The sequence below is a fragment of the Arvicola amphibius genome, chromosome 17 (assembly GCF_903992535.2).
Source record: "Arvicola amphibius chromosome 17, mArvAmp1.2, whole genome shotgun sequence".
NCBI lineage: Eukaryota > Metazoa > Chordata > Mammalia > Rodentia > Cricetidae > Arvicola > Arvicola amphibius.
In genome coordinates, this window is record NC_052063.2 from 16,985,336 (window position 1) to 17,057,424 (window position 72,089).

Genomic DNA, 72,089 nt, shown 5'->3' on the forward strand with positions numbered 1-72,089 from the left:
TTTTTTTTTTTTTTTTTTTTTTTTTTTTTTTTTTTTTTTTTGGTTTTTCGAGACAGGGTTTCCCTGTAGTTTCTAGAGCCTGTCCTGGAGCTAGCTCTTGTAGACCAGGCTGGTCTCGAACTCACAGAGATCCGCCTGCCTCTGCCTCCCGAGTGCTGGGATTAAAGGCGTGCGCCACCACCGCCCGGCTGGACAGCTATTTCTTGCACATTAATTTGCCAGTTTCTCAAAATAATCAACAAGGACATATTAATAATTAATAATTAGAAAGCATTGATGTGTTCTCCTGTCTAACTTGGACAAGAGAGAGCCTGAAAACATTTGATGAAGAGTTGCTCTGCAGGTTCACCCCCCCCCCGCCCCCACTCACTCTACACCTCAGGAGCCTCCCTCACCTCACAGAAGGCACCCTAGACTTCCTAATGCTTTGGTACTGACATGCATACCTGAATCTGATAGTCTTTTTCTACAAGCTGCGTAATGCTGACTTCCTTCAATTGATCTGTGCCCTCCCCTGTGATATTAACTCTGATTTTTAAAAAGACTTTCTTTTGAAATCTGACTTCATCAAACCTTTCCAAGTTAGAAACCTGTGGTATTCACAATGCCTTTTGCTTTTCCTAGGTTCTCCCGAAATGTGTGCTATGTATGAAATTTTGTATACTTTAGATGGAAAGGACCATACATACATAAGGTTTACATACCCAAGGCTGACTAAAATACTAACATAAATATACTTCTAATTTCTCCAGGTAAAATTTGTCATTCTTTTGAGCCATAATCTCTCAAATATCCGCAAGTCTTTTTCATCTTTCTTTTTTTTATGTGCATCTTTAATGTTACTTTGCTTTTGCAGTCTTTCCCAGTTATCCCTTTCCTCCGTGACTAGGGATATCAACTTTGTCAAAAGTCACTAAGGGACTCTTCCTGGAGCCATGTGTCTTTATCAGCCAAATGTTCAGATAAATGGTGGCCTTAGTTTTATTTCTCTAAATGGATCTCAGGTCTGGAGCTGCGACTGTGATTCATCTGAACAAACAATATGTCAGATTTCTGTAAGCCTAGTTGATCTTTTTCTGTACAATTAAAGACCATTTTCAGGACATAGATAGATAGATATGTGTGTGCACACACCCACACTTACATACACTATCTTATACTCTCAATGTGTATTACACAGACTTTGGAGATGTAGGTAAATGGAAGCCAAATGGTCAATTTCCCCCTGTAAGCAAAATATGCTTTGCCTATAATCTCTACAAATTTCCAGTTCATTTTTTGAAGGCTCTTCCATTTTCTGTTGCTTTATCTTTAGAGATAACAAACAGGGAATAGTTGGTAATGGATTTCTATAGTTGAAGCAAATTTTACAACTGAAACTTTAATTATCATCCCTGGTTTGATTATGACTTGCATGTTGTACAATGAAGGCTGTTACACATTGGGATAACATAGATTTCATCTACTATCTTCTTTCTCATATTTAAGACCCCTTCATTGTCATTATTCCCGATATGTAATGCTTAGGTTGAGGGTCCTTATATGGCTTCTTTCTGTAAAACCCCTTTTTAAATAAGAAGTTTAAAAAAAATCCTCCAGAAAACATTTTTATGCTATTTGTCTTACTTTAACAAATTAGTGCAGTTATCAAGAAGAAGAGATAAGTTTTATACGGAATAAAATCTCCTCCCTTTTTATGTTATGCAGTTTGTGGATATTTCCACAGCATCTGTACTAGGCCACACTGAGACTTACTTGGGCTACTGTTAATGAATAGTGTATTCAAATTTTATAAAAGTGTAACTCCCCCCCCCCTTTTTTCATTTGTTTTCTTGTTCCTTGGATCAAAGACAGGGACCCATGCATGTATGACAGACAAGCAAGTCAGTAATGAACTACAACTCCAGGCCTCAATAAAGCACCCAATTTTCCTTTTTTTCTTCAAGACACTGCTAGTGTCTTTGATACATGATAGTTTATACTAACTTGATTCTTTTTTTTTTGTTATTTGTCATTTGTTTACTGCGTTCCCATCAGATCCTGATGTGAGCCCTGGATTTAAAGACTCCCTTGCTCCTTGTGGCTTTAAAATTTGCTTCTCTAATGTAATCAAATATACATCTGTATGTAGAGTCATACCCACATTGTCTCTCTCAGCATCCTGTCCACAGTAAACTTTTAGACCCCAAAGTCCTTACTAGCCATAGGCTCCTCTCCTTTCATTTTATTAGAAATTATGATTTCAAATTAGTCATCGTTCTTCTTAGAATTATGATTTGTTGAGGGGCATACAATTAAAACGTAAGGATGCTGTCATCTGATCTTTTTGTTTTGTTTTCTCTTCCATCTCCAAATACTTCAGAGCTAGCAAACGCCCATGGAGCCCAGCTCTGCCACTAAATTATGTCCCTTAGCCAAATGCCCTATTTTTTTTTTATTATCGCCACCCAGTTTCAAGTCAAACCTGACTCCTGATTTGCTACCATGACCTCTGAGCATTCATCCCCGAGTCATCCATGATCTCTTCCAATGCAGATATTGCACAGGTTATAAGGTTGGTATGTAAAATATAACTCTATTCTTGTTGTTCTCTGAAAGGTTTCCTACTCCAATAAAAGGTTTCTCAGCCGACACAGAAAGCCAGAACAAGTTGAACTAAAAATTAGAAGACCAGGTTTATTGGCAAAGCACTCTCTGTTGACTCTTCCAGCTTCCAGAGATGAGGCAGGGGAAGGAAGCAGGAGGGAAATTACGTGTCCAGTCTAGAGTCAAGGGGGCCTAAATACTCTGTATTGGTAGGGTCTGAGCAGCTAGCCACTTTGGAGGAGGAGCTACCACCACTGCTGTAGAACCTGGCATTTGGAGGTTTTTCTGAGAGGGCGGGATTTGGAATGGGACAAAACTGGAGGAGATTCCAGCAGAATCTCCTACTTAAAAAAATCTCACTACTTAAAAAAATGCAACATTTTTTTTTTTGTACTTAGAACAAAGTCTTGACTTTAGTCTGTAGTGTAAGAGTGGATCTTTATTTCTTTTCGGTCACCGTATTATACCCTTCTCTTCTGTGTCTAAACTTCAAACCTATTAGTTTTCTTGCTCTTTTACACAGATGCCTAACTTTTTTCATAAAAGATTGAAATGAATGTTATAAAATTAGAATAGTATTTAACAAATTCTCCCTGATGACTCATAGAGTAGAGCAATTATATCAGTCACTGTTTGACATTGGCTCCAGTCATGGGACTTACTTTGACCAACAGGATGTTAGCAAAAAGAAAGAAAACTGCCTTGAAATATCTTTGAAGCATCAAGCCTGATTTCTTATTTTCCTGCCATTGCCTAAAGAATAACTTTGATTCAATAAACTCAACACCTAAAGAAACAGGTGACTAATGTCATGCCACCTGACATAGACATTGTGATAAAAATCCGAGGCTTCGGTGCTCAAGCTAGATTTACTTGGATTATTGTATGGTTGCAAGAACTGGGTTCATTGATTCGTTTTAAATAATCAGGTTTTGGAGTCATTTGTTAGGCAGCATTTTTGTAGCAATAGCTGACTAATAAGGCATCTATGTGAATCCCTCTCCATTGGGAAATCTTGATAACAAAATGAATTAATGACATTCCAAATGGCCCTACCAATTGCATAACGGCCATCTTTCCCTTACTTCTCAAAAAGGACATTTTATTCTCTAATCTATAATGAGTGACGCTCACAAAAGTAATCCGTTGAAGATTCTTAGCTACAGGAAAGAGCACAAAAGAACTTCCTTTCAATGAGTCTTGAGTATTTTTTTTAAGTTGCTGGGGACATTTTGTAACCTGCCATTGAGAACTGAGTGGGAAGAAGACATCCTAACAGCGCCTGAAAATCCTCCCAATTTGATGAGTCATTTTGTACAGAGCAACTACGCAGCATCAAGTTGTCAGAGGCAAAGACAAGAGTGCACAGTCTAGCTTAGAAACAGCCGTTACAACCAACCTCAGAGGAGGTTAAATCTGAATCTAAAATGCATTCATTAAAAATGCCTATGAGAGATAAGCTGCCAGCTTAATTTGGTTTCACATAACCCAGGAAAGTTTTAAATAAAATGAATAGGATGATACTGTACACAACATAAAGATTTTTTTTTTTTTTTTTTTTTTGGTTTTTCGAGACAGGGTTTCTCTGTGGCTTTGGAGCCTGTCCTGGAACTAGCTCTTGTAGACCAGGCTGGTCTCGAACTCACAGAGATCCGCCTGCCTCTGCCTCCCGAGTGCTGGGATTAAAGGCATGCACCACCACCGCCCGGCAAAGATTTTTTTTAAAAAAATGATACATGGCTTAAGTATGGCTAAGTATTCTGGTTAGTGTTGATAAAAATGAAAATTATTTCATAGCCAAAACCAGTTAGTCTTTGTTACATGAATAATACAATCTTCAAGCCAAAAATTCTTGTATGAATATCTTACAGAATGTATTGCTCCAATAAAGAATAAGCTAATATTTTTAACTTTAAAATAAATTCAATAAAACAATAAGATGTTTAGGTTTTAGTTCCCTTGCCATTATATTAAACATGCCCTTCTCCCTTTGTACTTATTACAGATTGTAAATGCATAAACCCTTTACGTCAGAATTCTTACTGTGCAAACTTAAATGGACTCTATAGGGTGTTCTTCGCTTTAACTGGGTGTAAAGTTAACAAGTACAAATGGAGTAGATGAGAGAGTGGACCTCTCTAACCTGAGGGCTAAAGAAAGAACATTTCCCACTCTGTCCTCTAGGTGGAGACACCAGTTTATGGGTGGCAGTGACAGCTGGGAGCTCTTGCTAATAATAGCAGACAACATTTGGACATCACCGTGAGTCATTGGCTCAGTGGATACCACACCGGGAAAAAGTTGGGTGGACCTGGTCTTGAATTTTTATTTTTCACAGAGAGAAATGCAGGCTAGATACTGTTCAATCTCTGTCGACACTTTAACAATGTTTGCTCCTATGGCGCTTATCCAATCTCACACCATATCCTAAGTAGGTTTTCATGGAACGTCAGTCTAACTATCTTGAGAAATTGACTTACTCCGAGGGTTTCTCTCTTGTTAGTCCTGTATCCCATAAGTTGGAACTCATGCAAAAGGTATTGAGCACGTATTTTGTAAAAGAATTTACCTTTTGGACAACTGTGTTTTATGCCCTCGTTGTAATTAGGCTCTTGCTTTGGGTGTATTCTATTCTGTTGCTGTGTTTCTGCATACCCATATCTTCTATATTGCAGACTCTCTACTCAACTCATCTTTTCTTATAATATTTAATCCTCCTTTTATTCTTTGTCTTGTCTTGCTCTGATGTCAAGTGAAAATGGACGTAAGTGATACACACTGAAGTGCTTAAGAGACTCAGTTACGTAAGATGTCCCATTTAGGACTTAAGAGAAGTATTCACATTTGCTTAGATTCTTTTTCTCTCCAATAGGAAAACATACATGAGTGAAAATTAATGTTAACCCGCATTAAGATGACCTTAATGATCATCTTTTAGTGTTGTTATTATGTGAGAAAGCTCTCTAATATTCTGGCAATAGCAATTGAGATACTGCTTCAATAAGGATTTCCTTAGTTTTAGATGAATTACATGTGATGACTGAATACCCATTTGTGATTTGAATTTTTCAATACTGTTCTCTTATAATACAGATTATTAAAATTAATTAACTATAATTCTCTTCAATAATTGTGAGCTATAGTACTTTATAAGTTATTTTCTGTGGGATCTATATCAATAACTTCTCAATGGCTATAACTGCATTTCCCTTTTTATTCTCACTTAATTTTGCTAATATTTATCAGCCTTATTTATCCATTCACAAAATAACTTTCAGCATTTATTTTCCCCACTACTTACTTTCTGTTGCATTAACTGCAGTTCTTAACACTGTTCTTGTTTCATTTCGTGTTATTTTACTTTAAATTGCTGTTACCTCTCTATTTTCTATGAGTAAGCCATAGAACTTTGATTCTGATAGTTTTTTCTAAAATAAGCATTATATCTATGAGTATCTCAAAACCATGATTATAACAGTTTTTAACCATTTTGTTCATTGTTTTAATCACTCATTTACACTTGATTTATATTTGATATTTTTCATCAAATATATTTTTCAATTACTACAATCTGAAAATAGAAATCTTTACTAGAAACGATTCTATAAAATGCACAAATGTCGGCAAAGTAAGCAATACGCCATTCACATCAATGGATAAAAGAAGAAATGCAAAGAAAAACTAGAAACACAGAGTTTACAATTTTTTAAAAATAACACATAGAAACTTAGGAATAGATAAAAAGTGGTCCTAAGAACAAAGAAGGTACACTGTTTCAAAGAATATAAAAATCACAACAGAAACCATATGCCATAAAAAGTTATAAGATAAAATAGAATGAAGTAATACTAGCACAGTGAACACCATCCTGAGTGAGGTAACCCAGGCCCAAAAAGATGAACATGGAATGTACTCACTCATAATTGGGTTCTAGCCATAAATAAAGGACATCGAGCCTATAATTCGTAAAAAATCCTAGAGAAGCTATATAAGAAGGTGAACCCAAAGAAAAACATATAGTTATCCTCCTGGATACTGGAAGTAGACAAGATTGCTGGACAAAAAATGGGAACATAGGGGTGGGGTGGGATGGGGGGAAAGGGGATGGGGAGAGAAAAGTGTGAAGTGGAGGATGGGAAGAGCCTGGGGGAATAGGATGGTGGGGATATAGGAAGGGTGGATATGGGAACAAGGAATTATATATCTTAGTTAAGGGAGCCATTCTAGGGTTGGCAGAGACTTGACTCTAGAGGGGTTCCCAGGTGTCCAGGAAGACGCCCCCAGCTAGGTCCTTGGGCAGCTGAGGAGAGGGTGCCAGAAATGTACAGATCCTATTGCCATACTCATGAATATCTTGCATATCACCATAGAACCTTCACCTAGCATTGGATGGAGAAAATGACAGAGCCCCACATAGGAGCACTGGACTGAGCTCCCAAGGTCCCAATGAGGAGCAAAAGGAGGGAGATCATGAGCAAGGAAGTCAGGACCGTGAGGAGTGCGTTTACCCATTGAGACGGTGGGACAGAACTAATGGGAGACCACCAAGTCCAGTTGGAATGGGACTGATGGAACAGGGGACCAAACCGGACTCTCTGAATATGGCTGACTGTGGAGGAGGACTGAGAAACCAAGGACAACGGCAATGAACGTGAACTCTACAGCATGGACGGGCTCACTGTGAGCCTTGTTAGTTTGGTTGCTCACCTTCCTGGACTTACGGGGAGCTGGGAGGACCTTGGACTTAACATAGTGAAGGGAACCCTGATGGCTCTTTGTCTTGGAGAGGGGTAGAGTAGGGGTATGGGTGGAAGGGAAGGGAGGGAAGGGGGAGGAGGAGGGAAGGAGATGGAAATCTTTAATAAAAAAAATAAAAAGAAGAAACACAACAGAAATGACAAGAGATAAAAAAAGAACTAGGATAAAAGAAAACAATTCCAACAACAATAAGGTAGTTTGTAGGATTATGTATTAGCAAATTGGATAACCTAGAAGATAAGCAATTCACTACATATATAATACTTTAACAGATAGATCATGAAATATAGAACAGGTACTTAGATCAATAATGAGTAGGAAGAATGAGTCAACAATAATAATAATCATAAAAGGTTCCCATTGAAGAAAATCCCAAAGCTTCATGGCTCCATTGAAGAATTCTAAAAATATTTCTAAATATTTCCTTTGTCCTCAATTTCTTCCTCAAACTCAGCTTATGAGACAAGTATTACTCGATAACAAGTCTCCATAAGGACACTTACAGATACTGAGAGTATTAAAAGGTCAGTATTCCTGAAGGTATAGGTCATACCCAACAAAACAAAGCAAAACAAAACAAAACAAAACAAAACAATCCATTATAAAATAGATTTATCACTGAAATGCCTACATGTCATGGATTCTCTCATGTAGAGCAATTTCAGCAAGGGTTACTCACCCACCCATAGCAGTCATACCACTATCACACACACACACACACACACACACACACACACACACGCGCGCGCGTCTTGCCTGGTAGGCTCATACTACTGTTGACAGATGTGACAGCTGTGGTAGACCTCCAATGTGTTTACTCAGGCAGTTTGTATAGTGATGCCTAGCACCATGCTACTTACCAACGTGGAAAGATTCTTCACTCCATGTTTATATTAATTTCATTACTTCTTGAATCCAAGATATGTGATGTCTACAAGAGTGTGAACTTATTAACTAATCTTGGTAAATAACTAAGGGGAATGATAAGAGTCTGTGATTTGGGGCAGGGGTCAACCTCTGAGATTCTATGACCAATGTCTCCTACAGAGATGCCTTATAGTCAGCGCTAGAGTTTTTGATTTATGACTTTGTTCTGAAACTATATTTGGACCCAGAAATGGATTGTTCTGGCAGCAGAGTTTGACACTGAACACATGACAAATGACAATGTTGTAGGCATGAGAAATCCCAAAGTTGATTTTTCTTTGACATTTTGTTGTGCTTTGGAGGAGAGGTCTCAAGGACAGTGAACAGAAGTGAGAGGATGTGGAGATGAGTGGGATTGGGATGCCTGATGTGAAACCCACAGAGAATCAATAAAAATTGAAAAGGAAAAGAAAAATTCAAGCTACCGATTCTTGAAAGCATCCACCAAGATTTCAAAGGAAAGACTGGGAGACCAGGCAGTGTCTAACAGGATTGTGTTTCTTATAAAGAGCCACTACAGGACCACTAGAGAAGCTGAAAGAATAAACCCTAACTACAGTGAAGATTCCAGCATGTGTTGAGTTTGGAAAACATGGTATCCCTGCAAAGAGAGCTGGAAGCAGTAAGATTAGCTGACCGATGAGGATGGTCACATAGGCTATAGCTAATAAATAAGTCCGTAGAGTGATATTGTTCAGACCCTTTCCAGCTCGCTTCATACTACCCCGTGCCTAGAAATAGGATGTGAGAATAGAGTGCTTAATGTTTGCCCTCTGGGATTTTCATCTTCTATTGACATAATCCTCTTGTACTTTGAGCCACCTGATACTCAAATTATGTAACCCATTTTATTCTACCATTTACAGACCAGCTTATATTAAAAGTGTGTTCTGAGTCTCTGAGAAGATTGTAAACTCAAGCTTTTTATGAATCCTTAAAGACAAGCTTTAGGACTCCCTGGATAGACTGAATACATGCTATTCAGTCTATATTCACTGATATAAGGTGGACATGATTCTTTGGAGGCCTGGAATTTAGTTGTTTTGATACAGAATGATCCCCAAGGCCCATACGTGGATGACTTGCTCACAATTCTGCAGCACTATTGGAAGGTGGTAGAATATTTTCTAAATGAACCTGGTTTATAGCCATAAGAACCTGACCGGGTTTCATTGCATCTAATCTCAGAAAGTAAGCAGCTCAAAGTTGGTTATCATTTAGGTGGGAACAAGCAGGACTTGGGAGAAGAAGGTTGGGTCATATATGTAATTCCATTATAAAGGATACTTACTGCTCCCTATGTTCTCACCAATCTCCTTACTCCCTGGGAACAATGAGGAAAGCAGCTTCCTCTTACACACACACACACACACACACGACAGCACCTATCATGATGTACTGTGTTCAAAACAAGAGAGACAAGGAACCATGGGTTAAACTTCTTAAACCATAAACAAAGATTTTCCCTTATGAAGATGACCTACTTAGGTATTTTGTCACATTGGTAAAAGCTAAGAGTTGCTATGAAGGACTCAGGTAGACATTGTGACAAGTCTCACTTTCACATTATGTGCAACTGAATTGACAATTTGACAGCAGCTCTCCAGAGAGTCACTTACAAGTCCTCAAGCTTCCTAATGCTGTGATCTTTTAATATCGTTTCTCATGCTTTGGTGAACCCAAATGGTAAAATTATTTTATTGCTACTTTGTAACTCTAATTTTGCTACTTTTCTGAATTGTAATGTATATACATGACAGGCAGGATTTCTTATATGCAACTCCTATGTAAAGGTCATTCAAACAGTCATGGGGGTCACAACCCACACCCTGAGAACTTCTGCAATAAGACTTCTAGGGCAAGATAGAAACTGCAGTCTCTCTTAACATTGAAAATGATAAACTCTTTCTATCTATCTATCTATCTATCTATCTATCTATCTATCTATCTATCTATCTGTCTATCTATCATCTATCTATCATCTATATCTATCTATCTATCTATCTATCTATCTATCTATTTATCTATCTATCCATCCATCCTATCTATCCATCCATCCATCCATTTATCCTATCTATCCATCTATCTATCCATCCATCCATCCATCTATCCTATCTATCTACCTATCATCATCTATCTACTTTGGTCTCTACCCATGAACAAGTCTCTAAGCCTAACTTTGATCCATTACAAGGAAATACACTGTGCTCAAAAACAGGGCAATCAGCTTCACCTATTGTATGTATCAACATGAAAGAATCCATATTTTTTATAAATGACAAAATATTAAGTACCTTTATATCTTACAGTGACCTTGTTTTTGCATCTGCCACCATTATTTTATATTCCAATTTTTGCAACTCTTCTCTGCAATAAAACTTTATTTTTCATTGAAATTTAACCCACTGAGTCCTTTGTCAAATATAATCCTATTGTTTTAAATAGAAATCTATCAATTACATTACTAAATAACTCTATTATCAGGAAACCTAGTATGTCTTTACTGTCTTTGTTACCTACACTCTACATCACCATACCAGATTATAAATTTTTTAACCTGTCCTAGTTTTATTGCTTTATATAGGCTTTGTCTCAAAAAATAAGCATTTTGATTTCTATTTGTGATCACTGCTATCCCAATCTGAGAACCCTACAACAATGCAAAACTTAATGCTCATGTCATATGGCCACACGTTATATCATTAATCTGCACTCACAAAGGTAAATTTTTTATCAATCATGGTTTCTATATTGTATCGACTGTGTCCTTCTTTATAGGCCTGTAAGGATTTTTTTTTTGTTGCTGTTGTTTGTTTTTCTGTAATAACACTACAAAGTTTGGTTTGACTTATCATTTGCTTTAAATAACATTAAAAACTCTGGTATCGTATTGATCTGCTAGGGTGGTTTTACTTACTGAAAAATTGATGCTATTGCGGCTCATAGGGAAGGAAAGGACTTGGGATCCTCACTCGTAGGATTCTAGTTTTAGATGTCAACTCACCTATTTTTAATTTCAAAACAACAAAGGAATAGAAGATAACTCACCATCTTTTGCTTAGTGAATAAGATAATTTAGTGCTTTAATAGAGAATGTAGTTGGTGTTTGATGGGCATATTACTCTGGTTCATTATAAGACACACACAGGGTGGTTAAACAACCTAAAATTTACATTCATACCATTTTGAAAGCTACTAATTCATAACCACAGTACCTAAAATTCCAGTTTCTCATTATGACACTCTTTCTAGGCATATTACTGTTTTGTACTCGTATCATACAAACTTTCATCTGAGTCTTACGTAGTGAGAAAAATTGGGTATCCTTTTTTCTTTTCGTAGGAACCTTATCTGTTTGGAAGCCCGTTCTTGTGTTTCCTTCAAACTTAACTATTTAGTTCATGACCCTGTCTCCACAAACATCATTGGTGGTTAAATTTTCTCTATATGATTTCAGACTGAGGCTCAATCCAGCCCATAATAATTTATTTTTAAACCTTTGATATACACAAGACTGATATGTTTTCAGAGCAAAAGAAATAAAAATTTTCACAGTATTGAATTCAGAGCACAATCACAAAACATAACATGCATTTTATAAAACTGTTCCCAACCTACTCTACAGAAGTGAAGTATCAACTAATGAAAAAATTCAGGTGCATTACAGAATTCATACTGGTGAGAAACCTTACAGATGTCAGGAATGTGGCAAGTCCTTTACCTGGGATTCAAATCTTCAGGCGTATTACAGAATTCATACTGGTGAGAAACCTTACAGATGTCAGGAATGTGGCAAGTCCTTTACCCAGGATGCAAATCTTCTTAGGCATTACACAATTCATACTGGTGAGAAACCTTACAGATGTCAGGATTAACACATAACCCAATCCACCCTCAACTTCCGAGGGCGACCTCTCAGCGTTCCCTTGTTCCCAAAATCTCGGAGGGGACCTATGCAGACTCTATGCAGTCTGCAATCTATGCGCTAGACCCCAGTTCGCGAGCTTCAAGCAAGGGGCTAGAGGTTGAGGAAACACGCAGAGACAGACCAACACGCAGACCTTCAAACACTGATAACACTTGTAAAACTTTTGTATTCAGGGGCAGATTATATAGATATAGATAGCCATGCCCCAGCCAAACCCACCAGAAATCACTCTGCCATCAGGAACTCCTGAAGGTCTCGTGCTCAGAACAGCTGTAGGCACTCGGATCAGGGGATTACAAGAAATTCAGGATCTATGGTCTCACTGCTCCCAACATCTCCCCCCTAATTTTTTTTATAAAACAGAAGACCCTCCTGACCACACAGCCTTTTGGTCATTTTGATTGAACCTGTACTCAGGAGAGAGTGACAGCATCTCAGGAGAATACTGGTTTTTAGGGAACACAAGAGAGCAACTTAAGCCTGTAAGACAGGTAGATTCAAGTATCCCAGAGACTATTGGTTCCTTATACTATTTCCCACACACCCTTTTCCCCTCAAGTGAACAGAGGTGTGTGACCATATCAGACTCGGGACTTTTAGGAGTGGCTTTGCCATGACCCCAGGAGCAGTCAGAAACCACTGCTCCTTCAGCACTCCCCTAAATAACATACCCCAGCTGCCATACCCCCGTGGCATATTCTTGTCAGCTAAGTGCATGGAAGACATCTTGTTCGTGCACCTCTTTGGTTTCCCTAGTAGCCCAGCTGATCCTGCTTCTGCTAAGTGACCATATGCTGCATTCTCATGAGTTGTCTGATCTTACACAGGATTTAAAGATGAATGCCCATGGCAACAGGCATTAAGATTGCCAGCAATAGTGTCCCCAATCACCACGGGACCCAGCCTCCCATTTGGGCTATGATATTCAACCATCCCTTTGGCTAAACAGTTACAATCTGGTGTGCTAATTGTAACATTTCAAGGGCTATTCAAGTAACCATTGAGTTGTTTACCACATAAGAGGCATTAGCGATATTAACAGATGTCATACAAATGGAATAATGAACAAGACATTTGTTGTACTAGCCATAAGTCCACCTGCTCCTACAGTAGGGCAGTCTCTTGATTTAAATTTGCTCTGCCACACTCTTTGGCTTGCATAGCCTAGAACTGCCACTCCCTTTTCCTTGCCCCGCTGCTGCGTTCTCGGACAGCCCAGTGGGGTCTGTGCTCCAGCTTGTCTCAGCTCCAGCACCTGTTGTTGCGTTTGCTGATACTTCTGGCACTGCTGTGGCATCTGCCAGGCTAGGCACCAACTGGGCTGAGGCAATGTGCCTTCCACCACAGCCACCTAGCAAAGCTCTGCTCCAGCTGCCTTCTAGCCCCAGCTGCATTCTTTCTGGGTCCAAACTGGTGCATGAAGTGGAGCAGAACTCAGGGAAGCAGACTTGGTGCTCTGCAACTACTGTAGGGGCCCCACTTAGGGAATTTGGGTGTAGTCAATCTGTCTGGCTACTTCCTTCTGAGTGGGGACATTGCATTCTTAGGGGTATTTACTACAATTTACTGCCATTTTCCAGTAGCGCTCAGACTCAGGTCACGGTCATGCTGTGCTTCTGCGCCCTGAGGCCCAAGCTGGAAGCAGGCCTAGCGTTCTTGCCTTGCCAGTCCTCAAGGCAGGTCTCGGGGTTTGGCGTTGCAGTCCCTCAGCGCATGGTCTTGGAGCCACCGCAGCTCACACTCCACTGCAGCATTTCAGGAGGTCTTGGGGATTCAAACCACATGAATATTGAATAAATCCTTAGGCTCTCATTGTCTGTGGAGACAAAAACAGAACCTCTTTTCCAAAACATCAAATTCTTAAGCCCATATTTTAAAGTCAAGATACCTTTTTTAGCAGTTCCTAGAATCAAATGTCTTTCTCCAGTCCAGAACACAAAAGACAGCACAATCAACATATACATCTGTAGACATTTATCTTTTTAAGCTATATACATTTTTTTCTATCTTTTCCCAATACATACGTGCCCTCCGGCTGGGGACAACCTTGTTCGTTTACCCCTCTTTCTCGGTTGGAGTTCCACTTGCTGCCAAACCGAGTGAAGGACATCAGGATTAACCATATACCCCAATCCACCTTCACCTTCTGAGGGCGACCTTTCAGCGTTCCTTAGTTCCCGATATCTCGGCTGGGACCTCCAATTTCTGCGCACTGTGCCCCCGTGTCTGCCTTCTGTGCACTTGAACCCATTTCACGAGATTCGGGCAAGGGGCAGGAGGTTAAAATACACAAGCACATATAGACCCAGAGACAACGACAGCGGTCATCCTTGAATTCCCCAAGAATGCCCCCTTTATTGTGTTCAGGGGCAGATTATATAGAGATAGCCACGCCCCAGCCAAACCCAACAGAAACCACTCTCCTGCCATCGGGAACTCCTGAAGGTCTCGTGCTCAGAGCAGCTGTAGGCACTCAGATCAGGGGATTACAAGAAATTCAGGATCTGGGGTCTCACTGCTCCCAACACTGGACTTATTATACAGTTGATTTCCATGTATATAATAGCACCCCTCAGTTACATGACTTCCGTCCATCCTGAAAAGGTTTGATTCTTTCCCTTCTCTTTATCACAAATCAACTTTACCGAGAGAGCTCAACTCAAGGAATGGTCTTTTATATAATGCCTCCATTTGACACACAACTTGGTAAGCTGCATTATGCTTCTTCTTCATTGTAGGAGACTTTAACATAGTGCTTTCATATTGCACAGATAAGACAAGCATCTGTTTTGTCAAAGAACAAATCAGTTTCAGGGCTTGCTGTCTGCTAAACACAAGACAAACATCAATGGGGGAGATGATCATCATTAACCAAGTTATGATTCTGTTTGCATCGTTTTTCTACTAACATGTTAACCACTCTTAACCATTTGCTACACTCATCATTATTAAAACCATTTTAAAGCATTTTTTCTTTGTATGAGTTCTTCAAATTCAATCATATCCTACTTTATATTTCAACTAAAATAATACTTTTTAACAGGAAGAAAATGAGATGTAAAGTCTTTAATTTTCAGTTAATATTTGAAGCAAACCCATGGGTTTAAAATCAACAGATGGTGATCCCCTGTAAAACTTTCAAATGCTATGAATTGAAAACAAACTTGAATCCTTTCTCTAATCTGATAGCAGTGACTGGCATTCTGATTTTCTTCCTGAATCTGATGCAATGGCCTTATATAGACAAATGACAAATATCAGTCATTATGTAGTAGATAAAGAAACATTTTGCTGGATTTGATAGGCATATATTAATCCCAGAACTCATAGGCTAGGGCAAGAAGATTGTGAATTATAGACCTGCAAGTGTGAGGCCATCCTGGATTATTATATTGAATCTCTTGGTAACAGATACTGAACTTGTGTGTATCAAACAGAACAGAGGGTTCAGATTATAACTCAATGGTGTAGCCCTTGCCTAACATGCATAAGACTCTAAATTTGATTCCTAGCATATAAAAAAAGGTCCTACCAAAGAATATCTGAAAATATGGATTCTTATTTCTTTGAATATTTATACATTATTCATTAAAAAGAGTTATGTATCTTAAAATTAGTCTAAACATTAGAATTTGAATACTTTTCTATTATTAAGTTTAAGTATGCCACATCTCTCTACAAAACATTATTTATTTTGCAAAAATAGTTCTAGTGCCTCATAATTTCCTGATGTTTTGTTTTGAAGTGAATATATCAAAAGAGTAGCATTCCAGCTCTAAAATTATGAGAAATTATTTTATTCAATTATATTATATATAATTATATATAATAATTATATCAATTAATTTATTCCTTTCTAGATTCAGAACTCATAGAAGAAACATGAATTCTTACATGGATAAATTCTATCTCTTTCAGTCTTAAGTCTTTAGTTTTGCTTATTTATTTATCTATCTATTTAGTTTTGTATGACAGATGACTTAAAAATAGAAAATAGCCTATATAGTCTGTTTTGGTTCTGTTTTATGCAGGCCAAACTGTTGAATAAGTGCTCTCATTGCAGGGTGCCATAGTCTTTATTTGTACAGTGAAAAACTGTACATAATATATCTATGTCTCTTAGAAGAATTCTAAAATCACCGTGAACTTTATCATTATCCAATCAACCAATGGCTCACTTTTAATTGAAATTTTATGATAATATATGATAGGATGGTCCTTCTTGGTGACCAACCTTGGACAAAATAAGGTGTCAAATACATTGATACCTGTACTGCACAGAATATTACAACATTACTTACTGTGGATAAATGCATTTGGGGGACATTTACATATATATCTGCCTTTTAAAGTTTTTGTTAAAGTGCCAGTTTTCCTAACTTTCAGAACTTTCCCTGAGGTTGAGCAATGTCTACTAGTAGCCAGCCTTATATAGACTTGTCACTTTATCTCATTAAAGTTAATAACAGCTGTGACTACTTAGTGAAAACATTTGGCCTTTTATTTAGGTCACAAGTATCTGGCCAACACCCAGCCAGTCAGCTATTCAAGCACCGAGTTTAATTAATTAAAAGCTATTTTTAATGGAAACACCCATTGAAGCAGGATGACTAATTATATACCCCGACTATATAAGCCCTACAAAGCTTAGGAGTGTCTTCATAGGCTTTTATGGGGAATCAGAAGAGCATGGCCATCGTTACTTCTTTTAGCTGAAACGACCTCTCAACTTCTGCTCTGGGCCCACAGCATTCCAGATTGGTATTCCTTCCTGGTGAAAACCTCTCAAGGCATTTCACAAGCCTTGACACTTGCATAGGATTTAAACTGTTTCGTGGGCAAAGCTACATCCATTCCAGGTTTTCGACACACTTTCTGTAACCATGGTCAGGTCACAGGCAGGGAAGAACTGCAGATGGACCGACGTTCACTGGGCAACAGCCCCAGCGATCGGGTATGGACTCTAGACTTCAGCTACACTCTTTAATGCCCACAAATCTGCGTGGATTTTTGTTCATTCTTCTGTAGACAGTGCTGTTCTGTCCCGTGTCACTTTACCTGCCACATCCTGATTATCTGAAGCCCCACACATGGTTTTCTTGTCATCCCTCTGACAGGCTCTAATCATTTCTGCTCCTTTCTCTCTTGTCCAAACAAAAGGTTACACAGCTTATTATTTCCCTCTTAGTTTGAGAATAGTGTTTTCAGAAAGCCAGATGGGCTGATCGGTTTTCACAAGTCATCTAGTGTGCTATTTCTTCGTAGACTACCATGTAAGCGGTGTCAAATTGGCTCACAGTCACTTGTGTGTAATCCCCAGACTTAGAACTTCAACTCTGCTGTTCTTTTTAAAACACAGGCCCCAGGGAAAACTGGCTCATACCAACACAGATGCTTCTGATAAAAAAAATACCAGTACGCCAATTTAATTGTTAAAAGTTGAAGAGGAAATGACTAGCACAAAAATTATAAAACATCTACATAAACTACTTTTTAAAGAAAAACTTCCCGTTAAATTTGCATGTCATAAGGGAGTTGGAATACGCTATTATTCCTTTTTTTTTTCTTTTCATTTTCCAGAGCAGAAAACCAAGGCTCTGACTACTTCACAATTACCTACAGTCTCTTAAAGGAAACTGAAAGAATTGTGACACAGCATTCAGTGTACTTAGAGCACAGAACACGGAAACTTTAACGTCTGTGTGGCTCAGTGAAGTCATGCATGCTCCAGTTAAGGAAACTCAGTAATAACAACCCACAATGCCAGGCTAGACAGCTGATTCTATAAGAGTTTAGAACAATTTAAATTGACAGTGATCGTGGTATTTATTCTTTTTCATTTTAACTGTTGTGTATCTTTAAGATATATAACAGATGAGGAACACGTACTTAGAGTATTTGCTATAATGAAATGAATGAGCAAATACAGCATTTTTTGTATGATAAGAAAAGCAAGACATCATTTGTATTAAAATTAAGATTTTTGGAAACAAATGTATTTTCTTATGGAAAGAGCAATTATTAAGCAAAAGCCTGGAATTTAGTGCTTGGTTCACGTGGTCTCCATGTTGTGCCTTAGCTCTTTGGATTTGCTCATCTTAAATAATTGCTGCTTTGGATTCTTAGTCTTGCATTTACCCAGTCCCTCTCTGTCTCCTGACACTGGTGCAGAAAATAGTATTTTCAAAAGATTAGCTTTCTAATGTACTGGAGGAGGAAGGTAACTGAGGTGTTGATATAAATGGCTCAGGGTATGTGCCAAGGATCTATAGCACATTGTCTGCATGCAAAGATCAGTTCAAACTCTCTTGGAATTTTCTTGTCAGCCAAGAAATGGAACTTCATAATATCATTTGAACTTAGTTCTACACTTTAAAAATGAACTGTATTGTTCATATATTTCTTGCTTGTAGCTTACAAAAGTAGGATTTTTTTTTGTCAAAGTGTTTTAACAGTTTTTGCCTTCTGGTACCAATTGAAACAGATAAAATATTATTCATTTATTAGGGGAAATATTCATTTTGTGATTCTTAAGTTTAATGTCATCTATGTTGACATCAAATTACAATCTAACCATGAAATATAAGGTATTGGTTATATTAATTACTTCTATATGATTGCCAACAAGTACCTGACATTACGGCTCCCTAGAGTGAAGACTGATTTAGGCTCACACTTCAGAGAAAGTTCAGTCCATCATCACGTAGTAGAAGGCAAAGCATTCAGAACATAGGAGGTGCTGGTCACACCATGGCCAGGGACCAAGAGACAGAACACAAATGGAAAATAGGGGTGGATATAACCTTCAAAGGCTACCTCTAAGTGACATATTTTTACAAGGAAAACCCACCTAAAGATTATACAGCCAGTTCCAATCGTAAACAGAAAGCATGTACTTTCTATTTGGGTCAATTTTGTACTCATAGAAAGAAAGAACATAGTAGCCACCGTCTACCATCAAAATCATTTGGGTTGCTCCTGAGCAAAAATCATTTACAGCTTATATATTTTGTCTTATAATTTAGCATCAGTTTCCGTCTACTCAATAAATAGTATAAAAATGACTGTCCAGACACTCAGGTAATCTGTATAAATTCAAATAATAGGAATAAGAATAATTACTGATAGACAAGCATTCTATTGTATCATTGGAAGAACAAGGAGTTTGCTTTATTTTCAATTTTGGGATAATTCTGAGGGAAAACATACTTAAACTAGTACTAGCAGTCAAAGTTTATGTATATTATATCACGTACTTAGTAAAATAAATGTCACCAAGCATTAGCTCTTTTCAGAAACATATTTCTTGGGAAAACTTCTGATGATAAATTGGCTTCAATGTTCAATATTTTGAAGGTTATTGTAGTACAAAGCCAAGTTCTTTCATAAAATTACACATCCATTTATCCTACTCATATAGATTATGATTGGAGTTTTAAATATCAAACAAATTTATAAAATTAAAGTAAAAGTCACCTTTACTATTATTTATAGAATATCTTATCCATGAATTGAATATTATAAAGCATAGTTTTGTTATTGTCTTTTAGCATTAGGGGTAGAGTTGTTGTTTCCTAATTTTTTTACTTAAGTACTACAGCCCCATGTTTTGTATTTCTTTTAGCTTTTAATAACTAAGGGATGGTACATTTTGTCCTTTCCCCCAACTTTATTAACATATAATTGACAAATAAAAACACATTTGTTTAATGTATGCAAACCTCTCTGTGTTTAACTCTTACACATGAAAGAGCTTGTCATAAAGAGTATTCATAGACTATTTTATGCGATAAATAATAACATGTTAAAGGCAACTCATTTGTGACTACTTGAAAGTAGCATAAGGGTTATGCTAGTAAAGATGTAGTGTTGTTTCCTCTTCCACCATAAAAAGTCATTATTTAAACTATAGTGTACATACATTAGTCTACAAATATTGTTAGCACAAGTAGGGGACCACAATGACAGAATCTACAGAGACAATAGAAAATACAAAAGTCACTACAAATTGACAAAATTATTACTGAAAATTTTCTGCACCCCAATAAGCCTCTCCTCTGTGGCAATAGTACAAATCAGACCAAATCAGCCCGAATTAGACAAAGCCCAGGTTTAATGGATACAAATACTCCCAGATGACTTTTTAGCCCCCCAGAGAGGAGACAGGAAAGGAAGAGCAGAAAACCATATGTTTGTTCTCTGGGGTGAAGTTTAAATGCCTTGTGATGTGGTTTTGAGCATCTCTGGGAAGGGGTCATCATGTGATGGCTTTCTTCAAGACTGAGTCTAAACTGAGGCAACCCCCAGGGGAGGGGGCATGGGATGGAACTTCCACCCATACAATTACATTAATATTTTAAGAGCTAAGTTATAGAAATTCAATTTTGAATGACTTAGAGAAACTATATAAACTTTCCTAATGATTTAAATCACTTTATGTATTAACAAATGAAGGAAACAGAAGTATACCCCAGATTATGCAGCTTTTATTACATAGAAAGTGCATATATATATATATATATATATATATGGTGAAGGGTGCACATGTATTTCTATGCAGAGAGAAATAAAATATACAGTTGACACCTTTATTATTGTAAAAGTTTTTTTCTAGCATTTAAAGATGATTATATATTCCTACACAGTTCTTCCGGGGATGTACAATGTGATTAAATTATAATACCGTTTAGTATAATTTTTAAATTTATAATGGATCCGGGGCATATGCATAATTTATATGAGTTTATGAAGAAAAATAGAATTTTAATCAATATACAACATATACATAGTATATAGAGGAAGTTACGACTAAGTAATAAAAAATGGTTCTTCTGAGCACTGCGAAATCCCTAACACTGTTTATAAGAATAAAATGACCCCTAGAAAATCATGTCTCCCCTACTGTTCCTGGCAACTAGGCCAGACTTCAGAGAAATCTGGGCTGTGTGTTTTGCTGGGACTCAAGGCATTCCCAGCCTGAAAAGGGAAGTGGTGAAGTTCCTTGCTTTCAGCTCCCTCCCTCATCGTTCTCCCCCCATCCCTACCCCAACCATCACCCAAACCTGTGATTAGGTGCTGGGTTGTGCTTGGAGGAGTGATTGTTGGCCGAGAGTTGAAACTGAAAACCCAGAAGGCCCCTGGGTAAATCCTTCAGCACCCCAGTTCCCCCAAACACACACACACACACACACACACACACACACACACACAACTTTTCCTGCAGCTCCTGAGCCGCTGCCCACTCTCTCTTAGCCCCCAGGCAGGTCAAGGGTTGGAGGTTTTCCACGCACACACATCATTTGGATCATAATCTCCCAAATTTTTTTTCTAGCTTTTTAGTTCCAGACCCCCCACTCAACTGTTGTATAGTTAAAGGCGGTGGCAAACAGCTCACTTTTCCTATGACACTCCCAAGGTCCCGCGGGCACAGTAAGTGATCTCACAGGCTGATGGATGTCAGCATTCCTAGGGGTCAGCCAGAGACCCAGGAAGAGTCATAGGCAAGGCAGGTATTGCTAGTTTTGCAGTCCTTGTAGAAGATAACTTTGAGAGTGCACGGGGGGTGGGGGGGGGTGGGGGGGAGAGTCGAGTTGAGAGACGTTCTTAAAATGGAGAACCAAGGAACTTGATTTCCTGGTAGCTGCATTCCTCAACTGGCTTTTAACCATACACGCATTCAGGGCAGGGGAGGGTTTTTATTTTGCGTGTAGGGAGTCCGTAGGGAAAGCATTCTTGGCCCTCATTCCTGTTTGCCAGGATCAGATTACTTTTTACAGACTGGAGCTGGTTGGCAGGAGGCGGCCGCCGGTGAGGAAGGTGGTGGGGGGAGGGGTGGGAGTGGGGGTTAGTTTAAAATCTTTTATGTGTGTACACCTTGTGTGGTTGGGTGTGGAAAGCAGGAAAAGGGGGGTTTCCAAGTCGAGTGAAATTCCCATCCTATGGCTATTACCACGCCTGTGGAGTTGGCAGGTTTTAGAGGTTAGGTAGTCGGCAAAAAAAAAAAAAAAAAAAAAAAAAAAAAAAAAAAAAAAAAAAAAAGCTCCAAAACACAATAGTTTCCCCCCCTCCCCTCCCTGCCTCCTTCTCCTGCTCTCCCTCTTCCCCTCTCTCTCCACCTCTCTCATTCTTCTCTCTCTGGTTTTTCTGCTTCCAAACAAACACCTTCTTCCAGGCTGAAGTTGGGCTGGTCTCCCTAGGAGCAGCAGCCACAACAATCCCGCAGTTCAAAGTTAAGCAGCAATTACACAACTTCCAGCAACCCTCTCAGCCGGCTGCTAATGAGCTGAAAGTCAGGAACATCTGAGGAGGTGAAAAAGAAGAGTCCAGCCCTCCTCCTCCTTTCACCAGAGGGACCCAGGCACCCTTCCCCAGGCAAAGATCACGCTTCCATAAGGACTGTGTTGGTTTTCTTTCTTTCTTTCTTTTTTTTTTTTTTTTTTTTTTTTTTTGCTTGCCTTGCCGGAGAGACCATGGCTCCCTTTGGAAGAAATTTATTGAAGACGCGACATAAGAACAGGTAAAAAAGTTGTGTGTGTGTGTGTGTGTGTGTGTGTGTGTGTGTTGGGACTCAGTTTCCTAAGTGTGAAAATATGCTTCTTCGCACTTCGATTCAGATGAAAACTGTTTTGAAAGCACAAAGCCGGGAGGAGACAGCTCTAGAATGAAGAGCCAGCTCTTCAGAATCTATGTTCTGTATTGATGATGGCAATGATACTCACAAGGATCATGGGAAATCATGACCGATTTTGTAACGCTCTTTTCCCTTTATCGCAGTCTGAGTTCACTACAGGCACCAACATTTTCTCTTCAATTTGTCCTGAACTTTGCGGGAGAGAAGAATAACAAGATATAATTTGTTTAAACAGGGGTTTAGAATATTCACTTTTTGAAAAGCTTCAGACTTTGATAAGATGTAAGTAGACTTTCTATCCACTTGTTAGGGGTAAAAAATACAATGTTGATATAGTCTGGAAACAATGCTTTGGTTTTCCTGAGAGTGGGTCATTCCTAAGGTCTAGAAAGTTCCCAAGTGAAAACATTCCCATGAGGAGATTTTTATGAACTTCAGGTGACTTAGGCATTCAAAGAGGAGTCAGGCAGCTGAGTGCCTCAGATCTTCACGATTTGCCACTTTACCTTGACTTCATACATCAAGTCAGCATTAACTGTGGTTTAAATACATATATTTAAACCATAGATGAGAGGGGACAGGGAGAGCGAGAGATTGAATTTGAGATAATGGGATAATATCCATATTTATATTTTAGTACTATAAACTATTTTATTTATGTCTCAAATATTACCTTTTTATGCAAACAGCACAAGGATAATTTTTGAAGGCTTTCTATATCTTAATTTATTTCTTTCAGCGTAGGGGCTTTCCAAACACCCTCCTCTCCATTATGCCTGTTTGCGCTTGTCATAATTTGCTTAGCATAAATTTAAACGGTTACAATTACAAGGTAGGAAATGATATAATTATTTTAAAGTGTCTGCATGAAAACATAGTGATACAACTTTAAAGTAATTCTTCATACTTTATTTTGAACGCAAATATCAACTTCGCATATACTGTTTTTAACCCTCTCTAAATATATCAATGGCTTAGTTGACTGAATTTCTTTGAGAAATTATTTGGTTCTCTGAAGCTTTCTAAAGCACTTTTATTTGCTAATAACTCGATACTTTATGCTAAATGTGGTATTTGTGAATTAAGTATGTTTTATAAAATGTTAAGATAAGATGATAACAGTGTATTTTAAAAGCTAGCAATGCATGTTAAACTAGATTTAGTTTTTAATCTAAAAGTGGCAAGGTATATAAAAATACTCCAGAAAGCCCACCCCAGCTGTCCACCCCCAATTCTGTTGTTTCAAAGCGAATTTTTATAGTCCCACTACTATAGCATTTTTGCGTTTCTTAGATCACTATGAGATTGTTGTAAAAGTATTCTGGAAAGGCTTAGCATTTTAGCAAACAAGTTGTGCTTCTGGCAATCAAGTCTTCTCTTCTGAATTGTTGTTTGTGGTGAAGCTTTCCTTAAACCAATTCAAGAATGCCATCACTGACCAGTGGCATGCCATCTAACAGTGCCCTGAGCCCTCGAGTGCTCCCGTGCGGTCCTTTATCAACCTGCACAGTCCATTTTCACCTTGTGGCTTTTGTGACTGCACCTTCTGCTCTACCCATAAAACTAGCGGTCATTCAAGGAACCTACCGGAACAACTGTGGCATGATATTTCAAATGCAAAATTGTGATCAAGAGGTAAGAATGACAGAAAAACTGGAAGTTTACCAGCATTTCAAGTTTCTCTGAGAGAGCAGGTGTTGCTAAGGGGCATGATTTATGATGACCTCCATTGGAAGGTGTGAGCAGAGGTGGTAATGGGGGAGGATGTGTGTAAGCTACTCTGTTAGGACTGGGTTGCTTCCTTTTGCAGATTTTTGCTTTTTTTGCCGAGAAAGAGAGAGAGAGAGAGAGAGAGAGAGAGAGAGAGAGAGAGAGAGAGAGAGAGAGAGAGAGAGAGAGAGAGAGAGAGAGAGAACACAGCTGAGGACAATAACATAAAAGTATGAGTATATATGAGTGTTCGAACTGAGAACTCAATAAGTCACATTGGGCATTGAAATAGAATAATATAATGTGGCAATTTATATGAGGTCTTGTTAATTGGATTTGTCCGTTCAGCCCCTCAAGATGAAACAACAGATGAAAAAAGTTTCAGGGTTCAGTTCACCTGTTTCCTTGACCAGGATCTATATGGTTTAGACAACCCCAATTCATTAGCAAAACAAGAAGTCTTCTCACTAAATGATGAGTCAGTCAGCTGCTTAGTAGAGAATGTGATTGGTAATATTTGTCTTATAAGAACTAACTCATTCGTTGAAATATATTCTATTTGTGGATACATGAATATGTGTATATACAATTTGTCAAGCAGAAGGTTGAATTTGAGTAGCATATTTGTGTGTCATATGATCTCTAACTACTGCTGGAGTTTACTATTACAGAATTTTGACCAAGTTCACATATTAATTTTAATTTTTGCGTATCTTGTTGCTTTTTCTTCACTGTCGGGGTGGTGTTAAATCAACCAAGACTGGCCGAAATGAGCTAGGCCCAGAGCAGCTCAGAATAAATACATATCTGAGAGTTTCAGACATAAACATAATGTAAACGGAGCTGCAAAGGACGAGGCATAATAACATTTAGCTAACGAGCTGTGGAGTGAGGAGGGTGGAGTCATATCTGTCTAGACACCATTATGTGTTCAGGCCTGGGAGAGTGCCTGGCATGTTGTAGACCTGTAATACAGTTGTTTGTTTAGTTTTTTGTACTAAGTTATAATTTCTCCTCAACCCAGAAAGACTGTCATTACTTTAGTCCTTCTTCGTAGTATGATGCAAGCCAGAGTTGCACAAAACTCAATACTCAAGAGAAACCAAATGACATTGAATACGAACGATCAAAACCACGACGAGATAGCCAGATTATTTTATAGATTCAGACCCAAAGCTATTCCTCTTCTACCAGATAACTCATCACAAGTGGAATGAAACCTTTCATTAAAACGTTTGGCAAGTTTTCTTTAGAATATTCAAAAATACTACAAGGCAACGAACATTTCAGGCTCTTAACTCTAACCTTTCATGTAAATGGAAGAGAGCCAATCTAAAAGTTTTAATGATTATAATTAGCATTAATCTGCTCAAATGTTCTAATTGTATATTTAATTAGAAGAGTACCATTTTCAAAGGATCTCGTGTTCTCAGGGAATGGATTGTTTATTGTGGTTCCAAAATAATAAGATAAACTGTGAGAGGAAATGACAGGATCTGGGTATTGTTGCACATTTTGCTAATACGACTTTTGTTCAATATAACTAAAAATGATAGAAAATCGAGATGGCTTTTTTCTTTCTTTCTTTTTCCCTTTCTCTGTCTTCTTCTCTTTTTTTTTTTTTAACACAACAAACCATTCAGGTTTTTAAGGTGTATGCTAATGGTTACTAGGCAATCATTTTTTTTTCTCACATAAAAGTAAGGAGTAAATCCCCAAACACTGATCCATTTGCTATTGTTATGAACTTTCAGTGATTAAACTTAGATTTTTTTCAGAAGGTATGTAGCTATTCATAGATACTATATTTGTGACTGTGGTAGCCTTTGTATTGGTTTACGCCCTCAACTCAGTATTTTTTCATAAATTAATATAATTAACTATTAATTTAGAACATTCATAAATGTTTGAAGAACTACTGATATTTCAAGGTGAATTTCAAGGTTGTGATGTTTAATTAGGAAACATAACTCTCTTGCTTTGCTGAAAACAGTCTCACTGTGCTTCAAGGCCCCAATGGCCTTCAGCTTATGACCCTCCTGCCTCTGCTTCCTAAGAGCTGAAGTAATAAGCATATGCCATCCAAACTTGTACAAGACATGATTTCTTTATGTCTTACTTAATAACATTCAGGGAGATGGTATTGGTTGTAACTTTCAGCAATTCTTACCTCTATTTGAGGGTGTCAGTCTGTGATGGGCAATACAGACAGCTTTTTTTTTCTTTTTTCTTCTTTTGTGGATCCTAAATTAAAGGGTCCCAAAAAATGTACCTGTAATGAATATATTTGAAGCAGTACAGCTCTTCACATTTAAATAATTTTTAAATCATTGACATTCATGTTAGTGTTGAGTGGTTACAATTTACCTGGCTGCATTTTATTTTATTTTTTTAGCAAGCACATGTATCATAAATTAACCCTGTTAACTATTTCATCAAAAAAAGGAGAATTTGGTATCATGGTTAGAATCAAAGATTTTGGCAAGAAGACTCTCTCCTTTCTGTAATTAGAAGTGGAAAACATCAGGGACTCTTTTCTGTAACTTCAAATGGAGATTCAAACTGGTCACAAACTTGGTTTTAGAAATGCCAGGTTGAGTTTGTAAGTCTTTGCCATCCTCTGAGTTTCTTGATGATACCTGGGACCTTAAGTGTTTGTCAGCTGGCAGCAGACAACCCATTAGGAACAATGGCTGGAATGCTTTCTCCCTGGCAAGAATAGCTCCAGATCATTGGCAGGGGTAAAACTGAGCTCCAGGTTAAAACTTGAATTGTTGGGGCCGGGGGCGGGGGGAGAATCAACTTAGCCAGCTTAACATTTACTGTGTAATATGTTGCAGTAGGCATCATACCAACAAGTGGCACACGCCAGTGAGAGCAGCTCTTGAACAAGAACTGTTTTGAAACAAGTTAAACAATTTATAACTGGATAACAATTTAATTTAGAAAATGTCTTGATCAGTTTGACTGGTTAGTGGAGCATTTTAAGTGTATTTGATGTACAGTTATAGAGGAGCTAACAACAGCTCTGAGCATTCACAGAAGTTATCTCTATTATATATATTACATAATATTATATATACATACTTATACATTAAAAAACATATTGACATATGGGTTATGAGTTTACCTCTTCTGGGTACATATGGGCTTATGGTCCCGACAAGACATCTGTCTTTAGCATATTTATCTTCTAAAATGGGCCCTAATAATAACTGTACTTCAAACATGACAAAGGAAAAAGTCTAGCACATTTCCGTCTTCCGCCGTTCTTTAGGCATTTTCTTCTTAAGGTGGTTTTGGTTTGTTTGTTTGGGTCTTTCATGTTAGTTTTGTCTCATTTTGTTTTGCTTTGAGAAAATCCTTCTGTATGTATAATTAATTCTCTCCTGCTCTTAGATTATAATTATGGCATTTTCCCCTTTCCTTTCCTCCCCCCCCCCCCCACCTTCCCATATACCCTCTCATTGCTCTCTTTCAATTCCATGGCCTTTTAAAAAATAATTGATGTTGTATATGCATATATATCCCTAAATACAAACTAGTCAATGTATCGAATGCTACTTGTATGTATGTTTCACAGCTGACTACTTGGTATTTGATAACCAGCCAGTGCGTTCTCTTCAGGAAACTTTCTGACTTGCAAGCATTCCTTAGCTGTCAGTAATTGGGTAGTGTGGAGGTCTGTGAACTATACACTGGATCGTATCTATTGCCATCCTTATTCAACTCACACCTCGGTACTCCCGGATTTTCTGGCTCTCACAATCTTATCACCTTTATTCTGCATTGATCCCCGAGCCTTAAGCGCAGGAGTTGTACTGTAGCTATATCCCCTGGGACTGGGCTCCATAACTCTGCATTTGGTTCTGTTGTGGCTTTCTGCAACAGTCTCCATCTTTTGCAAAGAGAAGTATACTTGGTGGGGACTGCCATTATCTGTGGCTTTAAAGGCAAATGTTTAGAGTGTAGTTAGGGATTATGCTGTTGTACTAAAGTGGCAGTTTTAGGTTCTCCTCCAAGATTCATAATTTCATTAGCCCTAGGTAGTTGGCTAGGTTTCCATTACCTGGCCTGGTACCAAAACCAAACCAAAAGGGGCACTGTCACTAGTGACACTCTGGTGATGTTCATGCCTTTACTTGTGTGTTTTGAATGCAACTGTATATGTACATTAATGAGGTTCGGTGGCTCTCAGTAAACAGGCCCTGTTGATTTTAATGCTTTATTAGATCATTCCTCCTTCTTTTGAGACAAAAGAGAAATATGACTGGAAACTATGTGTTTTCCCAAATAAAAGACATGTTATGTTAGACTATTATAGTGTGTAAGACAAAGAGCAAGTGTTCAAAATACACAGGAAAAGTATTTTGGCTATGAGTGATTCTGTATTCACACAGACTTTAGGATACAGCCCAACTATGTCCATACTAGCCATGTGTGCCAAGGGGTAAACAATCAAAAATTCTTATACAAAGACAACAACAATAATAACATGCAAGAACAAATCTAAAATTTGCAATGCCTGCACGCGTATGTATGTGTCAGTCTTCTTATTTAAAATGATGTGTAGGTATTATCTAATTAATAAATTATTAAATTCATTCTATGACTGGAAAACTGATTCTTTTGCTGTGTTAGCAGCAAGTTGCTTCACCCTTGCTAGCATTTCTTATAACAATTCATTTTCTTTTGAGGATCTTTCTGAGACAGTGAATAAATGAACTCACAATTCACTTAATATTTAATACTGTTGAAAGCAGTAATTATCCAGACTCTAGAGATGAGGCATCTAAAACACTGAACCTTGGAGCATTCAATAAGTGACAATGGTTTCAAATTATTATTATTATTATTATTATTATTTTATTATTACCCTACAGGACTGATGTATAATGTCTAGGATCCTTGGGATGTAATTTTCTCATCTTAAGAAAAAACAATTAATTCTAAGCCAACAGATTTGTGATTTAGACATTTAGGAAAGACTTGCCACAGTCCTAGATATAATAAAGGGTCAATAGTCATTCCCCTTTCAGGACTGTTAGGTAGAAAATTCTAATTTTATGAAAATTTAAAATACATAAATATAGTGTTATATTTGGCACTTTGAAATTCTAACAAGTGTTAGAATTTCTGCAACAGAACTGGTCTCCTTATTACTAGTATAAAGACAATTGGAGTGTGGATTATTGAATATAAATAGAAGTTTCTACAAATACTGTCTTTTGGCAATAATGAAAGTACTTGAATTCTAACAGTATTTTAATCCCAAATTAATTTGTCACATATTAAATATATAACACAACATGGTTTTTTATTTATTATTTAATTATGTGTCTGTATCTGTAACTCTGTATGGGTATCTACATTTAAATATTGGTACCCATGGAGTCAGAACAGGGTGTGGGGTCCACTGGAGCTAGAAATTACTGTTGCTTTTGATCAGTAGAAAATAATGGGTGCTGGGAAACAAACTCAGGAATCCTTGGTGATTGACTCTCACTATAAGCATATGGGAGAGGAGTGGATGGAAGTGAAGAAAATAAAGAAACAGCATCGTAATTAAGTATCATTTATTAACCTCCCACTGTGACAGGCCCGTGCAAGAGAAGGGAACGCAGTAAGATGTGCAGAAAGATGTGGGATGGGGCTGAATCACACAGGCATAAGACTGAGTCAGTACCATCAAAACAGAAGAACCTAAGAACAGCACAGCAATATGGATCGTTTACCAAGGATCCATAACTATGGTGGCTGTGGTGGTTGAAAAGTTTTTACAACTGAGTTTACAATGGGTATGTTTAAGAAATAACTGTCAATGTTTCTATGACCTTGCCCCTCTTAATCTGTTGTAGTTGACCTCAAATAATCCTAATAATTTTGTTAGCTCCATCAGTTTATTGAATTATATGGTTGAGTTGTTTTAGCTCTTAAATTTTAGTTAATATTTTTGTGACTAGCTGCCCAGCTTTTGAAAGCTTTCATGCTCTCGTCTGTGCTATACAATTAGTACATGCTGCATGTGAACTCTACTTATGTACTTATGATGTATGTTTGCTATTCTCAACCAGTAAGGCAGGTATTTTATAGAGTCTTAAATGCCTTTAAATTACTCTGGTGTGTGTATCTGTTCTGATCTCTTTCAGCCCCACTGGAATTTCCTGCCATTGTGGTTAGCTGAAGGAAGACGGCAATGTCTTTGAGAGATCATAATCTCCCACAGAAGGGCCTGTGGGGTAGCTATTTTTTTTTTTTTTTTTTTTTGGCTCTGCCAATAAGACCTCAGATTTTTCTGGAAGCTAGAGCATATGCCTTTGAAAAGCTATGGTCATTTCCATGGGGTAAACATATAATAAATCCATTCCTACATGAAGAAAAGAAGCTCAGTTAAGAACTAGCTCTTTAGAAGCTGCAGATTCTTGATATTTCATTGTCACCGCACTGTGCTGGAACCTAACCACATCCTTTTAGGAGGCTACAAAGTATCGGCAGTTATTTCTTTACTTCCTAGCCACTGCTGACAGAGAAAAGTCAAAGGAAGTCCTTTCTTGGAACTGTTAAAAATACACACAAGACATAGCAACATGATCATCTTAGTGTTATTGGTTATATTTTAAAATGGATAAAATCATATTTTAGATAATTACATGAGTGAAGACATATAATAAAATGTTTTACACAGTCTCTCCCAATTGAACTATTATGTAAGGTTTTAATGTATTTTCCCAACTGAAAAGAAAACATTCATGAGGGCCGGGTGGTGGTGGCGCACGCCTTTAATCCCAGCACTCAGGAGGCAGAGGCAGGCGGATCTCTGAGTTCGAGGCTAGCCTGGTCTACAAGAGCTAGTTCCAGGACAGGCTCTAGAAACTACAGGGAAACCCTGTCTCAAAAAACCAAAAAAAAAAGAAAACATTCATGAGTTACCCTCTCTCTCTCTCTCTCTCTCTCTCTCTCTCTCTCTCTCTCTCTTTCCCCCCACACATTTTCTTTACTATATATGTCTACTATTTTAATATATTATACGCTATTCAAATGATATATATTATATTCTTGTTATGATTCAAGGTGCACATTAATGATTTAAAAGATCTTGAAATATTATATAAGCCCAAATTTGGGTGACTTATAAAGGATTAGCGACAAGTCTTATACATATGATGCTTTTTAAGGAGCTGAATAATTAATAGACATATAAGACCTATCTAAATGATGAAAGTGTGGGCAATTGCAACTGTCATTTAAAAAAAATCATCTATCCAACAATAAATATATATCTTATCTTGAAATATATATTATACCATATGTCATTTAGTTGCTAAGAATAAAGTAGTCCAAGTTTCCTTGTTGCCTAATATATAAGTATGGTTCTAAAGCAACGTTATAACACAGGAAATTAATAAGAAATTTCAGATAGTTGTTATTGCTATAAGGAATGAGAACAGCATGTCACATTGAAGAATGTATAATGGTTTGTAGAGAGGCTTTTAAATCAAGGATTAAACTGAAAAAAAAAGATTACGGTATATAAGGATCCAGGGGAAGACCATTTCAGGCATATAAAGCATATGTCTTGTGTTCATCAAGGAAAAGGGCTTTGTGTTGCAGATCACAAGTGACTGTATTAGAAAAGTAAGAGTAAGGGAAATATATAGTCTCCCTTGTGTTTTGGAAAGACCAATGTGTCTATTATATGGAGTGATAAGTGTGGTACATGAAGAGAGGATGCAGGTGGGACAGGAGAAAGCCAGCTGCAATAGTCTAGTCAAAAATCATTACCAGTGTAGTGACAGTAGAACAGCAAGAGAAGTAGAAAGACTGAAGACGTTTGGAAAGTGTTTAATGTGTGAAGGGATATTGGAACATGGATAATTAAGAAATTTTAAATTACTTAACCGCAAGCGGTTGTGCTGATAGAAAACATGCATGGAAAAGCAGATGTTGAGGACATGTGGGGGCTTAATGATTCTTGAGTGCTTTGTTAAGTTTCAAATGCTAGCTCAGCACTCGAGGGGCGGTGCTTAAGGTGAGATTGATGTTTAATGCTCAGGACAGGAAATGTAGGTAGAAGAGTTTCTTCAGTGATAAAGAGAGGTCTACTTTGGTGTTAGATAGCAAAGGCAGCATTAAACTATAAATGAGATATAAGATTTGACTTAAAAAATGGAAAAAGAGCAAAGAGCATCACAGGCTTAAAGAAAAGTCAGAGAAAAGTGAGGTGCTTGGTATTGCTTCATTTTGTTTTCAGAATACTGATGGTTTACTTCATTTCATGGTAGAAATCCCTAACGATCTGTGATTAATCTGGAGACAGAAGGTTGAAGGCACGTCAGAAAGAAGACGTATAAGCTAGTGAGAGGAGAGATAATTAAACAGACCTCTTCATAGGAGAGTGAAGAGTTAAGTAAGAGTCACCATTGGAGATAGAATTTATAAGAATTCAAGTTCAGTGACCGGGGCAGTGTCAGGATGGAAGAGAGAATCCATGAGGACAGCAGTTTTGGTTCTGAGTCACTGAGGACCTAGGCGTGTCATGATGAAACGCAGGAAGAAAGTAACCAGGACAAATTAAGGGAGGGAAGATCAAGGGGAAGAGTGAAAACACAAGGTGCCATTTAAATGTTTCCAAACATTCTACCTAGACACCTGGTGTTTGGACATAAGCACCTGGGGAGGGACCGTGATAGCCTCCATTCATCTTGCCTGTACCGCCACAGTTCTGCCTTCATGTAGGAATGATTTATATGGGTCATCGTGCTTCTGGAGTAGGGCTTTGTAGGCCACATGCACTGGTTTCCAGCCAGTAGTAGGCTGACTAATCCAATGATAATCCCACTCAGTGCACATGGATCAATCATCTTTAAGTGAAAGAAAGAGAAACAGAGGCAGAGAGAAAGAGGGGGGGGGGCAGACAGAGACAGATATTTAATTCCTACCATACAAGGTTTCTAGATGTCAGAGATGAAAGATTGAGTACAAGACCATATGGGAAGCAAGTTCAAATTAACCACAGCAGAATACATTGTAACTGAGTATCCACTAGATTCTGCAGAACCATGAGGAATGGGTGTCTATTTCTATTTGGGATTGTGTGAATGGGGTTTTTATTAAAACTAAAATTTTCTAGAGGACAATTTCAGAGAATTTCCCAGAGGAGACAACATTGGGGACAGAGTGTTATTCAGCTGGGGAAAAGGGGGGGGGGGTGTTTTGATGTTTTGTGACAAAACGTGTGTGTGTGTGTGTGTGTGTGTGTGTGCATGTGTGTGTGTACATATATGTATCAGGGCCAGTTCATTCTGTTTGAGAAGTCATTATATAACAGTATAATAGAACAGTCAGAGGTCAGCAAGTAATTAGGAATTAATGTACATGTAAGGAATTGTTTGGCTATGACGTAGAGACAGATCATGAAAAACTAGTTTAAAAGGTTGAAACATCAGTTGTCTCCTCCTATGATTTGCATGTCCATTTATTAATGTGGAGAATTAAAGCTCTAGATATACTCATAATTTTTTTTGCTTCCACATTCCCTACAGCTTTGCTTGATGATTATCTCTGCTTAAATTCTTCCTGTCTTCTGTCTCTTGTTCTTCAATTTTTATTACCTGATACATTACCACTTCTACCATTTAATGACATCTTCACCCCAATTATCTTTCTTACACAAATCCAACCTGCAAACTATAATTACTTTCTCAGCTTCATCACTTTCCACGGTCTCTTTAACTCATCACAAAGAGTCTGCCCCCCAACTCATTCCAGAAGACGCACCTTTCTTCTCATTTTCAGGTAACTTCTAATTGCCAAAGTCAGTAGCCATTCCCAGAACTCACATGACTCCACCCTTCATAACGGGTTGTGACTTTTTCAAGCTGTCCTGAAGCCCTCTCATTCTTGGCTTCTAGGACACCACTGTTATGTAGTCTTTCTTCGTTTTCTTTTTCATTCTGATGTCATGTTTTCCATAGGCCTTGTGTAGTCTACACTTGGAACATGAAATCCTTATAGCCACCAACTCTTTATAGTTCCTTTCACAAAGAAAAGGTTTATATTACTTCACTTCTTTAGTAGGTCTTGCTATGGCTCAAAAAGAAAAAGAGATAGAGACAGACAGACAGACAGACAGACAGACAGACAGACAGACAGATAGACAGAAAGAAAGAAAGACAGAAAGAAAGAAAGAAAGAAAGAAAGAAAGAAAGAAAGAAAGAAAGAAAGAAAGAGAAAGAAAGGACCAATGTTATAAAAAGATACTCTGTGGAGGTACATGGAGGCTTTCAACCTCCCCTCTCTTCCTTTGAAATGTTTCCTGAGATTGTTTGATGACAAACCTGCGATGACGTACCATGATGGACAAAGAGAACCACACAGGCATGGACTGCTTCACGCTACCCATCCTTAGGAAGAACCTGCTACTTTGAAAGCATAATCAGTTATTGTTTGGGGTTCTCAAAAAGGAAACTGATGAAGAAAGTTCAAATACCTACAGCCCTCAGTAAAGACAACATTCAGGTTGGGTAGCTTTTCCTACAGTCAACATGTTCTGTTGGTATGAAATAATTTTCCCTATAATACAAATCAGTCAGGAAACTTTACTTTCCAGGTAGAGACAGAGTTAACACTGGAAAGTGCACACTGGAATGGACAAAGAGATTTAACATTTTCTCAGGGCTTTGTCTGGTAAATACTAATGTTAAATATTTACATTTTGATTAAAATCAATTTCCGGAATCTAAACACTGAGCTCAGTTTACTTACCCCCCAGTAGTCTTCGATGCACACTCTTCATACACTCCCTTCCCTTTCCCTGTGTATGGGGATCATGTTCCAAACCTACACTGCCACCGCGGAATGTCAAGGGCTCTCTTCTGCATGACTCGCTTATAGTTTCCCTCAATTAGATGGGCATTCCTGGAGCATAAAACTAGTAAGTGTTCACACAGGCATGTGCCAAAATGGACTGTTCAGAGCCATCTTCTTTGCATTTATCTCCATTAATATTTTGCTCTCCTGTCTTGTCATGGGAAACTTAAGTTTTCTACAGAACTCTAATTCTCAAAATATTTTAATCCAAATACTAATGATCTATGTGTGGAGGAGGTTTTATAGGGTTTATGCTTCATTTCAAAAACCACTGATTCATATTTTCTCTGTGACCTCAGGAAGGATATGGGTTACTTAGTTGGGAAGGGTCAGTGTTTGTCTCTTACAATTGACAGGGCTTTGCTCAGAGTTGCTGTAGCTAGCGTTTGCTTCACACTGAGTCTAATTAGCCCCAAAGAGATTGTGGGTCAGAGTTGCCTCGCTTGTTTGTGCTTGATTAATTTTAACTTTTATCAGATTCCACTTTGTGAGTTTCTAGATGGGTTAGTATACTTTTAAATAGTCAATAAAATCATCATTTATCATGAATATTTCTAAGGCAGGTATAGCATATTTGCTTAATTTAAAACACTTTTATTTATTTTTTTTGAGATAGCACAGAAAATCTCAAAACAACTGGCCTTGGGAGTGCATGTTTTGATCCCAACACTCTGAACATAGGTAGCATGGAATAATCTCTGTGAGTTTTGGGCTAGCCTTGTCTACACAGTGAGTTGACCAGCTGGTCCTACACAGTGAACCTCTCTCTCAAAAGAAAAAATAAAATAAAAGCAAGTGAGCAAGAAGAAAAGAAGAGAGGAGGGAAAAAATAAAATTAACAGCCCAATATAACTCTTAAATACTGGGAAGAATGGGGAATGTATCTAGTTCTACACCATATTAAAAATAAATTCAACACTTTCTAAAACATACAAAGGACTGCAATACACTTTAGGAGTGTTAGTCAAGAGGTTAATGTTTTAAAATTAGCAACCCATCAGGATATTCTAGAACATCAGACTAAAATCATGTTATTTTCATATAAAATATCAAGGTTTATCTTAATTTCTTATTAAATATTCCATGAGAAGGCAAATGACACAGTTCATTTTTTGTAGTAAAGAAGGTAGCTGAATTTGTGTACTGAGAGTGTTTTGTGCAGATCATGAATTTTCTGAGTTGTGACTAGAATACCAAATAGTTTAGAAAGCATTAAAATGTGTGTTTTTCTTTTCCTGGGTTTACAGTGAAACTGTACCAGGTTATGTGCTCTCAGATTTCGAAAGTCAAGAATTTCCTTGTGTTTGTTCATGAGTAGGCAAAAGTTCTGTGGGAAGGGCTGGATAATAAATGTCTTAGAGTTTGTGAGCCATCAGCTCTCTCTTTGCTAATTAGCTTGGCCCTTGTAGAGTGGAGGAAATCAGAGAGAGGATGCAAGTGAACAATCATGACTGTGTTTCAATAAACCTTTATGGACACTCACATTTAGTCAGACAATCTCCATGGGTTACGAGAGAATTTTCCCCCTTTTTAGGAACTTAAAATACTTACAAGTTTAAGAAACACTATTAGCTCCTAGAATGATGTCTTTCAATTTTCGATCCCAATTCTAGCATAAGCAGCTGTTGTTTAAAACAAAGTACTGACTCATATGCAACAGAATACCGTGTTGTAAAGATAAAAAGTCAATATGATGAGAAAAAAATAATTGTGAATGAGACAGTTTACTACAAAATGACTGTTCTTACTCCTATGTAAAATGGGCATAACAGTAGGACAATATTACATTGTGATGAGGATTACATAAATAAAAATGTTAAAATTATTTGGTACGGTGAAGACAGAGCTCACAGTAAGCATCTTTTGAGCGTTATTACTGTACTAGTGTTTGGGTAAAGCCATCACGTAAGTACAGAAAGGCGATAAGGAAATGAATATCTTTCCACAATGCTTCTACTTCCCAGCTCTATGACAATTTCCTGAACAGAAAAGTCAACTTGTCACCTTTGTTTGTTATTGGAACGGTCTCAAGCTTCTGATGTCCCTGCCTCCGCTTCCTGAGTGCATGGACGTCTCAGCACTCCAGCACATTCCTTAAAGTTTAACTAACAAATGAACGCAGATGCAAATTATACCTTATATGCTGTGTTTCAAATGCATAGGCTATTTTGAGGTAATTATCAAAATGAAATGGTCTAATAAATTTACGAAGATTTAGCTTTTTAAATTTTTGCACATTTAATATTTGTCCTCATGAAGTTTTATCTATAAGTTTATATATATATATATATATATATATATATATATATATATATGACAAATCTAACTGGTCTCATTGTGATCAAGCATACATGTTTCTCTCATGAAATAATGATAAAGCTGGTGAAATGAGTCAGATAAACTAATCACAGTCGCAGGTTGACAACCCATAATGCTTGGGGAAAGTGCTATTGAGCTAGGATTTATAAACTTCTGGTCTGAAAGTAGCTGTGACATTTTAATTGCTGTTAAGCATCAAAACTGATTATGTCATTGTCAATATTTTAAACTTTTTAAGTGAAATAGATCTAGATTTACAGTCTCAAAACCAATTTATAACCTCTGGCATATATCTTAATTTAGGGAGCTTCTTCTTTATTCAAAGGAATTCAGTGTTCTTGCTGCCAATGGGATGGATCAGCAGTTTAGATAGTATACTGCTCTTGCAGAGGAACTTGAGCTCGATCCCTAGCACCCAAATCAGGCGCTGACAACTGCCTGTAACTCTAGCTCCAGGGTTTATTTCTGGGCTCCATAAAGAATTAAAAGTTTTGGTTAGAGCCACATGTTTCTCTATAACTTCTCGCCATGTTTGAGTCTGTGCTTAGTAAGTACCTTGTTATTCTTTAGTTCCTTTCATAATATTGTTTCTGAATCTTGTCATGTAGACTAATTCTCTTGTTTATTGACATGTTATAATATGAAGGTTATTTGCCTTGAGTTATTGAAAGATTCAAAACCTAGACCTCATTTCTCATGAGATTTAATTTGGGTGGAGTAAGCTGAGAAAGGCCTGTTTGAATGGATTTTGTAACTGTCATGGCCATTTAGCTTTTTCATGCTCAAAGTAACTCAAAAATTAAACTATTATGAGTCACTAAAATCTGTTATTTGGGCTGGAAAGATGACTAGTTGGATAAAGTACTTATTGTACAAATGTGGGGACCTGATTCTGGAGCCCCAGAACCCACATAGCAAGTGTGGCAATCATTTGTCATCTCAGCATTCATGAGTCAGAGACCGAGATTCCCACAGTAGGCTAGGTAGGCTGTCCAGATCATTGGAATCCTGCTTCAGTAAATATTGTTAAGAATAGGGGAAGGCACCAAGTGATGCCAACTTCTGGCTTCCACATGCACACACGTGCAAATGGATATACATGTGTTGTATGGAGAGAGGGCCTGCTTTTGGTCCCGGCCTCCCAGCTAGCTTAACCCCCGAAATAAGCACACAGAAATTTTATTAATTAAATTACTGCCTGGCCCATTAGCTCTAGCCTCTTACTGGCTAACTCTCACATCTTGATTAACCCATTTCTATTAAATCTGTGTATTACCACGTGACTGTGGCTTACAGGCAAGATTCTAACCTACATCTGTCTCAGGCTGGAGATTCATGGCATCTGCCACACTGCCCTTCTTCCCAGAATTCTGTTCTGTCTTCCCCGCCTACCTGAGATCTGCCCTATCAACTAAGCCAAGGCAGTTTCTTTTTTTAACCAATGAAAGCAACATACAGACATAAGAACCTCCTACACCACACATGCGTTCCCACAAATGTGTGTTCATATAATGCAACATGGAAACATATGTACAAGTACTCACCAAACACATGTCAAAAATATTTCCTGCTCTATGATTCATTAAAGTTATTTTTTCCTAAAATATTTATTTTGTGTTTTTCAGAATACTGGTTATGTAACAGTAAATAACATATTCAACTCAGCATATTGGAGGCTTTTGCATTCATGAATTAAACCAACCACATATCTAAAGCATTCCAAAAACAATTGCATTAGTCATGAACATACACAGACTATTTCATTCCCATTGTCATTATTCTCCACACAAGACAGTTTATCAAAATGCTTGCATGATATCTTTAAGATATGGGTATGTTGGAATCATTCAAAGATTATGGTAGAAAGTGCAGGGAAGATGTGCAAATCTTGTACCACTTTACAGAGTGGCTAAAGCATCTCTGGGGTTTGTCATCTCTGAGCTATGAGGTCTGCAAAACAAGAACTGTGGATCCTGAGAAGTGACTTTGTGTTGTAATGATTCTGTTTTGTTGTTGTTTTTAAATCTATGGAGACAATTTTCACTTCCCTATGGAATGAGAATTTTGAGTAAAAGTCATTTATTTGCATTCTATTTTACATGCTACACTGTGAAATTTTCTTACCCTAACCAAAAAGGCTGACCATATATAAATCAGAAACCCTCACTTCACACCCAACAGATAAAGGCAAAAATGAGTAGTCGCTGGTGATAGTGCAACTCATGTGAACAATTATGTTAAGACAGTGTTAGGATCCAGGGCTTAGGGAGATGACTCTAGGGTAAAGGCATCTGCTCCTGTGCTTGATATTTGAGTTTGATTTCTAGAACCTACATGTTGGAAGAGGTGAACTAACTTTGGCACATTGTCCTCTGTCCTACAAATACGTAAGATGTTGTAAACACACAGAAACATAGAAACACACACACACACACACACACACACAATTAAATGAATAAGAATACTTTTATGTGATATCTTTTGGTTAACAGAAAGAAAACAATGTTATATTCATTATCGTTTAGTTGCTGAGATGTTCCATGAAGGCTGTGGCTCATTGATTTATCTGGTCCTATTTAACATTCTTACAACTCAAAAAAAAAATAGTCACAGGTGAGAAAAAATTTCATCATTTCCTGCAGTTGTAGCTGGATATTTCCATTTCATCCTATAAATGCCACAAGAATTTTATCTTGTCTTCCTCTTCGCATAAATTTTGTGAGCTTGGAAATCCCCTTAACCATAATCTTGCTTGTTCACTCTGTCTAGGGCAGGCTAGGGTTTGGGGAGAGTGTGTGAGAGCAGCACAATGCTCACACATTCCAATGACTCCTACCACAGACAGCCGTCACCCAGGTGTCCTTGTTTATTCCCATTCCTCTGTACCCACACATCTCCTTTCACCTGACAACCCACGCTCCATATTTACTAGCCCAATGTTCTTTCCTAACGAAGAAGGAAGCTTTGAGAATGTGTAAAACCAGGGGTTTCCATCGACTAGCATAGTTTTATTTTGAGTGTGTTTTGAAAGCATCAAAATGCAAAGTCATATTTCTTCCAGTGCAGCTAAGGGTTAACAGAATGTCTACATGGAAAAGGTTGGCCATGGAATGGAAAAGGGGAGAAAGTTACCTTATGTTATATTTAGCAGAGGAATAACATTCATCAACATTTGTATTTGACTGTGTGAGACTCATAATGTCACCTTTGTTATTTTTTTGCTTTTATGCATTTTTTTCTTCTTAGATTCCATAGGAAAGAAAACAAAAATGAGTAGAGGTGTAGCTTAGATAAATCGTGGAAGCAATGAGCCATTTAAACTAGGATTTCCTAAATACTTTCAACCCCAACTACTTTTTCCCCCACAAATATTAGATGGCTCAAATCTGTCAGTATTCTACATATTTGTAAAAGTCAAATGCTTACTGGCTATAAAGCATAAAGACAATTTAACTATTTATTAGAATATATGAAAAATTTCACACTAATAAAATGGATCTGTTTATTTTGCCTTAAAAATTAAAGTTAAGCTAGGCAGTGTTGGCACATGTTTTTAATCCCAGATCTCAGGAGGCAGAAGGAGGATCTGAGTTTGAGGTCAGCCTGGTCTATTCCAGGAAAGCCAAGGCAGTTACATGAGAAACCCTGTCCTGAAAAACCAAAGGTAAAAGAATAATTAAAATGAAAAGTTTTTGAATATTTGCATATGATGTGAAGTATACCTTTCAGGTTTGATGGGCAGTCAGTGATAATCGTCAATGCTGACAGTGCAGCTTCTCATAAACACATCGTGTGGAATGGAAGAAGTATGTTTATGAAATATTTCAGAAATTGTTAGAAAGTCCTTCTTCACCCCTTGTCAAAATTCCTGTAACTTTATATGAAATTGAAATCAGCAACTAGAAGAGGAAGATTTGAAACTGAACATTTTAATAAAGTACACTGCAAAGATATATACTCAGGAATTTTGGTAAGAGCAAAAGTATGTTTTCATAATCAAATTATTGTATTTCTTAAAAAAGCAAAATTTATATCTAGCAATTGCTCCTGTTGAATATAAGCCATGTGCCTCTCTTAGCAACAGTTACCCTTGTGTGGAGTGAGCCCATACAGGGTGCCAAGTAAGCTTGTGTGTTCAGAACCAAGACTACAGTGAAACACCTTAGATTCATTTTATGCTTGAGTCTAACTAATTTGAAGTTATTGTACATTACAAAATCTTTTATTACTGCCAATTTTTTGACCTCTTGCATTCAGTTTCTTCAAGGCTATGAGTTTTGATTCATAATTGAAAAACCTATGCTTTAAACAGTGTCATTGGCATTTTAGATTGGACAGTTCTTGCTGCAAGGGACCCTTTCGTGAATTGTAGGATATTGTGTTACTGGACTCTACACAGTGGATGCCAATAGTGTGTGGCAACCGATGTGTAAACTAGTAGTATATGTCAACATTGACAGTGTGTTCTGAGATGTAATCTGGTGTGACAGATCATCAGACATCCAATGAATCTTTAGCTTAAAATCAATTACAGTAATAAGAAAGAAATAGAGATTGGCCTTTGGGAACCAGTCAGTACTGATTCACTCCCAATGCTCCTCAGCTCACTATCTTTCAATAAGATTATCACAATTTTTAGCACAAATGTCAGTAATATAAAAGACCTCATGAAGTGTCTGAATTTCAAGCATAAAGACTTGTTCTACAGAGATTCATGTGACAAAAATGTTTGATTTCAAAGCAGTCCTGTGCATGATAGATACATTGTATCCACATCATACTTTCCAGGCAGACCTAGGAAATGAAGAATTTTTGTATAGAATCCACAGAAAAATGTTTCCAGACTTCCAAATGTTGTTATTACATATGGGTTATATCATAGTGTTTCTATGCAATACTTGAATGACACACATAGTGTATAAAGTAATTATTCTTAGTCATTTCTACTGATTCTTATTGTTTTGAAATTTGGTTCTCTGTGAACTAAACAGTTAGACTGGTAAGTTGTATATATTCACATTCAACTATATTGTTGTCTGCTATATTCTTTTAAGAAAATCTGTTCTTTAATTCTACATACCAATTTCAATGCCTGTTCCATTTGGATAACTAAAAACTAATGTCAGTTTATCCATTCATCTTTAGTTTCTTCTGATTTACACACAGCACCTTGTATAAAGACAAAGTTTAGGGCTATCTATTTGGCGTTGTAATGCCATATATAAGTATATATAAGTATTTTGCTTCATTTTAGTTTGTGACTTCAAGACTTAAGTTTTTAATTATCTTCTTGTGCTTTATTATCAGGAGTTATTAAGTGTAATGTTTGATAGTATAAATTTTGAATTTCTAAGCCAATCCATCCTAACTGAGTGGAATTTGTGGCTCTAAATTTAATTATTAATGAGTGAATATTTTGTGTTCCTATTTGATGACAGACATCACATAAAATGCCTAATACTCAATATTGGACATCCAAATCCAGAGAATCATATAACTATACTGAGAGGGATTCTCTTTACAAATAGTGCTAAGATACAAACACCAACTTGAAGTGAATCATTAGATGTAGTAAGGAGGCCACCTGTTTGTCCTGGCTGCCCAGAACTGAAATAATCACACAGAAACTGTATTAATTAAGTCACTGCTTGGCCCATTAGCTCTAGCTTCTTATTGGCTGACCCTTACATGTTAATTTAACCCATTTTGATTAATCTGTATATCGCCACGTGGCTGTGGCTTACGGGCTAATGTTTCATCTGGCTCCGATGGGGCTACATGGCTTCTCCCTGACTCTGCCTCCTTTCTCCCAGCATACAGCCCAGCTTTCCCCACCTTGTTCTATTCTTCCCTGGTATGAGCTCAAAACAGTTCTTTATTCATTAACCAACAAAAGCAACACACAGACAAGACAGACCTCACACACCAATTAGACTATGAAGTATTCTAACTTAAAAACATTAAAATTGGTTGTAATATACTTATGACCTATAAGTTTGTATATGATGTGCCTTACAAATGTACTTGTGGCTCAAATAATTAAAAATTCATTGAATTGCGAGGGTTCTAGTTTCACCTATACGTTACACTATTTTGTGAGTTCATAGGACAGATCGAGGTGATTGAACCTTGGGGTACACACTTGATGTTTACTACTGGTCCCTAGGCCTTCCCTTTTGCTCTTTACTTCCTGGCTGCATGAGATGGGCATCTCTGTACTACTGAGTCCTCTCCACAATGATAATTTACCTCACCAAATCCAAGACATCATGGAGCCACCTGATCATGGTTTGCAGTTTCTTAAACCATGAGCCAACATAAATCCTTCCCTTCTTGGGTTCTTATCTCAGGCATTCTGTCACAGCAATAGGGTCTGATTAATACTCTCCAAACCAGAGAGCAAAACCAACACAAAGTACATCTCAGAAGTGTTATGTATTTACACATTTTTATTTACATGTAGCAATGCCTTGTGAAATCAGTCTTGGATCTCAAGGGCTACGATTGCATTCACTAGATAAGCATTGTTTGTTATATTACAACACAATCCAGGTTATCACACTAAGTTTGTATTTTCAAACTTTTGTTATGTATATATTTGTAGATAAACACGGCTTTCACCAGATAGCACATTTCCAAAAACTGGTATGCTAGATCTGAACTCCAGCGTAAACTAAATTAAGAAACAAGCCCTCTTTCTAATGTTTCAGAGTTAAATTTTTTTATTCATATCAGGTGGCTAAATTTTGTGCTTTTCAAAGAACACAATTATTTATTAAGGAAATATTAAGAATTCTAGTGTGGTTTAATGTTTGTGGATGTTTATTTTGACTCTGTTTTAATTTTGATACTTTTTTATTTGGGAAACACTAAGGACTGTCATGATTCCTCAGCAGTGAAGCATCTGAATATACTTGGTATATTAAAGAACTTAGATGTAGATCTGCCACTGAGAGTGTGCACATTCCAACCCGACACCTGTTTCCCACGGTGTGCCAGAGAAAAGTCTTGTAAGTCATTCCTGTCTTTGTATCATGTACGGCTCCATAGAAAAGGTGATTAGGAAATATTTGTCAAGTGGGTGTATAGAAACTCAGTCAGAACAGTATCAGAAAATAACTCATTTTCAAAATCCTAAGCCAGCAACAAAATACTCTTTATACATAATAAAACACAGGCAAGTCAAGACAGATTTGTTACCTACATTTGACAATGAGTGGTCATTACATTTACATGTGTTAGGTCAAGTTGCAGAAGTTCCAAAATTTACTGTGTTTCAAAAACTACTTTAAAAATCCCCCCAAATATTTAGTAAATAGTTTACCCTAGAAAATGCACAAATGTGGGTTGGATGTTTGAAAGAAGACACTTTTAAAAAAGGTTCAGAATCAGTGGGATTATGAAATTATAATAAGGTCCCTAGAACCAATGAGGTTATGGGATTATAATAAAGGCCCCAATTTCATATGTAATACAAATAAATAATTTTTTTCTTATTGCCTTTAATAAACATTATTGCAGTTTGATGGCACAAGCTAAAAGTTAGCAGCCTTTTGGGGCAGGGAAAACTCAGTGTTTAAGAATATGACCCTTTCAAAGTAGGAAACATTCCAATTGGTGTAGGAGTTCAGGGAATCTTGGGGAATGACCATGCACATAATTTTGACATTTCATAAAATGAGTTTCATAAAAGGAATGCGTTCTCCGCTCCCTGCTTTCCAGTGTTATTCATACCTCTAATAGAGGGCTGAAGAACCCACCCATAGGTCAGATAGCAACCACTGCTGAAGACCAGAACTAAAAAAGAGAAGAGGAACAGCTATGTTTTGAGTGTGCGTGTGTGTGTGTTGAATATACATGACTTGTCAGCTAATGGAGATGCCCAAAGCAGCTAAAAGTCGTCACACTGTATCAGCTTAGAGACATAACTAATCTTTAGAAAGTATTATAAATATTAACATAGTCCCACACTTTCCCCGTGACTGCACTGCAAGTGAGAGAAGCCCTTCAGGGTGGACACTGTGAGTTCATTGTTCTCAGATGATAAAGTTTTCATGATAAAGTTCAATAAAATAGCTCTTTTTAAAATTTATTTAACCCATATGTCTAAAACATCCAACTTAGGAACTTGGAATGTCTCCACACTTTTTATTTTTATTCGTGAATTGAGATTAGTATCTGTTGCCCTTATAGAACTGTGACCATTAAATGATTTAACACACAGCTGATTTGAGAAGAAGGCCTGGAATATTTCAAGTTCTTTAGATTTCATTGCTATAATTCCCATTGTTGTACTTTTAAAATAAACATAGTCAGGATACCACCCTTCTTTTAAAAATATATTATTCGACACAAATTACTGTGTGAAAAGATTTTGCAAGAGATTTGTCAAAATCCGATATGGATTTCAGGTGAAGAGCATTAGTGAGTTTTGCTTCTAAAACATAATCATTGCACATTTTAAGTGCTGAATAAAAGGCCGACAATGTCTTTGGTAACTTCTTCATTGAGCATGTGCTTCAGGATCATTACATAATGTGATGAATAATTTGCCTTAACTCACACAACAAATCTCTCATGGCATCATAAATCACATTGGAGTATAAATTGTATCACCGATTTGCTAGCGTTCTTTTGAAAAGAATTGCGAAAGACACAGTCTGTGTGACTTACACTCACAATGGAAATGTGGTTTCAACAGTTCTCCAAAGTGACTATTAGCAGTTATACAGTGCCCTTACTTTTTAACTCAAGAAAACTGTTTTTATCCACCTCTTGATAAACACTTCTATATATTTTAATTTACATTTGAAGTCATGCAACAGTTTATTTCTGCCCTGTATTTACAGTAACAAGGGAATGGATAATTTATGTAACTATGGTGTTCAGAAATATAATCTTAAGGAAGTGATTAAGGTTGCATATCCTTGCATGCACAAGTATAGGGCGTGGCTGCATACAGCCATGTGTCCTCTCCATGTCTTGCCACAGGATGCTCTATGATACTTTGGGATTTTTATCAGCATGAAGTCCTTATTAGATGACATCCCTAGGCTGGGCGCATTTAGAACTGTAAGCCACAATAAACCTTTGTTCCCATTTAGAAAGCAGTCTGTTTCGATTATTTTGTTAGATAGTAATCAAAACCAAACTAATGCACCAGTTCCCTCAATAGCAAAAACAGGATATGCTACCAATTCTATGAGCATGCATATTCCAACTCCAATCACTTCTTAATATTTCTATGTCTAAAAAATAGTTATTTTTTTCATCCTTTCCGCAACACTCTTGTAAAGGCTGGTGGGAGGTGGGCCTTGGTGAAGGACTCTGGTCATTTAGGGCAGGTCTTCAGGGCCATGATTCCTTCCTGCTAGAAATCTGTTTTGTGTATGTATCGCATTATATGCTGTTTTTCTATTCCCTGTCTACCAGGTTCCCTACTCTACATGTCTCATACACTCCCATGGTGTTCTTCCCAAGTATATGGAACCAAGCATTAGAATGAAGCCTCTGAAACTGAGTGACTCCTTCCTTCCTTGAATGGTCTATGCCAGATACTTTGACACAGCAATGCAAAACCTGATACACGATACCACTTTTGTAGCAGATTCCTGCATAAACATCGCCTTTGTTTATTGCTATTACCCCATTACCATTTCTATAGTGATGTCAACCATGCTTGTATAGAGTTGGCATAAGCACTTGCTCGATGAAAGAATGGCTGCATTGAATATAAAATCACAGAGCTAGCTATTTTTGGCTCTACAAAATACATAATCTGATCATTCCTGCTTATATACTCTAACCTTAAGACTCCTACATAAAGGGAAATGCCTCATCTTATATCTTCCTTTGCCATGCTCCCAGCCATTATTATCACTGTATCTGTTCTGCGAACATGCCAAGACTAATTTTAAAAGACTAAATGAAAAAGAAAACAGTCCACATGTTTTCAGTGACAATTTACCCTTCCCATAACCAGCTAGACAGGCAATTGGATAAGAATCCAAAAGCTTCACATTCCTATCTTAGAGCACATCTTCCTATTCTGCAGTAACGCTGTCAAATTATGTCCCTCGTTAAAAGTAGAGGCAAGAAAAGGCATTAATGCTAAACCATCATTCTGAGTTTACAAAGGTGATGACAGAAATATAATGCTCTTTGTTTTCCTTTTAGATCTCCAACTAAGGACATGGATTCCGAAGAGAAGGAAATTGTGGTTTGGGTTTGCCAGGAGGAAAAGATTGTCTGTGGATTAACTAAACGCACCACCTCCACCGACGTCATCCAGGCTTTACTGGAGGAGCATGAAGCTACCTTTGGAGAGAAGCGGTTTCTGCTGGGCAAGGCCAGCGACTACTGCATCGTGGAGAAGTGGAGAGGCTCAGAGCGGGCCCTTCCTCCCCTGACGAGGATCCTGAAGTTGTGGAAGGCTTGGGGAGATGAGCAAGCCAATATGCAGTTTGTTTTGGTTAAAGCTGACGCCTTTCTCCCTGTTCCGCTGTGGAGGACGGCTGAAACTAAACTTGTGCAGAACAGTGAAAAGCCATGGGAGCTCAGCCCGGCCAATTACATGAAAACTTTACCACCGGACAAGCAAAAACGAATCGTCAGGAAAACCTTTCGGAAACTGGCGAAAATTAAGCAGGACACGGTTTCTCACGATCGAGACCACATGGAGACCTTAGTTCATCTAATTATTTCTCAAGATCATACCATTCACCAGCAAGTACAGAGAATGAAAGAGTTAGATATGGAAATTGAAAAATGTGAAGCTAAGATCCACCTGGACCGGGTAGGGCATGATGGGGACAATTACGTTCAGGAGGCGTATTTAATGCCCAGGTTCGGTGAAAATGAGCCAAAGCTAGATTTTCCACCTGAGGACAGCCAGGCTCCGACGGACCCGAACGACAGCGAGGGGATGGCACAGCTGGAAGAACGGTTGCAGTACTACAGGGTGCTCATCGAAAAGCTCTCGGCGGAAATTGAGAGGGAGGCGAAGAGCTCGGGCATCGACGGAAGTGAAGATACAGAGGGGGCGGCGGCCTGGGAACTCGAAAACTCTGATCTGGAGAACGTGAAGTGCGATTTGGAGAAGAGCATGAAAGTTGGTCTGAAAATCCACTCTCACTTGAGTGGCATCCAGAAAGAGATTAAATACAGTGACTCACTGCTTCAGATGAAAGCGAGGGAATATGAACTCCTAGCCAAGGAGTTCAGTTCGCTTCACCTTAGCAACAAAGATGGATGCCAGCTAAAAGAAAATAGAGGAAAGGATTCCGGCGCTCCCAGCAGCGGTGAGGAGATCCCTCCGTTAGCTCCAGGGGTGTTGAACACATACACAAATGACACAGATTCGGATACTGGCATCAGCTCCAACCACAGCCAGGACTCTGAAACGACTCTGGGGGACATACTGCTGTTGTCAACATAACTCAGATGCCTTCTTTCTGACAATTACTCATGTTTTGTGCGATTGAACTAGAAACTCTGTTCCATATATGACTCTGTGAAAGTGTAAACCGTGCTAAAATATCTAGTAGTTAATAAATAAAAAGCTAGTGAACACCGTTGTTCGTTTACCTATAGTGCTTCCAATTTGACTTAATTACAGGTTCAAGCAATGAACTGTGTTGGAGGGATGCAGCAGATCTAGTCCGTGGTTACATAACACAGAAACAATGTAATGGGAATTGATTGACCGTTCCCCCACATGAGACAGGAATGACGTGAATGACGTGAATTTGAAAGCAGTTCTCAACTTTGTTCATCAGACTATCCATGCTGCAAGCTGACAACATTGTATCATTAGAATGTTTCAAGTCTATAAAGTACAGGTCTGCTCCTATGTTGCATGTGTCCTAGATGGATTAATTCAAATCTTGCTTTTCAATTGTCAGGTTGTAAAATGTATTTGGGGTGTATGTGTGTGTGTGTGTGTGTGTGTGTGTGTGTGTGTATGTTGTTTCCTGGCTGCTGTCTGTTTAAGTCTAAGGGACAGGAAGCTGTTGGGACATGCATAATTCCTGACAGTGAATCAGTTTGGGCCCAGAAAGGGCAAAGTCAAGTGCTATAGTCACTCAGCTTTTCTCCCCCTTAAGAACATCTAACGTGATCCCAAGCTATACATAAGTTCTTCCTATCTACCCATTAGATCGTCTATCAAACAATACTGTAGGCTCATTATTTCAGAAGTGAGAGTGTACGTTACTGAAGAACTCAGCCATTATTGTGTTTCTACCCTCCTAACTATGTACACTGAAATGGAATTTACTGTCCTTTGTGTATATAGCAGTGTTTTGTTCTCTGCGAACAGAGTAGAATTGAATGTTTATTCTAGTATCCTGTAACCCAGCTGTCAGGATTTCCAGGGTGGTTAAAAGAGCTCAGTACTTTTTTTTGTTGTTGGTTTTTTTTTTTTGTTTTTGTTTTTTTGTTTTTCGAGACAGGGTTTCCCTGTAGTTTCTAGATCCTGTCCTTGAACTAACTCTTGTAGACCAGGCTGACCTCGAACTCAGAGATCCGTCTGCCTCTGCCTCCCGAGTGCTGGGATTAAAGGCGTGCGCCACCACCGCCCGGCAGAGCTCAGTACTTTTAAGATGTCCTAAGCACACAGACTGAATGGATTATCTGAATTTTGTCTTCACTCTCAAGTAGAATCTTTTGCTTGATTTTAAAACAGACATTTACCCTCCTGCTAGCTTATTTTTTCTTCTCATCTCTCTTTTCCTTCTCCCTTCATCAAAGCCAAGGCAGGATGCCACCAGAGCCAAAATAATTAATTTATTATTTTGTCGTGAACTGAATACCGGTGTACCTTAGTTTTCTTTAATTGGCCAGTTTTATACAGGTCGGGCTACATAGAGCAGACATGTTAGTTGATGTATTTATAGTATGTATATGCATTAGGTATTATTCCTAGAACATTTCTCTTTTATACAAACTGATGCAACCTTTGACTGTTTTCTCTTTTAAAGTTTGAAAGTTTTAAAGATTTTATCAGTTTTATTGTGGACTCAAAGTCTAATTTGCTCTTCCCAAATGTCGTGCCTCCCCCCACCAACCCCACGCTTTACTTGCTTCCTGTATCTTTGGGAAGAAGCTTGAATTTCCATAGAGTTTCACATCTGGGAAGCACCTCCTATGTTACCATTTCTTTAAAAAAATATATAATTTTAGGTCATACAATAAGAATTTCTATTCCATGGAAATACTGGAATAACAAATAAGTACTCACATTCACATAAACCATATTTTTAAAGGAAGAATGGAGCAGCCATTTGTGAAAGGGAAGTTCACCTGGTTAACAGTCCATTAGTCACTAAAACATAAAGTGTTGAACATATTTATTGTTACCAATAGAGATCAAATTCAGAAGACTTTCATAAATGATAAGTCATTTGGCTCCTTGTCTCCCTGAAATGAAAGTTTTCTCTTTGGAGTTTGTGTTTAGGAAGAATATAAATGTTATACATCGTAGTATGCAACAGGATAGCAGTACCTAAATTCAAAAATAATCATGCTAAGAACTGTCACAGGATTTCACTGCAGGGAGGTTTCAAGACAGGTTTTCTCTGTCATTTTAAAGCCTGTCCTGGTAGTTGCTCTGTAGATCAGGCTGACATCAAATGAGCTCACAGAGATCCACCTGTGTCTCTGCATTTTACTTTTAAGAATGTCAAAAACACCTTGTAGAATGCTGACTTCTTATACTGCTTGTAGAGTTTATACTTTTCCTTCATTATTAAAATGTACTTATATCCTTGGTTGTTACACTAAGTCACATCGTAATTAGTTTCCACTGTGAAATTCTAATAGAGTTCAATATAACCATATTTATGCAGATAGAAATCCTGAATGATCTCATGGATCCTATGCCACTTATTGTTCAATTGATGGTTAAGCTTATAAATACAGGACTTGGAAGTTTAATGCTTTAATTATCTTGAGAAACTTAGTGAATTACAAACCCTTGAGTAGCCTAGCAGATTAATCACGAATTAGCCATATGCGGCTAGAAGAGGCAAGCCACAGCTGACGATACTTATTTTTCTCAGGACTAGGTTCTCAGAGCACGCCTTTGCTCAGGTGGCTTCTTCCACTCTCTCTTACTCTGCACCGAAATGCTGCCGACTTTCTTTTCTTTCCTTTTTGTCTTTCTAGGTTTCTTGTTTTTTTACTGTTTCTTTTGTTTGTTTGTTTTCTTTTGCTTTTCAAGACAGGATTTCTCTTTGTAGCCCAGGGTGTTCTGGGAATCCCTCTGTAGAACTCAATCTGCCAATTGCTGTGCGCCACCACACCCAGCAAATACCTACATTCAATGTACTTTAAGTCCTCTTTTGTTTTGAACAGTTGTGTTCCATTTTGGCAGTTCTAATCTATTATGTTAGATGTATTTCTTTTGGGCTTCTCTCACATATTAGGTTGTATATATTTATGGTACCATTTAACTCCACTCACCCAGCAGAGTTTTTATCTTGTTCTTTTATTATCTGCCTTTCAAACTTAATTAGTTATTACCAACTTCTTAGGTTCTTGTTCCATTAGTGAAGTGAATTGTTACTTTTAAAGGGTTTTAACATGTTTTATGATTTTTTTACATTATATTTACTTGTGCAATTTGTATATAAACATGCATGTAAGCAGGTTTAACAATATTAACTGGCATTCTACCTATAAATTTAGGGAGCAAATATTAAATATTTACATGGCATCATTTTTAATTAACATAAAAATTATACATTATTGGGGGGCACTATGTGGTATTTCAGTACATATATGCATTGCATAAAGTTTAAGTCAGAAAAACATTCAATTATTTTATTAAGAGTTTCTGATTTAAAACAACTCATATGCCTTTTAATTTAATGTCAATGTTATAACATCTATGTAGGTGAAAGTTACCACCAACTCGCAAATAAATAAATACACTGAAGCTTGTATTACTTGCAAATGCTCAACCAATAGCTCAGGCTTATTGCTAACTAGCTCGTACAAGTTAAATTAATCCATGCACATCTGAACATTGTGCATATATAAAAAGAAATTTTCATAGCATTGAGTTTGAAGTGGTAGATACTCCAGAACTCTTAAATACTAAATTAAATCTCTGCATCATTTTTGTTCTTAATTGCAAATTATGATGCTGTATTATTATATAAAAACTTTTCTAACCCATTAAATTTTTATTTTTGTATTTATTTAAACCTCCACTGTATATGACAAAATATATTTCTGTGGCTGCATTTTATAAATTTTTAGAGTAGAGTTATTGTTATATTTAAAACATATTTTTCTAGTGACAAAGGAATACACTTTAACCCTGATATAGCTTTTGAAATAACATTGGATTGCTTCTTTTCATATTGCTTTACTGGTTTGGTAAACTTCATGTGATAAATATAAAGTTTCATTTCTTCAAGTTATAACTGATTCAGAAAAATAAAAGATTACTGTATCCTGTCTGTAGTATTTTCTTTATTTCAATAGCTATGTTTCAAACAAATTGCATGCCATTCAGAATTATATAATTGCTAAGATAAATGAGCACATTAATTTTTGGGGGAGGGTTGGTTAGTATTTCTTGGCAAAACAAATGTGTAGAATATAATATCAAAGTAAACTTTTTAATAGGTTTGTATGTTCTTGTTCCAATTTGTTATGGAAGTATGCCCCAACTTGTGTGCTGATTTTATGCATGGCTTCATTCTTTTTAAAGTGGAGTTATCTCATGTAAAATTGTTCAAGACCTTGTTGGTTCTTTCCACTAGAATTTATTTTGTGATTGTCCTCTTCAAAATAAGCATTCTAGATGGACTGTTTTAAATAACTAATCACTTGAAGTCATAAGATCCACTACTTCATTTTATAACCATCACCAAAAACTTCATTAAAAGATTTCGTATAACACCCAGCAAAGCATATATGAATAAGTTTACATTTCTTTCTTTTCTATATGTCACAATGATCCAGGAGAGGGGCAATATTTTCTCAATCAAGCTCAATTTGTGCTTTTAATAACTGTTGAAATGAAGAACTGGAAATTTTAGTGCTATTATCAATATACGTCTGAAAATCACTGACTATCTTTGCATTTCAAATAAGCAATTTACATGTTGTTTTCTAAATCAGACGTAGAAGAAGCTATTATATGAGGATACGTAGATGCTACACTTCATATACTTGTGTAATAAATTGGATATTTACTTTTTGGTAAAGTGGATACATTGTATAAAGCTCAATTTTTTTGGAAAATGAACACTATGAAATCTTTTCTATTACTGTGGGCCTGATGCCCACATTAATTCATTTTGACATTAAAGATGTAAACTATATGAATTTCTCCAGAAATAAAACATGAATAAATAAGTGTGTATTTAGTTATATATTCTGACATATGTAGCATAACATATCCAGAACAGTTAAGTGATCTGTTACTTTGCCTTCATCCATACACTTTTCTCACTCAGAGATGTGACTATTCTGGAAAGGGTCCCACATTGTGCAAATGGAGATCTTTCCTTCTCTTTCACTATATTAGAGTATTCTGATAGCATATCAGTCGCATGGCTTCCTGATGAGCACTGGGATGGCCTCCAATTATTTACTCTGTTATTATAATAGCCTTCCAAAAATTTCTGTGAGGCAAGATGTAGAAATATTGGCTCAAACGGTGGCAAATGTGTTTTTAATTTTGAGACTATCTACAATTCACATATGTGGAAATTAATGTTATGAACTGAAATGAAAATGTGCTCAGCATAGACAATATTAACTTTCTATTCGTATGTTTAAAATGCCAAAAACCAAACAGATTAAACTTATGTAATTGATCTTATGGGTTGATATTTAATGATGTGCTTTCTGGTCGTTCTTTAAAGGGCTGCGAATGAGATACGCTTCTATTATTGTGATAACACTCCTTACACAATTAAGAGTTATTTGAGTATATAGATCCAGAGGGATACTAGTCAATTATGGCAGGGAATGGTGGCAGCTTGAGGGAGACATGGTAACAGAAAGAGTTGAGAGCTCCATTTGCATATCATAAACAGGAAGAAGAGACAGTGAATTGGAATTGAAATAGCACTGGGCTTTGTAAACCCCAAAGTCCACGCCCAGTGATGCACTTCCTCCAACCATGCCTCTTAAACCTCAACGGGCACCACCAAATCGGGTCTGATGGGGCACATTCTCAATCAAACCTCTACAGACTCTCATGCCATATTACATAATAAATAATTTTTAAAAAGAGTTTCTATCATTTTTATATACACATTTATGTTTCAGTTTTAAACTTTGGAGCAATCTAGCATTGCAGGATTTTTAGTTCTTGAAAATTCCGAGACAACTGATTTTTATTTAGATGATTAAAAAGTATTCCATAACATTTGGCACAGAACATTATCCCACCCTTAGAGAGTGGCATCTATTATTGATATGTGTGAACCAAATTATGGTTTATATGTTAGATGTATTGCTGGCTTTTCTATATCATTTTCTTGCTATGACTGAACTCTGTATTTGTTTTATGGTACTATATTATCTCTTCACACCTTTAGGATGCTTTCAATATTTGGTATATTAAAATCACATATATATCCACTACATTTTACAAGACATTTATTTGATTTTTTTTATTTTCACAATGTGCTCAACCATGTTTCAAGCCACGAAAGTATTACATTGACATTTTAAATTTACTTGTGCAAAATTTATAAATAAACACAGGGAGTGTTGAATTATTTGACATTAGAACTTATTATCTGAGACCTCTATGGGTTCTTTAGTAGCATTGAAAAGTTTTATTCAGTCCTATCACATGAGGTATTCAACTTTTTATTGAATTCTTCTCCTTCCCTGTTACATATTAGATAGTATCTTCCCACTAGATAATTCAACTAGAAGTTGTCCTTGCCCACTTTGTGCAGAAATTTTTGCTCATGTCTTGTGCTAAGTTTACACTCAATTATGTTTTATCCATTGATCCTATTGTAAACTTGCCTAGTCTTCCATTCTCTTTTTTACTCATGGTATTTCATATCAGAAAAGTAATCTCGAAAAAAAATAAGAAATGCTGTACAATCTCAACCCTTTAAAAGAAATTCCTGAACAAAACCAACAAGATGGAAAAATAAAACAAAGAATGCAAAGAAATCTGGTATTTTTATTCATTAATATAGAATAAAGTCCATGAGTATATATATATCAAGATATGCATTCCTCACATAATAAGCTATATTAAAATGGTTGACACGTCATTTCCTAATTGATCAACTTAAAGTATTAATGGCCATCAATATGAATGCTTGTATAAAAAAAAGTGATCAATGTTTGGCCTACTCTATTTCTTTGTAATGGTACTATTGGCTCTTTTCTAGTGAAGTTTTTGCTGTAATAGTCTTTCATTAGTTATAGAACATCTTAAAACCCAAGCCACTGATGTTTAATATAGATAGTACCCCTGTCCCCACAAATTGAGACAAACAAAAATGCTCTTTCTCAACCCCATTTATTTGCTCCATTCACTAGAAGTTTCCATTGCCTTCTTTCAAACAAGGAAGGACTATAAGTTAATTTCAGTACACTTCAAATAAGTTGCAAAACTAAAATAGTCCATGCTAAGTATAAAATCTATGTGAAAATGGAAATGCATGGATACTGCTGATATTTTCATCTTATCTTGATGACTTGAGAATTAATATTCTTCTGCTTTCTCCATGCATGAACTTCTAAACCAAAATTCATTATAATAAAGATAATTAAGATTGTTTACTATGTGAAACATATTTCTGACCTTTTCCTGTATTATTTTGAGACTGTCAAAATTAGCAAACAAGCAGCTAGAGGTAAATGTCAACTGCTAGGAATTAGAAGTTGAGTAATTTAGAAATAAACTTGACTTCCAAACGTCAAATTTTGATCCATAAATTAATGTAAAACTAAAAAGAAGGTACCAAACTGCTGATTTGGGTTATATATGTTATGGAGTCTCCTGGACTGGTTAGAGGTATAAAAATATTAATTACTTTCATATTTTTGAAATCTCTAGTTCCAATATTTTATTTTTGTAGAGACAACAAAATGAATGTGAAGTAGACTTCTACTGATAGACATGGGATTAATACTCAAAATGTCTGTCTTTCCTAACATTTCCACTTCTGTCTCTTATGTATTCAAGATTTCTTAGGCTTCATGTGGAAGTATGTTCCCGAAAATTGGACATCATTACGTAAATGCAGACTGCTTGTTTGTTTCCCAGGAGCCAAGACCTGAATAATCATACAGAAAGTATATTAATTATAACACTGATCTATTATCTTAGGCTTCTTATTAACTAACTTTTACATATTAAATTAACACATTTCTGTTAATCTATCTATCACTACAAGTCTGTGGCCTACCAGTAAGGTACCAGCAACCTCTCGCATATTTCTCGTTCGGCAGCTAAATGGCATATCTCTGACTCCACCTCCACTCACTATTCATATTTCCCTCTGTTTAGATTTCCCATTTGGGTGTATTCATTGGCTGAAACAGCTTTATCATCAACCTCTAAAGCAACACATATACAGAAGGATATCCCACATCACCATGATATCTAAACAATATATGGCAAAGAAAACTAGTCATAATCTATTTTTCCAGAAGATAGAGCAGATCTGCAAATATAGTGGGAGACATAATTCCCGCTTTTCAATCTTCGGAATATCAATAAGTATAGGTAGTTGATATTGGCCAATATATTATTAAAAGTGACACAAAACCGGAGGTCTAGCAAAATTTCTATAACATAAAACACATTCTAAACACTCTTTGCAGTGAAATAATAGTTGTTTGTTTCCACCCATGGATAAAATATAATTTACCATGACGTAAAAAATGAACATCTTTTATTTCTGATTAGAGCATATAAGCAATCATATTTATGTATATACATTCAAGTGAAAGTTTGTTCATTGTAAGAATAATTTTAAAGTTTTTTTTTTCATTCTGAGTAGCATTTGATTTATTTCATATAAGAAAGTAAGGGGAATTTTATATTTTCAGAACTGAAAGGAATTTTGAAATAATTGTTAATAACACCTTTTTCATATGTGAGATTGCCATGAGTCATTCTCCTTTAGGATGAAGTACATGCTTTGCCGATTGCTGATAATTTTTACTGTGCTCTGAGTACAGGTCTTTGACAAAAAATTAAATTTTCATTAGTCAAAGGAACTCAAAGTTGACTAGCAGATATACAACACCTCTCTAGAATCTACCTGTAACAGTTTATCTTTCATAGGGCTGTAAAATGCATAAATACTAAATTTCAGGAGGAAATTCAATGTGACTTTGGATGAAGCTATCATTTATTATAGCTGTAACTTGTAACTCAAAAACATGGCAGACTATGGAAAACAGTGCCCTTTGCTTAGATTTCTAGGTCACACAGAGTCATGAGTCTTTCTGAGATAATTCCCAAACCTGTTTCCACAACAGATGGACAAAGCGTTCCTGTTTAAAAAACAAAAACAAAAATAACCCTCATATTTCTAGACTTCTCCATGGGGAATTTAAATGGGGGGGGGGTCTGGATCACAGTGTTAACTTTCCAAGGTTGAATTTATGCCCAAATGATTGTAAATCAAAGTATTAAAAGTGTGGTTTAATAATTTCAGCAGACTTGGTAACTAAAGCCTTCACCAAGCAGCAGTGAAAGAATGTGGGAAGCCAGCATTACCAGGGTAACCGAGAATTCATTAACTAGAAAAAAACTCATTAACTAGGAAAAAAGTCTCTAAATTCCTAAGACAAACGTGAAATGGAAACAGAAACTTGGTAGGTCTCTTCCAGAGACTGCAACTGCCCAAGGTCAAATGCTTTAATGTCCCATTTTAAACAGTACTTAGCCCAAGGTAGAAATAACAGAAAGTATGAGGACCTTGGAGGAATTCCTGCTGTCATATAAGTGCTGGACATGTATTTGATATGCTCTACCTTTTCCAGCAAATATGCCACTCGAAATTTTTAACCTTTCCAAAAGTGATGTTTTCCTTGGTTCAAACTAAATGCAATTTATCTTACCTAATGATTAAAATAGGTCGTGTTCAAGATGGCACACAGAGTCAAATCATGTATGTGCTCTAGCATTTGTTCTTCTGTTGGTCTTTGGAGTTTTGACATTTAGACCCCAATTGTTGGCACAGTTGGGGCCACTCAATAAGCGTGGCCTTACTAGAGGAAGAATGTCATTGTGGCAAAGTTATGAGGTTTAAAAGCCACATTCTATTCCCAGTTCAATCTCTTTCTGCTTCCTATTGGGATTTCAAGATAGGAATTCTTAACTTGCCATATATCCATTTGCTATAAATCCAGTTCTCCAGTTGCCATATCTCCCTGCTGCCACGTTTTGTCATCACGGTGGTCATAGATTCTATTCCCTCTAGAACTATAAGGCCCACATTTCTTCTATGAGTTGCTTTGTCATGATACTTTTGTCCCAGTAATAGTAACTAAGACAGACTTCGTTAAGTGAAGTATTATATGACCGTGACATGACACATCCTGCTGGGTTTTGGAAGAATATGGAAGATTTTGGAAACTGGATGAGAAAGGTGATTTAATGCAGCAAGAGCAGCTTGATGTGCCATCCAGAAGAAGCTTGCAAGGTAGTAGATCTTAGAACTATGCAGATTATGGGACCTCTAGAGGGTTCAGAGTGGAATAATACTAATGATAGGTTATAGAGACGTTTCTTGTGATATTTTAGCAAAGAATGTGGCTTTTTCTGACCTTGTCCTAAGAAATTGCCTATAACTAAATTTAATAGTAATGGACTGGAAGAGATTATATAGATTTTTTTTTTTGTTTTTTTCGAGACAGGGTTTCTCTGCAGCTTTAGAGCCTGTCCTGGAACTAGCTCTTGTAGACCAGGCTGGTCTCGAACTCACAGAGATCTGCCTGCCTCTGCCTCCCGAGTGCTGGGATTAAAGGCGTGCGCCACCACCGCCCAGCGATTATATAGATTTTTGAAGCTGAACTAAATGCATTTGCATTGTGGTATAGTCACAATACTCAAGGGAAACAGTATGGAATCTTGTGGTTTAAATAAGATATCCCCCGTACACTCAGATATATGAAAACTTGGTCCCCAATTGGTAGTACTAGTAAGGTCATCTAGAAGATGTGATGAGATGAACTGTCACTTGATGTGGGCTTTGAGGTTTTAAAAGACTGGGACCTTTCCCAGATTCCTTTTTCTGATTTCATGCTTGTGCTCCAAGATGTGAGCTTTCTATTTGTTGCTCTAGCCACTATGCCTTCCTGCTGCCATACTTCCTGGCTATGATGGCAGACTCTTATTTCTCTGTAACTTAATGAATAAATAAAAATCTTTTTTCCTCTAAGGTGCGTTTGTCATGGTATTTTTTACCGTGGCAATAGAAATAATTGAGACAGTTATATACATAGCATCACTATAATTATTTATTTATGCCCAATTTTTTTCAATAAAAAAACTGAGATGAGTAAAATTATTATATAAATTTATTTATATAAAGTTATTTGGAGATTTCTAAAAGATATGACATGTAGAATGATAATAGCCATTGATGGCAATTAGCTCGATATGGGAAATAACCAGGCCAGCTTAAAGATAACAATTATATTTTTAATGGTTATAATGGAAACTCATGCCACAAGAATCAGGGGTTGAGGGAGTCCAAACTTCCTCTGTGTCCGGTGGGAATCATGCAGAGAGAGCACACACCTGATCCCTCTCAGTTTTTCTTCCTCGGTTCCAGGTGGGATGCCTTAACTGGGTGTGATTGGTTAACAGAGCTTCCCCATCAAGTCATTTGCGATAGAATAGGTAAGCCTTAATTTTTGGTAGAGCTTAATAATATAGAATTTTATATATTTTGTTATGTTACTATGGCAACATTAAAAGAATGTATCGTATTTATGACAGTAGAAATGTGAATTCCCAAAGGATGAAGAGTAGGTGATGTGGGATTTCCTTCTGTATGCTATGAATACCATTGGCTAATAAAGAAACTGTCTTGGGCCTGCACAAAGCAGAATAGAGGTAGGCAGGGAAAACTAAACTGAATTTTGGGAGAAAGAAGACATAGTCAAGGAAGAGCCATGTAGCTGCCACCGGGAACAGATGAGCCAGAAGCTTGCCAGTAAGCCACAGCCACACAGCAATACACAGATTAATCGAAATTGGTTAAATTAAGATGTAAGAACTAGCCAATAAGAGGCTAGAGCCAATAGGCCAAGCAGTGATTTAATTAATACAGTTTCTGAGTGGTTATTTCAGGAATCTGGGCAGTCAGGAACAAACAAGCAGTCTCCAACAACAAGCAGGCCTTGTTTTGGTTTCTTCATGGTTGTTATTGTTCACAGGAATTTATGTCTGTGGATTGTCCATCCATGTGTATAAATGCATGTGCATCCATATGTGGGTGCACGTGTATGCAAATGTGCAGGGGCATGCAATGAAAAATGAGTTATTTATATCAGGAGTCCTCCTAGAAGCTTCTCCACCTTATTTATTAAGTCAGAATCTTTTACGGGAACTCAGTACTTGTGAATTCAACTAGTCTGACTGGCCAAATTGCTCCTATCTCTACCCAAAGAGCTCTGAGGTTCTAGGTAAGATACCATGCCTGTCTGTGTTTTAAATGTGTGCTGGAAATAGGAACTCTGGTCAGGTCCTCATGCTCGCATGACCAACACCTCACCCACAGAGGCATCTCACCAGCTATTTTAGTAAGCAATAGAGAATGTCATATATTCCAGAACAGATCAAAAGTGAGATTGGCATGAGTAATTTAGGTTGAGTTTTCCAAACATGCATGCATTTGAGGAAAACTTTTCCCATATTATTTAACTTAATTCTATCCAATTATTTCAAAAAATCACAAATAATTCAAATTTTACATTTATCAAGAATTAAAGAAATAAAGTTCTCAGGTAGTATAAGACCTGCCTTTTATCTAAATATAAACTAGTCATAAATGCAAATGTTGAAATTATGAACTAGAGAAATTGGGTAATTATTAGTAGAGGAACACTGACATAATTTAACATAAAGAAATTTATGAATTTATTTACTAAAATACTAAAGAATTTGTTGCTTCATTCATTATTTAAAGCTGCTTAATGGATACATTCATTATATCAGTTGTTCTAACTAGTCTTTTTTAAAGTTATTTATTATTTTTTTCATTTGTTTTGAATACTGATCAGAGTTTCTCCTCCCTCTCTCTCTTCTGTTCCCTCCCCTAGCTCCTTTCTACTCCCTGCCCTCCATCTACTCTTCCTTTCTCTCCATTCAGAAAGGGGCAGACCTCCCTTGGGAGTCATCAAAGCATGGCACTTCAAGTTGAGACAGGAGCAAACTCCTCCCCCTACATCAAGGTTGGGCAAGGCAACCCAGTATGGTGAATGGGCTCCCAAAAGTCAGTTCAAGTGCCAGGGACAGGTCTTGATCTCACTCTTAAGACCCCTCGAAACAAACAAATTATGTAATGTCACACATACGCAGAGCACCTAGGTAGGTTCCAATCACTTTCAGGTCAACTGTCTCTCTTTGTTCACCTGTCATAACCTTAATAGCCCCACACCCTACCCTGGTTCATACAATCCTTCCTCTCCATCTCTCAGTGCTCACTTCATCCAGTGCTCGGCTGTGGATCTCTACATCTGCTACCCTCAGTTACTGGGTAACGGCTCTCTGATGACAATTCGGAAAGTCACCAATTTGATGACAGGACAAGGCCAATTCAGACATCCTATCCACTTATTGTTGGAAGTTTTAGCTGAGATTATCCTGCGGATTCCTGGGAGATTCCCTGACACCAGGTTTCTCCCTAACCCCAAAATGTCCCCATCAAGATAACTTTCATTATTCTACTCATTCATCCCACTCCCTATACATCCCACCCAATCCCTCATGTTCCCATACCTCTACCCCCTCCCTACATGCCTCCACTTTACCCAGAAGATCTCTTCTATTTCTTCTTCCCAAAGAAATCCATGTATCCCTCCTTGTTACTTAGCCTCTCTGGTATTATGGATTGTAATCTGGTTATCCTTTACCGCTAATATCCACTTATGAATGAGTACATGCCATGTATGTCTTTCTGGGTCTGGTTTACCTTGATCAAGATGATTTTTTTAAGTTTCACCCATTTTCCTGCAAATTTAATGATTTCATTATTTTTAATAGCTGAGTAATACTCCATTGTGTGGATAGACCACATTTTCTTTTTCTATTCTTCGGTTGTGGGGCATCTAGGTTGTCCCCAGGTTCTTGTTATTATTAATAATGCTGCTATGAACATAGTTCGTGCTGGTTACTCTTATGTCAACGTGATATAAGCTAAAGCTATCTGCAGGGAGGGAAGCTTAACTGATGAAGCTTAAAATGCCTCCATGAGATCCAGTTGTAAGGCATTTTCTCAGTGTTTCATGAGGGAGAGCTCAACACATAGTAGGTGGTTCTATCCATGAGCTGGTAGTCCTGGATTCAATAAGAAGGCAGGCTTATCCAGTCAGGGGAGGAAGCTAGTAAAAGGCTCCCTCCATGACTGCTGCATCAGCTGCTGTCTGCAGGATCCTGCCCTGTTTAAGATCCTGACCTGGTTTCTTTCAGTGATGAACAGTGCTAAGAAAGTGAAAGCCAAATCTACCCTTTCCTCCCCAAGTTTCTTTTGTCGTGGTGTTTTATCACAGGAAGAGTAACCCAAAGACAGTAGATCAGTATTGTGCACTTCGTTTGGTGGCATTTTATTACATATTAAACTTTAGGAACTCTACATAGCAACTTTTCTTATAGAAAGCAGCACTTCACAATCCACAGTGGAATAAGGAATCAGAACTCTAGCAGAGAGAGAAAGGGAGAAGAAAAAGCCATCAAAATGAAAAACTAATCCTGCAATATGGAGTATTAGCTTCATGAAGAAAGGAATTATCAAGCTTCTCAGGTCTTCTCACTTTCGAATTGAATGTTTCCTTTTCTGAGTTTTGCATATTATGTTTTTATCCCCTGAAATCTCCTCTTTATCCCCTGAATGCAGATGCATTGCACTAATCATATTCTCTGAATAAAGAAGGCGCTGTTTACAAAGGAGCAAAGAAAAGGAAAGAGAGAAACTAAGGACAATGACGTGGCAAATGGTCAGTCTACCATTCTGCAGCAAAAACCACATGTGGCCCAATGTATAGAATGTTCTATGGTCATATAAAGTACTGTAGATCTTCTTTTATTAGATGCAGGCTTATAATTGTTTCCAAGAAACACAAAACCTGTGAAGATTTATGCTGAATCTAGCTCTACTCTTCAGAATGCTATTTCCGCCCCAAACAAACAAACATGCAAAAACATATAACATAAGTTATCTGCTTTCTTTTGTTTATTAAAAAGTTAACTATGGATAAAGCTTTAGTATTGGATATATCTAGTACTTAGATGCCTGAGTTAAAAATCCATCCATATATTGCTTTCTAAAAATTATTTATTTGAAACATTAAATATAAGCAACATAGACTACACTGAAAGAACGTTCAAAAGCTCCATTTTGCTACCTGAATTGTTTTTGTGAACACTGCCTCAATCACTATAGAGTACTGAAAACTATGGTTTTCCTGATTATTTGATATTAATAAGCAGAATCTGCACTAAGAACTTGAAAAACAATGATTGGAACATAGACAAATACCTATTAGTATGGCAAAACAAATGACAAAGACAAAAAGACAACTCTAACAGGCAACTAAATTTGAAAGGAAAAAAAAAAACAAATAAAATTTCGTGATCATTTACTATCCATGGGAAATACGTATTGCCTTGCCTTACCAGTATTTTTTATTTGGGTAACAAAAGGAAACACTTTCAAGCCTACTGGAGAACATGAAGGTAGTAAGGCTAAACAGATCAGGGCAAAAGGGTTTCAGATGAAACAAGCAGCAAAGCAGGTGGCTAACACCTTTAATCACAGCAAATCACCTGAGAGACATAGGCCAGAGCTTCACTATGAATCTGAGGTCAGCATGGTAGACAGAGTGAGTTCTATTTAAGCCAGGCGAGGATGCATAGTGAGAATTTGTCTAAATCAGTAATAAGGAAACAAAGGAGGATGAGAAAAAAAAAGAGGAGAAAAAGAAGAAGAGGATGAAGGGGGAGGAAGAGCATGAGGAGGAAAAAGAGGAGGAGGAGAAGCAGAAACAGCAGCAGCAACAGCAGCAGCAAACAAACATTAAATGAGGTCCAAGAAGAGCTGTACAGAAATGTCAGCATTTGGAACACTGAAGCAGTAGGACTCAGAGGTCCAGACCAGCTATAAGGAGTTCAAGACCAGCATGAAATATAGTTAGCCCTTGATTCAAACCAAGATCAGACAACAAGCAAAGAAGCAAGTGAAAGCGAAAGATGGAGTTCGAAATTAATTTTGACCTAAAATATTGGTTATACTGGAATCATTTATTGAAAATTTCCAGAGATTCTACAAATAGTTATCATACACATTTGATCGCCTTGCTCTAATGATATTTCAATTGAGCTGGAAAGAAAATAATTTGTATGATTACATTTTGACATATTATATTTTGGCTATGGTAGAAATTTAAAGAAAACAGGTGTGACCTTTATCTTACTGGCCCAATTGTCAAAACATTATTTTAGCAAATCAAACGCATTTAAAGTAGAGCAGATAACAGTGTTATTCCTATAAGAAAATACCACAACCCAGAGAACCTAGACAACAAAGAGGACCCTAAGAGAGAGATACATGAATCTACATAGGAAGGAGAAAAAGACAAGATTTCCTGAGTAAGTTGGGACTTGTGGGACATGGGAGTGGGCAGAGGGGGAGAGGGGAGGAAGGGAGGGGAGTGGAAAAATGTATAGCTCAATAAAAACAATAAATAAAGAACAGAGCCACGAAGACCAAAAAAAAGGGAAGGAAGGAAGGAAGGAAGGAAGAAAGAAAGAAAGGAAGGAAGAGAGGGAGGGAGGGAGGGAGAGAGGGAGGGAGAGAGAGAATACCATACTCAATGTTAAAAATTAAAATATGTAAATAAACTCAGAAGAATGTATTTAGTGATTAAGGGACCGAATAGTATTTCCCTATACCAGAAAAAGTTGAGAATCCCACTTGTCTCTATCAACCAGAGAAGTAACATGTATAAAGAGCAAGGAGGTAACATACAGAAATTCCCCTATTACTCAGAGAACATTTGCTTAACGGGACTTCTGAGCAATTTGCAGCTTGTGATTAGCTAAAAGCCTGTGCAAATCTCAGCTATTTGTTGAAAATTCTATTCTCCCTTTAGATGAAACTTATTTACAAATAAATTCAGGTACTATTTTGCTATGTATAAATGCATAATCAGGCCAGATTTAACTTAACAATTGAATGGTTTTTATTGTGCAATATAAGCTATAATAGTTGAAAATGTTACAAAATGATAAAATTATCTACATGGCTTCAACCCCAAACACTTCAACTTTCCTATACAAACACAAGTAAACATGAAATCAATTCATCCCACATTATATTAAATCAATCATTAATTAAATGATAAATCAATCATTTGTGTGTGATTTGAGTTAGGGTACTCCAGGCTTTGATACAGCGATGTGTCACTTGAATTGGACACGCGTTCCATTTTTCTAGGGCCTCCATCGCCTTGGAAGCACAGCCGAAAGTGACACTGTAAGTCGGTCTCCACCTTACTGCACTTAGCAAAACCATTAGCTAGGCTCATGGGTGTCACTGTGTTCCGCTTCATCCTGCTATCCTAAGTTCATAATTAGAGGCCCAGCTTAGAAGTCATCATTCCTTGCAGATACAAATTAAATGAGGCTTGAAGAAGACAGGCTTTCGCCATGCTGAGTAAGGAGTTTTGAAACATAATACCAGGTGATTTTTCCTGATGGGTCACACATGAATATACATGTCTAGGAAGAAAAGAAAAAGTCAGTTACAGTTACCCCGTCAACCCGTATGCAGTTGTCAGATGTGTACGTTACATTTTGCTTTCCTTTTGTTATTGTTTTGGTTGAATTAAAAGTCAACTCTTCTAAAACTTTTGCCAGATGTGAGTCATTTAAGTTGGGCTCCTCGGATTCTTCTAGACATTCTCAATCTATAAAACTTTTTTATTTCTTGTTGATATGGACTATTAAACTTTGACATCCATAAATTTTTCAAAATAGCCACATCTTTCCTCATTTTTTCTTACCACTTGGGCAAATTTAAGAATCCATGCACTGAGCTGGCTTATCAGAGCCCATTCCCTATGGAGGGATGCCATGTTCAGCCTCACCCATTGGGAAGAGTGGATGGAGGGTGGGGTGGGGACAGGCAGAGGGCCGACAGCGGGCAGGGAGAAGGGGGCCGGGGGTGGGGAAAGAACTGTGCGTGGAAATGTAAAATGAAATTAAAAAGTAAATTAAAATCAAAAAGAATCCATGCACCCAAACTTTCTCAAGTGATATAAGAATAAAGATTCCCACATAGTTTGAGTTTCAGAAATAGATGCTTGAATTATTATTAAAATGTAGACTTCTGTCTACAAATGAAGAACTCAGTATGTCATGTTCTAGGAAAGTAGATTGCTTACAGTATTTTGTGTTGATCTATCTAGGCTTCACACTGTCTTAATGTGCTCGATGTAAGTTTGCTGGGAGACGTCTCATCACTCCTTCTATCTACCCGTGGATCCCATGCATTACATTAGCGCCTACTTGGCAAGATACCCAGCTAGGGCAATAGTGACATGATGATTCTGGGTTTAGCTGATCACCTTTCTTTACTGGATTTGAGGTCTGTTCCACCGAAGGCAAATCAAGCACGGTATCATCAATCTGATCAAGAGACAAGGTGATTAATAGGCTCTATGAGAAACCTGCTACTGCTGTCTTATTAAATGGCCATTGTATCAAACGGCCTTATAAATACTTATGTTTATTCACATAGATTTATTTACCACAGATTTGTGGTGGCCTCAGTCTTTCCTGGAATACTTATAGACTAGGAAACATATGAAGTCATAGAGACTGGGCAGAACATTGATTTGATCAAATCTTCTATAATCGATACCATTAATCGACAGAAATAATAAATGCACAAGTACAGTATCTTGCTTAACTTTGCCTTTTCATGTTCAGCGAGAAAGAGGCAAGTATGAGTAGACTCAAATTAGTTTCTCACTTGACAACCAGCTGCACCATTAAGATGCATGTATCTTCTCGCTATCTAGATGACTCACTACAGGAACACCATTAATTATATCTAAATAGTTATAAAAAAGGAATGGTTTCTGAATATGACACGCATGAGCAAGCTTACAGAAGCATTGTTTCCTGTATAACATTGAGCTAACATGATTCACTGTCGTCTTTTCAAAGTGCATAATCACTTGATAGAAATGTCTCTTTTAAGTGTGCGACTTCTTTATGAACTCTTTGGCAAATACTATAATTCTTATTGCTTTATTGATTCTAGGCATCATGAAGAGAATAACATAACATATTATCACTTCTAGAAACACATCAAGTATATTACCACCTCTCATTCACTGGCTCAACATAGATTTATAGTCAGAGGCTCTCGGATTTGCCGGTTCCATCATGCCTCTAGAGGGAAGTGATACGGGCCATTGCCGAGCCCCTCAGTGGAACTGTCCCTGGAGTCTGAGTCACTACATAGAGTCGTCTGTTCAGTTTTCCTCATTCTGCCCTCACAACCATCTCCAAAGGATAGCAAGAAAGTTCATGCCAGGTAACAAAATCTCTGAACAAATTTGTTGTTTCTTTTCAAGCTTTTCTAGTAGCCCATTATCATAAATAATTAAGAGTCTGAATGTTAATGTGCACAACTCTATGGATGAGTGAGGAAAGTGAACTTGGATAAGCCTGAACATCAACTATCTCATTGCCAGCTGAGCAAGGCAAGGCATGCGAGTCCTTAAGTAGCAGGCAATATTAAATGATGCAAAGAGAAGAAAGCTGTGACTCAGAAATTTTGGATGTTAATGACATGTTGGTTATGGACCAACCCTGCCTGTGTCACCCACTGCTTTTCGTCTCACATGACTAGACCCTCCTGGGTATGCACATAACCAACCCTACTTCACGAATAAAATAGGCAACAGTAACCTGAGCAGCTCTGACTTCCAACAGACTGTAGACTATAGGAGCAATTTCTCTTCTATCTTGGTGAACCGGTTTCTCCACCTGCACATCTCCCTGTCATTTTGTATTGATAAAGAAGCATTCAAATCTCAGAGAAATCTGTAATTAAAAATGGCACTCAAACTTTGGTTGTAAGATTCTAGAAACAAATTACGAGGTTTTTGATTTCACCAACTAATAGGATTACCCCTTTTATTCTATGAATATGTTTATTACCATTGATTTTTTTTTAAAGAAGCTGTTTTGGCCAATGGCTTAGTAGAGTAAAGCCAAGAGGGAAATCTGAACAGAGATAGTGAGGGGAAAAGTATAGGTGGAGTCAAGAAGATGCCATGTAACTGATAGAGGAGAAGGACACCAGCCGCTAGCCAGACCTTACCAGTAGGCCAGAGCATCATGATGATAACACAGATTAATAGAATTGGGGTTAATTCAATATGTAGAGTTAGCTAGAAATATGTATAGAGCTATTGAACAAACGGCCTTGTAATTAATATAGTTTATGTGTCCTTATTCAGGTCTGGGTGGCCAGAAAACAAATGAGCAGCATCTGCCTACCACCACCAATATTAATTATTTTGTGCTGTTCAGTGTCATGCCACCAGCAACATGATGTGTATCTGGAAACACGCTTCATGAATCCATTTCCATAAAATAGTCAGCTTTGGGGGAACTAAAGACTGTAGAGATCCACTTCTCTTTCATGTTAATACATAAGCCCTGGGTTAGGGACTTGGCTTAGGGGGGATAACAGCACCTGTGGCACAGGTATGAGAACCTGACTTAAAATCCCCAAACCCATGGGAAGGGCTGAGTGATCTGGGCCCTTATTTAAAACATCAATGTGGTAGACAGACAAAAGACTTCAGGGCCTTGCTGGCTGCCAGCTTAGATCCAAAATCATGAACAAACTGTATCTTAGGAGAACAAGGCAAAGAATGATAGAACCAGACACCCTGCCTCCTTCTCTGGATTCCATGTACTCTATGTACTCATAGCTATACTGGCTCACCCATAAACACATACTCACATATACAGATACATAAATTCTCACACACAAATTTCTAAAGAGAATAAAGCAAATCATGGCAATTAGTTTATTTAGAGTAGATTGGCTCTTCCTGCGCAAGTAGTAGGGCCACCCAAGGGCAAGATGCATGCATTGGTGTACTGTGATATGCACAGGAAAAGGTGTCTTGCTCTCTAGAATTGGCTATATTGGAGCAGAAAGTGTTTCTTCTGTACATTTTGCTGTTATACATTGCAAAGATGTTTTGGAAAGTTCTTTCTCCTGTAGTAATATAAATTAGTTATATATTTTCAGTGTATGACATATGAACTATAATTGTGAGAGGGGTATAATGAAATAAAATATTAAATAAAGAAATGGCAAAACAATTTAATGTTCTAAGTCTAGGAAGAAGCAGGTGTGTGTATATATGTATACTTAAAGCATATACCATTATGATTCCCCTTTATTGCTGGTATTTTGTTTCTTGTAGTATTGTGACTCAAACCAGTACCTTATGCGGGGCAAAGGCACCGAGCCACATCTCATGCTCTTGTCATGTCATCTGACTTCAAACACCAAATCATACGCAGTTCGAGAACACATCAACATGCTTTCATATATGACCTCAGCCCACCAGGATCCATAAGAAACACAGTTAAAAATAAATCACATCAGAGCTGTCTCTTGCCCCCTCAACATACACACCTCAGAATGTATAGAATGTTAGCATTCTGGAATGAGAGGAAAAATTTGTCCTGTACATAGTAACACCCAAGTCTCTCCTTAGACATAGATATGCGTTTAAATTCCAGAAGTCAGTTTTATGTTTTTCTTTCCCTCTTTGGCAGAGTTAGAGTGCTTGAACCCAGGCCTCAGGTGTTCTAAGCAGGTACTTTACCCCTAGATAACCATCCCCAGGCAAAGTATTTACTGTTTCCTACTTAATTATTTTGAGTCAGGGTCCTCTCATACCTACAGTGGCCTAGAATTACTATGTAGCACAGGATGAACCCGGAACTTATTTAGTCCTGTCCTGCACTTTCCGGAGGTCTGGTATTGAAGGCACAAAGCTCCACGCTTATGTAGTGCTGGAGATGCTGGAGATGCTGGAGATGGCATCAGACCTCTATACATAAGAGGCAAATATTCAACTAATTCCTCTGCTTTTTCTTTTAATTATCAAAAATTTAATTTGGGTTTTCCCCAAATTAGGAGCCTCAGTGAAATTGTTCAAAAGTCTACTTGTAGGATTTCATTTTGTACCTCAATAAAGGAATTGAAAATTATTTACTCCAAAAGATATATTCGATAAATACATTATGGTTCCTATAACAAATACCAATTACCCGCGATGGACACAAAGGAGATATGATTCAAGACAAGAGTGCGTTGTCTCAGAGCTTATTCAAGCAACAAAACATGCACCCATACTTCCAAAATCTAACATGACAGAAATGAGGGTAAGTGCATACGGAAAGGAGAGAAAGCTAAGAAAGCAGTCTAATATTATTTGGCTCAGGACTCGGCAACCACTATTTCCTTTCAAATTAAGTTTACAAGTCTGAGATAAAAAAAAGACAGCATCATCTCCACTTGGCAAATGAAAACAAACAAACAAAAAATCCAAGGCAAGAGAAGAAGCTGAATCCCTTGGTATTTCTAATGATTAAACGAAACACCTCATATCAAAGGTTTGTTTTGGATCTGGAGGAACTTGGAAAGTTAGACTTAGAGGGGGAAAATGAGGGGGAAAAAAGTAAAGGGGGAAAAGAATGCATGAGCCGAAGGGCTAAGAAGCTTAATTTGGAAGAAGAAATGTGAGAAAAGTTTCTCCCTTTTAATTTGAGTGGGCGCTAAGCTTGGTTTGGGAGGAGCGTAACACACAGATGACATTGCCCAAACCTAGAGGGGAAGAAATGAGATTCTTCTGGGTGGATACAGGCAGATTCGAGAAGAAAACAATGCTGCTAGAAGGGAGATATTAAAAGACAGACGAAGAAGACAAAATGATCTTAAAATTACATAATGATTTGTCCTGAAAGCCAAGAAGAGAATGAAAATAAAAGTTTCAGACTTGCCAATTTTTAGACACTGTATAAGATGAAATCCACTGCTCTAAGGTTATCCAGAGGGTGGTGACTTCAAACCTTGTTCA

The 72,089-nt window shown here is 37.3% G+C and overlaps 1 protein-coding gene across 1 annotated transcript; it reads left to right on the top strand.

Annotated features, from left to right (window-relative positions):
* The first annotated feature begins 22,641 nt into the window (after positions 1-22,641).
* On the top strand, positions 22,642-49,164 carry Rassf9 (Ras association domain family member 9). The gene is made up of 2 exons (XM_038315122.1): positions 22,642-22,715; positions 47,904-49,164. Exons 1-2 carry the CDS (start codon positions 22,669-22,671, stop codon positions 49,162-49,164), a joined length of 1,308 nt encoding a protein of 435 aa, XP_038171050.1. The 5' UTR covers positions 22,642-22,668.
* The last annotated feature ends 22,925 nt before the right edge of the window (positions 49,165-72,089 follow it).

Excerpts from the sequence above, each read along its gene's own strand:
- Rassf9 (XM_038315122.1), top strand. The coding sequence starts at position 22,669 with ATGGCTCCCTTTGGAAGAAATTTATTGAAGACGCGACATAAGAACAG. Across the intron at positions 22,716-47,903 it reads AAGACGCGACATAAGAACAG|ATCTCCAACTAAGGACATGG; the intron begins GTAAAAAAGTTG and ends TTTTCCTTTTAG.